The sequence below is a fragment of the Gossypium arboreum genome, chromosome 10, assembly GCF_025698485.1.
Source record: "Gossypium arboreum isolate Shixiya-1 chromosome 10, ASM2569848v2, whole genome shotgun sequence".
NCBI lineage: Eukaryota > Viridiplantae > Streptophyta > Magnoliopsida > Malvales > Malvaceae > Gossypium > Gossypium arboreum.
Genome location: NC_069079.1, coordinates 29,040,012 through 29,112,100, shown reverse-complemented (window position 1 = coordinate 29,112,100; position 72,089 = coordinate 29,040,012). Strand labels below are relative to the sequence as shown.

Below are 72,089 nucleotides of genomic sequence, written 5' to 3'. Positions count from 1 at the left end.
ACCTCATTGTGCTAGCTTATGGCCGAATATGACAAGGAATTTAAATGGTCATATGGCCACCCTTTAGCTTGAATACACAATGGTCATGCACATTTTATACTACATCAAGCAATTCAATACAATTTATTCGAGCATCAAGGAAAAGCTAAGGCCTTCAATAGGCTACCCAAGGCCGAATATACTTGTCCATGTTGAGGCCAATTATGCACTTAATACCACACAAAAACAGCATGCATTTTACTAGTTAATGCTTTGCATATTGTAGCTCAAAACTTACAATATAGCATCAAGCACTCATATGTGTGCTAGGCCGAATGTGCTTACAATTTCACAATTATTCTTCAACATCTTCTTCTTTAAACAAACTTATTCATCACTTCCTTCATAACCAAAACATCATGTGCAAACATATATATACATATATGAGCATGGCCGAATTTCAAGGTGTCCATAGCCATCCAAAACACAAATTTTAACTAACATGCAAGAAGCATGAACCATGCTCATGAATGCATCATGGCCGAATATGACAATCATGCTCCTTTTCAACTTCAATCATGATAAAACAAAAGAAAGCTCAAAATCTTACTCAAGAGTAGACAATCCATCATTGCATGCATCATCATCAAGCTTCACACTTAGCATGCAATGGCTTTATCACCATAACAACTTTGGCCAAATACCATTTCCATGGCTTAACAAAGATTTGAGCCATGGCTAACATGCACATCAAGTTAGCAACCAAAACATGCATGAAACTCCTAACACAACCTCATACATACCTTAATCTTGATGCAAACTTAGCCAAATCTCCTTCTAGATCTCTTCCAAACCAAGCATGAAGCAAAAATCCTCCTTCTTCCTTAGTTTTGGCTCAAAGAAAGGATGAACAAAATTTTTTTCTTTCCTTCTCTACAACTCACGGCAATGGGGGGGGATTACCACACTCACACACATTTTTTTTTTCATTTTTTATCACCCATACACCTTTGTTTATTATTTCACCCTAATGCACCAACAAAACATGTTTCATGACATGTTTAGCCCATCCTCCTTGTCATGGCCGGCCACCACCTATAAAGGGGGAATTTGACATGCAAGTCCATTATTTTGCATGCATGCTTTAATTAGTCATCACACATTTCCTATCATACTTTCAAAGTTCATTACTAAGTCCTTTCTTGTGGAATTCACCCTTATAACACTAAATCAATCATCATAAAATGTCATACATGAGCACACATATTATAGGCATCAAAATAAATTTTAATTATTTTTATGCCTCGATTTTGTGGTCCCGAGACCACCTTCCGACTAGGGTCAATTTTGGGTCATCACACTTCGACATGGACTTACATGAATTATTCCTGTCTCCAATGCCATATATATATCTAATATGGGCTTACATAGCTCATTCCTGTCTCCAAAGCCATATATCCGATATGGACTTACATGGCTCATTTCATCTGTCTCGTCTCGTCTGTCAACCCCAATATCCTAACATTCCTAAGGTTCAAACGGGCTTCCTAATGCTTTTTCTCATCACTTCGCCTTTAATTCGACTTTAAATATTCTCAAAAAATAAGTATATAAATGCTGAAATTGACAATAATAATGTAAAATAAAAGAATATTGCATTTATTTATCAGAACTTACCTCGATACAAAATGTGACTAAACTTTACAATTTAGTCCTTTACTTTTTCTTTTCCCCGATCTACTCCCGAATTTCGCTCTTCTTGATCTATAATAGCAAATTTAACTTATTTAATATTCACATTTATCAAAATAGTCCTTGACCCAAACTTTGGAAAAATTATATTTTTGCCCCTAAACTTTCACATATTTGCACTTTTTCCCTAAGGCTCGTAATTTAAACTTCATCCTATTTTCTTATGTTTTATGACATGCTGATCATTTTTTCCCTTCTATGACAACATCAAATTCAGACTCTAACATGTACTTATGACTATTAGGTATTTTTACCGATTAAGCCCTTTTACTTGTTTTCACTTAAAACCGAGTAGCACAAGTTGTCTAACATAATTTAAAACCTCATATTATATCATAAAACATCAAAATAAACACTTTTCACCTATGGGTATTTTTCCAAATATGAACCCTAACTTAAATTATTGCTAGCATAAGCTTTATCGAGCTAATGGACTCAAAACGTAAAGAACATTAAAAACGGGGCTTGGAATCACTTACTATGGAGCTTGAAAGCTTGAAAAAAACCCTAGCTATGGAGAACCCTTGAAATTTCGTGCTAATGAAGAAAATGATGAATTTTGTGTTATTTTCCCTTTTTATTTCATTTAATATCCAAATGACCAAAATGCCCTTCCTTATTAAACTTTCAAAAATTCCATCCATGTCCTATTTTGTCCATGAACTTAGAAATTGCTAAAATTGTTATTTAAACCCTCTTAATTAATATTCCAAAGCAATTTCATACTAAAAACTTCTAGAATGCAAGTTTTGCAAATTATTCGATTTAGTCCCTAATCTCAACTTAAGCATTTTATGCATAGAATTTCATCACGAAATTTTCACACAATCATGCAATCATATCATGAACCTAAAAATAATAATAAAATAAATTTTTCTACCTCAAATTTGTGGTTTCGCAACCACTGTTTCGTTTAGGCCCTATTTCGGGATGTTACAGAAATCAATTTGCATAAATGAAGGTGTCTTACTATTGAACTTTCACTAAGTGAAAATATGTTAAAATTAATCGAAATTGTACGGTAGACTAAGCTTTGAACCAACTATTCCATTTGATTAATCAAACACATCTCATACAATGATTTCTACATCGGTCAATGCATAGTATCTAGGGACACTATTATGACCATGTGTCTGTGTCCTCTTTTCATGAGTGTTGTCAGAGACAAGCCCTTGAGCTCCTAAAAGCGGCCACACTTCCACTCATATAGGTAGATCCCATCAAGAGTTTTCCCGTAATTATAACACTCTAACGTATTTATGCTATGGGTCCATTAAGAGTACATTATTCATCATTCCCTTATCATTACGAGTACTTAGCACTTTAACCTTAGTATGGATTTATTTATAGTGCTAACAATCACATACTAATGATGTACTTTGTCCCATTGAACTCAAGACTTGATGTTATACCAAGTGTTGAGTCGAGTTTCCATTATGGGTGACTCTAATTAATAGGCTTGAGTCCTATCCCTTTTGAGGTCATTTTTACTGCATTTCTAGCAAGACTTTTTGTCAAAGGATCCGCCAAATTTTCACTTGACCTCACATAATTAATAGTGATCACTCCATTAGAAATTAATTGTCGTACATAGCTATGTCTTAATCCAATGTGTCTAGACTTTCCATTATGTACTTGGTTATATGCCTTTGCTAGAATAACCTCACTATCACAACGGATAGAAATAGGTGAAATTGGCTTAGGCCATAAAGGTACATTATAAAGTAAATTTATTAACCATTCTGCTTCTTTAGATGCAGCGACTAATGCAATAAATCCTACTGCCATGGTGGAATCAGTAATACATGTTTGTTTCTTGGAACCCCAAGAAATGGCTTCTCCACCAAGAATGAAGATCCATCTACTAGTAGATGCATGATATTCCAAACTTGTAATCCAACTAGCATTTGAATACCCTTTTAAAATTGGAGGATATCTATTATAACACACTACATAATTAATAGTTTTATTTAAGTACAAAAAGTACTCTATTCAAAGCTTGCCGATGAAAACTACTTGGATTACTTATGTACCTACTCAATTTCCCAATACTATATACAATATGTGGTATTCTATAAGTCATTATGTACATAAGACAACCAATTAGACTTGTATATTTCAATTGATCAATTTTCCTACCAACATTAGTTACTAATTTTATTTGAGGATCCATGGGTGTAGATGCTAGTATACAGTTGAAAAGACCAAACTTTTTAAGTACCTTTTCAATGTAATGTGATTGTGATAAAGATAAAGTACTTTCATCTCGGATTATTTTAATCCCAAGAATAACATCTGCTACACCCATATCCTTCATAGCAAAGTTGTTTGACAAGAATTTCTCTGTGTTTTCTATTTGTTCCAAATCCGTGCCAAAAATGAGCATGTCATCTACATATAAGCAAATTATGACACCTTTTCCATTTTCAAATTTGCTGTATATGCACTTGTCGGTTTCATTTATTTTATAGCCATTAGCAAAACAACCTTGTCAAACTTTTGGTGTCATTGTTTTGGTGCTTGTTTAAGTCTATAGAAAGCTTTAACAAGCTTACATACCTTATGCTCCTGTCCTGGAATAACAAATCCTTCCGGTTGTTCCATGTACACTTTCTCTTCCAATTCACCATTTAAAAATGCAGTTTTAACATCCATTTGGTGAACAACCAAATTATATATAGAGGTAAGCGAGATTAAGAGTCTAATTGTGGCAATTCTTGCTACTAGAGCATAAGTATCAAAGTAATCAATACATTGTTTTTGTGTAAAACCTTTGGCTACCAACCTTGTTTTAAATTTATCAATGGTTCCATCGACCTTCATTTTCTTTTTGAAGATCCATTTACAACTTATTGGTTTGGAGACGGGTGGAGGATCAACTAAAATCTAAGTTTGATTTCCCATTATTGAATCCATCTCATCATTTATTGCTTCTTTCCAAAAAACAGTCTTGAGATTTCATTGCCTCTTCAAATGTAATAGGATCAGATTTTGTATTATAACAATAAGGTATCTTATTACATATACTTTCACATTTTCCTTCAAGAAACATAATGAAATTTGGTCCAAAATCTTTGACCTTTTTAATCCTCTTACTTCTTCTTAATTCTTGACAAGATTCATCATTATTATCAATTTGTTCCAATGGAATCTCATTCTCATTTGAAGAATGAATCAATTGTTGTGGCTGTAATTGTCTTAAAATAGAATTAAATCTATTTTCATAAAAAATAACATCTCTTGATTCAAACAGTATTAATTGAAATTGAATCATTTGGTTCAATTACCATGAATCTATATGCCTTGGTATTATGTGCATATCCTATAAATATGCATCCAATTCCTCTTTCACCTAACTTTTTATGTTTAGGTGTTATAACTTTGACAATAGCTCTACAACCCCAAACCTTCAAATAATTAAGGTTTGGTTTCCTTTTCTTCCATTGTTCATAGGGGGTTATTTCACTTTTCTTATTATGAACTCTATTCAATATATGACAAGTTGTTAGAACAACTTCTCCCTAAAAACCTTGTCCAAGACCTGAATATGATAACATTAAATTTACCATTTCAGTCAAGACTCTATTTTTCCTTCCAGTTACACCGTTTTGTTGCGGTGTATAAAAGGTTGAAACTTTATGGACAATTCCAATGGATTCAAAATAACTTGGGTAATAGTATTCTCCACCTCTATTCGATCTTAAGTACTTGATAAATGATTCATACTGAAGTTTAACTTCAGATTTATAAACTTTAAATTTACGAAGCATTTCATCTTTTGAATGCAATAAATATACACAACAATATCTAGAGCAATCATCAATAAAAGTTACAAAATATTTCTTTCCACCTAATGTAGGAGTATTATGCATGTCGCATAAATCACTATATATCAAATCAAGCAATTTTGTTTTCCTTTTAACATTTGGGAAAGAGTTTCTTGTAATTTTAGTCAACATACATGTATTGCATTTTTCAATATTATTAAAAACAGGAATTAAATCTAACTTATACATGTCATTTAATTTTCTATAATTCAAATGACCTAATCTATAATGCCATAAACAAAAAGATTCAACCATATAAGCAGAAATAGTATTTTTATTCTTATTAATAATATTGAGTTTGAACATACTCTAATACATATACCATTTCCCTACAAAAATTCCTCCCTTAGACAAAATAAACTTATCTGCCTCAAAAACAAGTTTGAAACCAAACTTATTCAACAGACTTCTAGACACTAAGTTCTTCCTAACTTCTGGTACATAATATACATCATTTAAGGTTAAAACCTTTCCAGAAGTGAATTATAGTTCAACAGACCCTTTGCCTTTGATTGCTGCGGTGGGAGAATTTCCCATGTACAAGACATTGTCATTTTCACATTGTGTGAACTTTGTGAACATGCTTTTGTCTTTACACACATTTTTGGTTGCTCCTGTATGAATCCACCATATATATCATATTGTGTCGTATTAATTTTAGATATCATTGTAACAAACTTTTCGTTATTATCAGCTTTAAAAGATGATTTCTTCTTTAAAAATCGACATTCATTCTTGAACTGTCTCGGCTTACCACAATGATAGCATGAGCCCTTTTGTTTCTTTTTGAACTTAGGTGCTCTATCAGTCTGTTTGAACTTTCTCTTGAATGGTTTAGTAGTCTGTACTTCCTCCGTAACATGCACTTTGGCATTTTCAGAATTTAGATTTTGATCTTGGTTTCGATATTCTTCTTCAATACGAAGATGATTTACCACAGCCTCAAGAGATATTTCTTCTTTCTTATGTTTTAGACTTCTTTTAAAGTCTTTCTAAAATGGAGAAAATTTGTCTATTATGGAGGATACAACAATCATTTCATCCATTTTCATATCATATTACTTAAATTGATTCAACATATTTTCAATTCCACGGAATAGTTCCATAACAGAACGACCATCAACCATTTGATAATTATTGAAACGATTGACAAGAAATTTTTTACTTGTAACATCTTCGATCATGTATCTTGTCTCCAATTTGTCCCATAATTCTTTAGCAGTGACCTCATTTTGATAGGTGTCGAACAAACCATCAGATAAACCATTCAATATGTGGCCCATGCACATGCAATTGATAAACCATAATATATACATATTTTTATCTTATGCTTGGCATATTTTTAGATGATTTATCATAAGTTTTAGAGAATTTGATGCCCCTAATCCTTTAAATTCTTGTTTTATACTTAGGTGAGCATAGGAAGGTGAGAAGAGCAAGAAATGGGCCAAAAACGGACAAAATTAGCTTATCTCAGTATTCCACACAGCTTAAGCACTTCCACAAGGGTAATCCACACGTCCGTGTGTGACACACGGGTAAGCCACACGCCCATGTGTCATGGCTGTGTCGACATTAAACCAAATCAGAATTGCACACGGCTTGAGCACCTTCACACGGGCGTGGCACACGGCTGTGTCTCTGTCGAGCCAAAATCTAATTCTATTCAGAAAAGGCTAATTTTGGGCTATTTTGGGCATTCCAAAGTCTATATAAACACCCTAGAAGAGGATTAGAGGGTGGACGGAGAGTAGAAGGCAAAAAATACTCAAGGACAACCATCAAAATCAGCTCGGAAGTAGGATCTACTTCAAGATTGAAGATCTCCACTTAATTTCCTTAGAAGTTCTTTGGGTTTCTTTATGTTTTATTGTTTTCCCAATTTTGAGATGGTTTCCATTATTATGAACTAAACTCCTTAAATACCTAAGGGAGATGAAACCTAAGACGAATCTTATTACTATTTGAATTATATGATATATACTTGTTCTTATTCTTAATTGTGAGTTTTAACCATTGCTTTAATATTCCAGGATATTAATTCAGGTTTTTGATCTGCTTATTCAGTGGAGCAAAAATCCCTATTTAAGAGTAGATCATTCATAATTAAGCAGAGTTACATGTAATCCTAGAGATAAGACGACATAAATCTACCGGATTAGAGTCAAATCTAATAAGGGAATCCATAGATCGAGTTAATGCTACAATAGGGGTTTTAATTAGAAAGAGATTTCGATTAATCAACCTAGAGTTTTTAGTCTCGAAAGAGATATTAACATAAATCGGGGATTTCTACGGATTAAGTCAAGTAAATAAATCGTCTAATTCAGAAGTAATAAGTAAAGTTTAGGTGGATTCTTCCTTGGGTATTGTCTCGTCCATCGGTTTTCCAAAAGTATTTTCCAACTTTAATATCTGTCGTAATCTTAGTTAATTAGATAATTAGTCTTAGATAAAACACTCTCTTAATTGTTAGGTTAGATAATAAAAAGATAGTAATTACTAGTACTTTTAGTCCTCGTGGATACGATATTTTCGGTCTCACCATAACTATACTACTGTTTGATAGGTGCGCTTGCCTTAAGTTGAATTTTTAGTTAGTTTCACGACCATCAACAATCAAAATTGTCCAATTTTTTCCTTTCTCGGGTTACAACAACAGATTCTTTTTCATTCTATTCAGGTCTTGGAGTATCCAAAACATAAGCAATCTTCAAAGTTGATAATAAAAAGTGCATCTTTTTCTGTCATTGTCGGAAATTGCCACCATCAAACAGATTAAGTTTGACAAAGTTGGAAGCCAACTCTCTTAGTGTTCCACTTTCATGTGTTGTGGTAGTTATCATGAAATATAACTTTAAAATTGTTAGTACAAATCTCCGATGAGGAAAATCTCGAACATACGAACGAAACTCAAACAGGAAAAGGAGAAATAGGACAAGGCTCCAAGGCATGTATCAAGCCACTATATTTAAGGTTATATTCTCCCCCATCTATCTTCGGTATGCAGATGAGTTCCAAGAAAATTAACCTCAAGGATACAATGAAGCCAATAACTATTTGCATTTTGCACTGACGAGAATAGTTCACTAAGCACTAAGCAATATATAGCAAGAAACTCAATTCTACAAAGAATTTCTGCAATAACTCTTTATAAAACAATCTAATAATATTAGAAAATAAGGAAGGATAGAAAGAATTTTTAGAACTTGTTAGTGTGATTTCCAAATGAAACCCCATTCTTATTTATAGGAATTTTCATGTCTCTTCATAGAGATATCTTTCAATAGGTGTCTTTATGAATAAATAATAATAATTATTATTCATTTAATTTTATAACTATTCAAATAGTATTGTTTGAATAGTTATAAATCTTTTCAAAAATCAAGTTATATAACTTTTGACCAATGATCAAAATATTTATCTTTTGATTAATTACACTCATTCATTTATAGTTATTGGAATACTATAAATATTTGAAAATGTTCTAACAAACTTCACAAACAAGATCATGCCATCAATGAATAGAAGGTGTTATAGGTTAGATCATCTCATAGATATTTTAATCAGGTTCCAAATTTTCCTTCATATGCATTATCGATACTAAGGCAAAGGGTCACCTTGTTGGATCATTTTAGAAGGCTTAAAGCTCTCAAGACATTGTCCATTAACTAGAACTAACAACATGGAGGTCAAGATGTAGTCCATAATAAATGAAATGCACTTATAGTATGGTTATCAATCCTCAACAGACCTCCTATTCCTTTCCCAGGTTTCTAGAGGCTATTGGAATTGTAATACTCATAGCCAACTCTAGTGGACAAAATCAAGGTTGCAATAGAGTTGGAATAGGCTTGTGAGGCTCGGAAGTTAGGAGTCCATTTTTGTAAGGTTAAGAAACGACACTAACAAACCAATGACCTTCTTTTAAGACATAATCATAGTAAACAACACACATGAATTTAATCAAAAAGCAATCTTGCCTTAATGCTCCTTTTGACTTCTACAGAGCCTGGAGTCTCATTTTGAGAAAGAAAAAAAGCTCATAGCCTTGCCAAACACTTTAATAATGAGAATGTGCTCCCATTTCTTTCTAGTTTTGTGCTTATCCTCTTTTGAAAGAAGCATATGCAATTCACTCTCTTGTTCCATTACAAAGCTTTCTTCGATTTCCTCATCTTTTGACTCCACATCCATGATGTCATTCTCTAGTACTAGTTCATCTCAGAATGCGACTGATGACTTGATCAAGGTGTCTTTGTAGAACTTCAATTTGGATGGATAGGCCTCTTTTTCTATTGAAATCGGTTCTTTAGTTCTTTTTTTTAGTTTAATTTCTTCCTTAACTCTATGTTTGGATTGTATAAAAACAAGGGAAAGCAAAAAGGAAAGTAAGGGAATGCAATATCATTTTCATTGTTTGGAAAAAAAATTATATTAAAGCAAGGGAATGTAAGGGGAGTTGAATATCCTTTACTTTCCCTTAAATTACCCAGTTTTTAATTACCCCAATTTGGGGGGGAAAAGTTGAGGAAAGGAAAGTGATGTTTCCTTTAAAATGCAAAATGTCATTGTTATCCTTTTAGCTTTGTAGGTAAGTTGTTTTATAAAAAGGATAAAATGAAAAGAACTATTATAAGTAGTAGTATATTGTCACTCAAAGGTAGGACCCATCTAGAGAACGTGATTTAGATTCTTGAAGAACCTTAGGAGTATAAGCTTATTAAGGTAGTAGTTGTATTTATTTAGGAATATTTAGTTATGCAAATTTTCACATGAAAAAAAAAATAATTGCAAAAAAAAAACCATCAACCTTTGGAGGGCTTTTGGATATTGCCCCTAACTTCTTTTCTTTTTTTTTTTTCTGATTTCGACCCTCAATGTAATGGATTTTTTTAGACATCAACCCAGCTAAAACGGTAATCATCAGCTGACCATTAGTCAATAGCTGGTCAAAAATATTGGTCTATGTGGCATGCCAATTGGCTGATGATGTGGTAGACATTCAAATAACAATACTGACGCGGCAAAAAAATTAAACAACTTTAATAAACATAAACAAAAAAAAACCCTAAATCCCCAAAATCATCTCAAACCCCTAAATTTGAAACTTTCCCTAAATTTTAAAATCTCCAACTCGTCAAGTTCCTTAAATAATGAATCCCTAAATCCATAACATCTAAAATCTCCGTTGAATCCCTAAAATCTTCAACAAACCCTTTTTTAAATCATTGATTGAGGAATTTTTCTACATCCTTAATCCCTTGGAACTAAATCGTGAAATCCCTAATCTTTCCAGAAATTTTTATTTTTCTTCCTTATCGTCTGAAATCATGGATTTACATAGTTCGAATAGTTAGTCTAGAGGTTAGGTAACACATGGTTAAAAAAATCACATATGAAAATATTGTTACTTTATCACGGAGGGATATGTCTACGATGGACCAGCAGTAAAATGTCACTACAATAAGTTAGCTCCAAGGGACACTTCATGGAGCCACTGCAGCAAAATTGATTTTTAGCGGCGCTTTTTCCACAAACGCCGCTAAAGATCATGACCTTTAGCGACGCTTTTTCTACAAACGCCGCTAAAAATCACAACCTTTAGCAATGCTTTTCTCAAAAACGCCGCTAAAAGTCATGAAATTCAAAAAAATATTACAAAATATTATAAAAGTCATGAAAAATATAAAAATTTAAAATTCATTATCAAATTAAATTTTCTATTAAAATTATTAAAATTTTAACTTTAAAACTAAATAAAAAATTAATGAATTTAAATTTAAAATTTAAAATAATAAATTAATAACACAATTAAAATCCAAAAGTTAGAACTCAAGTTATCTTAAATATTAAAATAAAATAAAATTTATAATCAAAACTAAAATAAATAATAAAAATTAGATTAAATATAAAGATATTAATAAAATAAGATATTATAATGAAGTTCCTTAAATGAAATAAAGACTTAATTCCTTGTGAAATATCAACATTGATTATTTAAATTGATTAACTAAGTCAAAATTGCAATTTGTGTTTTCTTCTTTCAACTCAAATAAAAATAAAATGTTGAAACAAAACAATTAAATAAAAATTAGAATAATTAGTTGACACGAGATTATTATTAAGTATATGCAAAAATGCAAGTAGACGATTACAAAATAGGGTGTAGCTTTTGATCAACTAATTATTTGATCCTACTGCAGATTCTATCTATAATCTGCTTAACTAACAACAAACATAAGACACTCTAATACTTTTTTGCACATAAAATATCTAAAAGTCAACCTGAATTCGGATTCATAGCACATACGGTGTCAACTGTATGTTATCATCCTTATTCGCTGCTGTAATGCCTCCCACAAGCATTCGTAGAGGTAGGAGCTAGTCATCATGTGCCTCCTGCAAATTGTTCTTGGACCGCAATCTAGTGTAGTTGGTTTTTCCTGTTCCATTTGCCACTGGTCAAAACATAAAAAAGCTATTGCAACACAAAAGTAATCATCAAAACGATATCCAGAAAAACAATATACAGTTAAATTATGAGAATGCAAAAATACAAAACGATACCGCTGTTCTTAGATCTCACAACATTACTTTCCCATCATAAGATGAAGAAAGTAAATAAAGAGGAGACGCAAATGATTTATAACTTGGCCAGAATCTTGTTGTAAGAACAGTCACTGTCAAATCAATCCCAGGATGTGCAGCTGAGTTTAGATATTAGAACAGTCATTGTCAAATCACCAGGATGTTTTAGATGAAATCATTGAACACGATCCTTATTAAAAATTTAGATATTAGAACACAAACCTTGTGGAAGAGAGTATGGTTTTGAAAACAGTCGGCCACATATGCCATATACTTGTCGTGCAGCTTGATTATTTTCCTTATAAGGACCTGATGAGTAGAAGATAATCAACATCCATAGTGATTTCAAGAAAATCCATAGCTGTAAAAGTTAGGATGTTTACCTGTTCTTGCACACCCGGAGCATTTGAAGCCTATGTAAATGAGTGAATATCAGCACTTAGAACCAAAAGGTTAATATTAGAAACAATTAAATTATACAGATTATCATCTATTCTATCAAGGGTTGGGAAAATCATAGTCTAAAGTAGTTGGTGCATCAAAGGCATTTCAAACTTAACAGTTAGGAGAACTGCACAAACACAACAATAATGATGATAAATAAACACCTTGCCAGCTTGAAATGCTTAAATACTACTTTGCACCCATTCTGTTAGTTTAAGAAAAATATTCCACCCCCTCAATAAATTGCTATCCAAGAAGAACCTTCATGACTTAGTTTAGCAAAGAAAAAAAAAACCAATAAACGTATCCACCATCCAGCAATCATACTTGCTATCATAGAAGGACAACAACAAAATTAACATAGTTACTCACAGCATCTTCTGCCTGTTGAACCAAGGTTGTACCTTTAGCAGTAACATGCTGCAACAAGGAAGTACTTTAGGTTTAGTTTTAGGGACATGAGAAAGAAGATCAATTGGTTTGCAGAATAGAGAAAACAAAATATTCAGACCTGCTTGAATATGTACCAACTTTTGCAGCTCTGCGAGGTTATTCTGACACTAATTTGTAAAGAATGTTCAGAGACAGAATATTGTTCCAATTTCAAGGCCAAAAAAGTTCAACAAGCGCAGGAGAAGCAGAGATATGTACAACTAGAACATGTGATTAAATGGCAATCAAGCATCATCAGCATCATCAGCATCATCATTTTTTTATTAGATAAATAAAAAGGAGAGAAGGAAAAAAAAAGGACATATCATATATCCATACCAAAATCAACACATTGAAATGCATAGAAAGTGAAATCATGAGCATGGTTTTAAAATATATAAGACTATTTTTAGAGAACACTCCATGGAGAAAAAAAAAAGAGTGCATAGCAATGAAATACTTACACCTTATCAAAGAGACAAACCTTTCCATGCCCGCAGTGGAAAGACTGAAACATAGGTTAAGGATGGGGTTAGTATGACTCTATGATGCTGAACAACACAAGATGTAATTTAGACAAAAATGAGAAGCATGGCCATGATGAAGAGAAAGATTAGACAGAAAATGCGCTTGGTAACACAAGTGGCTTTGCTCCTAGACTATGCAAGAAGCCCTCTATGAACATTGGAACCAGTCACTGCATCTACAATAACATTGATGATAATAGTCCCGAAAAAAAGAGGGGTAGGTGGTTTTTCAATATATGATACTGATGTAAAACTAAACATGATAGGCTGACATACAACCTACTTATTTTACTCTTCCTTATGTCTCAACTCTTAAATTCCAACTTCACAAATATCAAACACTATCTTAGGCTTAGACAAAAAAATAACCTCCAATTGAACCAACCATTGTCTATTAAAGAGCTGATACATAATCAAAAGAAACAGGAAGCTATGACTTAATATTTTCTAGCACCAATTAAAAGCCTCCGTAGAAAAACAAAAAAGAGGAAGCTAAGGTCAGTCACTCTCCGTAGACAATGACTCGTTCATCCATCAAAGTTGTAAGCATATATTAATCCCTTAATTGCAAAATAAAATAAGGAAATCACATAGAAGGTTGTGCGCAAAAATTGCTGGGGATTCGTATTATCAAAGAGAGACAGTATAACCAGAACTGAAGAATAATCAATCTATTTCAGTTAAATCATTATTCCTTAATATTATTTACTACGTTCCATAGCCCAATAAAAGCTTGGGGAACCCCAGAATGAAGTAAATAGCATAATAACAATGCATAAAGCAATTCGTGGAAGAAGAAAAGAGAGATCAAAGGATTTTGCTGGAAACCTTAGAAATAATGTCGTCAATGAGAGCCAGATGGGTAAAGCAGTGCTTGCAGCTATAAACGCGTCCTTCAAGAGTGATCATGAATATCCTTCCCATTTTGTTTTTAGTTTCCAACTATCAATATATTAAACCTTCTAGAAAAAGAGAAAAGAAATAAAATTCAAATAACTGACTAAACAAAATAAAAGCATAGGAAAATGGTATGGATCGAGAAAGATACCAAATATGAAGGGAAAGTAATCGCGGAAGTGTCTTCTATAAAATTTAACAGCAAGCGGTTACAGAGAGATCATTTGAGATATAAAAATGGTGATGAAATCGGAATCGAGCCAATCCTTAAATAATAATCTATACAATACCCACCGCAAAATATGAATTTGACGACTTGAGCGCAATTATTATACTCTTATAAAATCAAAATCTTCGTATAATCCCATCCCTGATCTAGTTCAATAGCCTTGCGCTCCATTGTTGTAAAAGCGGAGCTAAGATTTCTTCAGATTAAAATTTGTAAAAGCATATAAACAAAACAATAAAAATCAAACAATCAACAAAACCCTAGCATGAGCATTGACTCTTTCTTCTCAGCCGAATCTCGACCAGATTTCCTAGAACTCCCTTTTCTACTACTACCTTTGAAGAAATGAAAAGGAAAAAGAAGTGTGATTGGTGTAGGTGTATTGACTTGTGTTGCTGGAAATTGGAAATTTGGGGGTAAATTTTGAGAGTTATTTGGGGGATTTAGGGCATGACGAAGATGAGAAGAAGAGAGAGTAATGAGTGGGTAACAAAAAAAGGAAGAAATGGGAAATTTGGGTAACAAATTTTATGGCATTTTACCTAAAAAAACGCTACTATTGTTTAATTTTAATTTTTTATTTTTTTATATTTTTTCTATTTTTCTATTTTTCTTTTAAATTTTTGTGCTGAGATTATCATTTTTAAATTTTTTATTTTGAATATTAAACTTTTAATTGAAATATAGACTAAAATATTAAATATTAAATATTAAATATTTAAGTTTTTATTTTTAGTTTTTATTTTAAATTTTAATTTTTTAAAGATTTTATAATTTTAAATTAACATATAAAATACAAAAGGAAACTTTAAGAGAAATAAAATGGAATCGATGAATTAAAAAATACAAAATTTTGATTTAATCCTTTAAAATTATAAAGATATAGGCTATTAAATGGTGAAATAGCATTTGTACTATTATAAAAGTATAAAATTTAATTCCGCCACCCAAAAAAAAAAAATCTAACTTCGCACATGCTTTGAATTGTCTTGACAATATTTGCAAGTTTCAAAAGTCACCATCAAGAATTTTATTTTTCACTTGGACTAAATTAAAATTGTAACCAAGTTGTCAATGTACCTTCGTTTTCTAAAAGGATCAAGTTATGTTATAGTTCAATTCTTTTTAAAAATTTTCAATTTAATCCTACACTTAGGAGTGATACAACAATTTAAGTTCAGATAACAAAATTAAAATTAAAACTTTATGATTATAACCAAAATAACAATTAATTTTTTATAAACTTAAATTAATTTTTATATAAACTTTTAATAAATATATGAGTTAAATAATATCTTTTCGCATAGGAGTGTTAAATCTTAAAAAGAAAAAGTAATTCTCTTAACATACTTTAACAAATTGAATACTAAACCACTTAATCTATAAAAGCTAAAATATGAGATAAGTATTTATACTTTTCGTAAAATTAAAATTTAATCATTATATTTCTATTCTTAAGAATTTAATTCCTCCATGTTTCAAATTTCGAATTTAAGTTTAATTGTTAAAATTACTTTTTATTATTATTAAATTAAATACACGGATTTAGGATGTCGAATTTGGGAATGGGTGATAATACTTTAGGATTTAGGATGAGGAAGAAGGGAAATAGAACTGGGAAAAGCGGGAAAATGTTAAGTGTATCAGGTGTGGGTAAAAAATAAGATAGCTAAACAACGAAGTTTTGACCAAAATAATTTAACATTAGCAATGTTTATAACCTAGCGCCACTAAAAATGCACCAATTGCGACGTTTAGGGTTTTAGGGGTTATAGTTTAGGGTTTAGGGCTTGTTAGGGTTTAAGGGTTTACTATTTTAGGGGTTATAGATTAATGTTTTATTTTTTTCTTTAGGGTTTAGGATTTTAGGTGTTTATAACTTTTAGTGGCGTTTTACCAAAAGCGCCGCTAATGCTCTGGTATTTAGCGGCGTTTTACCAAAAGCGCCGATAATGCTCTGGTCTTTAACGGCGTTTTAACAAAAAACGCCGCTATTGCTCAGTTTTTAGCGGCGTTTTTGTTAAAAGGCCACTATTGCTCTGTGTTTTACAATTTTTGCGGCGTTGTTTAATAAAACGCCGCTAAAAACGCCACTAAAGCCCTATTTTCCTGTAGTGAGCGATTTAAATCTGGGAAGAAGATTTTATGGTTGTTCAGATTTTCAGGTAAGTGAAGATTTTTTATTTGCAAATTGAGCTTGAGCTCAATTTTGATGATTTCATAAATCTCATAATTTATTTTGTTTTCAATTTGGATTATTTCAATTTGGCTAAATTGGGGTTTGTTTGTAATATGGTGGTTGCAATTTCTTCAAGTGGTACGATGGAAAAATATATGATCGTCCGACTGAGTTACTATGTCAATTGTGTGACAGTGAACGAAATCTTTAAAGGATAATTTAGCACTTAGAAGGAATGTTATGGATTTGGTTGCATTTGATGGTAACCATAATGGTGGCAGTAGTGATGTTGAAATTGAGGTTGCAAAAGGTAAATCGGTTTGTGGTGTTGAAGGAGAAGTAACATTAAGGAAGAAAATATTAACCATTAAGCAAAAAATTAAAGTTATCAAGAAAGAAAAGTCAATGTATAAGGTATTATATTCTTATCTATGTTATGTATTGTATGCATCACCATAGGTTTATTTTTTGGCAGTAGTGGTAAGAGGCATATGCAGATAGCAGTTGAAAATGATGATTAAATGTAAAATGATCCAATATATGTTTGTTTATATTTGGAACTAATGACCAATTTTGGTTTTTATTATTATGTAATTTAATATTATGCTTAGAAGTAATGACCAATATTGATTGTTTATGCCTAATTTAATTTAGCTTAGTAAATAATACAGTGACAATAAACATAAGACTGAAAGGACAAATTTGATCATTTAAGCATATGATTTCCTCATTGCAATTTGGATAAATGTACTTTACAAAAACATATGATTAGCTTATACACTATTTACGCTATACCAGCCAAAAACCAAAATGTGAGTGAGCTATACATGGACCATAAAAAAAACCAACATATTGGCTGTCAATATAACAAAATAACATTCAACATTGGTGTATTCCAAAACTAGAATGTTGTAGGCTCAAAATGTTGTAGGCAGAATACCTTACATCGTCCTTTTTGGATACGAGCTGTTGCGAGATGGTCCTGTGAAACAGAAAATAGATACAAGATAAATGTTGTAGGCCAAGCTAGTTTTGGCACGTATAACCAGTATATGAGATGTAAATAGATAAATGAAATTATAGCACATTGGATAAAATGATTTGCTTAACAAAAGAACTTCGCAGACAGAAAACTGTTACAATAAAAGACTTGTGTTGTATGACCTATTTGCAGAAGGTTATATGCACAGTCATGAAGTGAATTATGGCATGATTTGGCATACAACATAAAGAAAATGATAACATCCCTAGTTCCAGAGAAACCACAATAGATATATATATATAATGAAGCTGTATTTTTTCCATGTAAGATTGTACAAGTTCAATAGCAAGTTATTACTGTGAATCATAAGACAAATAACAGAAGTCATTCAAACCAAAATAACGATGATTTACTCATGTTTCCTACAACTGGTGTTGAAGAAGTTTGTCCACTACCATTTTGACATGAAGATGTCGTCATGCTCCTTGTGGTTCTACTAGACTACAAGAGTATTTTATATTAATATTAAAACAATATACAATGTTAGATCAATAGTGAAAGAAAGAAACATAAAATGTTTACTTTCCCTTAAATTTATCTGAGGTATTTGACCTTTTAATAGGAGATTTCCCCTTTTGTTTGGGTGGTTGTGTATCTTGCTGCAAAAAATGGACCATAATTATTGGTTAGACAAAATAAAATAAAAATTTTACTCAATATATATAACTGAAGAACAACACTGTAATTGTTTCGAATTTGTGCAAGACTGTTTGTTATGGCCATGTTGGTCACATTGAGTACATGTCATGAGTAGACTTTTCCTACTCAAGTGGCCAAGCTTCAATTTTTTTGGTTCATCTTTGGCCATCCTCTTATTCTTTTTGGGCCTCCTAGACTTCTTCCTTTCAATAGAAGGTAGCACTGACTCAATACCATTTTTTTTCCCAATCATGTGGCCTATTTATGGGCTGCATTGGAAAAGAGTAAGCTTTCTTATAGGTATCAATGTGATAACATTCATGCAGATATTCATCTAATTGAAGCCCTAAGTGATATATGGTAGCACATGCATAGGAACATGGAATCCCACTAATCTGCCAACTTCTACAACTACATATCCTTTAATTTAAGTCCACTGTATATTGATAACTTCCTTTCCTCAACTCACATCCATTTTCACCATTCCATATCAGTTGCCACTCTGCACAGTCCTTTTTGTTAGTATCAAACTTAGCTTTCACCAATGAACCATAATTTTGATTCCATCTATTGCATAGCTTCCTTTTTTGTACTATCCTAGTTATCATCTTAGTCTTAATATCCTCAAGCATTCTGATAATCCTTTTGAACCTAGCTTCAACAATGCTTGAATTGAATGTTTCACACAAGTTGTTATCAACTATATCTAATTTACAAGTAGTCCCCAAAAATACCCTAGTCCACATCTTTGGAGACTTTTTCATCAAATCATCGTAAGCACCCTTATCTTTCTTCTCCAGTGCTGAACATAGATCCTTCTACTCTCTCTCAGTTCTGTACTTCACAATTTGCCAGAAATCACACTCATAAGATTTTCTTAACTTCCTCCTTGACCAATTCGTAAACACGTGCTTCGCGCAATTCTTATGCTCCACTCTTGGAAATATGTTAGAAATTGCAATCTCAAGGCCCTAATTCAAAATAATGAACCAAATAGATTGTTAGAAAATTTTAGTCAAATATAAATAATAGAATAAAAAAAAACAATACCAAGTTTAAATTTGCATATTCACTAACCTTTTATTGGTCACTAATAATTGTGTACCCATACCCATCTTTCAAGTCCAAATCAGTTGATAGGAGACTGAGAAACCAGACCCATGAATCAATGCACTCCACTTTAACCACAGCCCATGCAACAGGGAACATCTGGTTGTTTGCGTCCCTTCTAACAGTTGTGAGAAATTCACTCTTAAATGGGCCTTTTTGGTAGCAACCATCTAGCCCAATGAGTGGCCTACACTCCGTTTTCCAGCCTCTCTTTAGTGCATCAAAGCACATATAATACCTTTTAAAATGAGGAAGAGAGTTTGCTATCACCCTTTGAACAACCATTTTTATTATGCTTCATAGCATCTTTGAACTTAACTCATGAGCATAGTCCCATAATAGGCCAAATTCCTCCTTATGATTTCCAACCACTTTCTCTTTCACTATTTTCTTCGCTCTATAACAACAGTCAATGGTCATACTTACATGCATTTTAGAAGCACATATTCTTTAAATTTCCCTTAGCTTCATCTTAGGGTGATCCTTGATAGTTGCTTCAAAATATTGGGTAATCATAGCAGTAGTCACCATTTTGTTCTTAAAATCAATCGAACAATGGTGCTTATCCTGAAACGTCTTTATTTGAAAGCATTTCGCAACAGGATTGTAGCTAACCCTAATTTTCCATGAGCAGTTAGGGGAAGCAATGCACCTCACAACAACTCTTTCCAGTTCATTCTTAATAAACTTCAGTTGTCTTCTACATTCTTTGAAGTACTTTTGAATTGCCCTCTTAAACTGTTTGGCATCCTTAACAATATCGCAAACTAAATTTTAACTTATCACTGTATAAGGGAAACTTGTTCCTCTTTCTCTCACCATCTTCATGTTTTTCATCTTCGTCGAACCCAACCAAGCTTCCATGTTCATCTGAGTCCCATATCTCAGTCTCATTCCCATATTCCTTTTCTCCATTACTTGCAACAGCAACATTATCCATTCCATGTGATGTTGTAAAATCACAAACATATTCATCAGCAACATTATCCACTCTATCTAATGTTACAAAATCACCAACATATTCATCAGCAACAACTTCACTATCATTATCCTTTCCAATAGTAGACTTTAAACTAATCTATCCACCACTTTCCACACCATCATACTCATCTACCTCAATAACAGTAGCAGACACACCCTCTCCGTCAGCTTGTACCCCTCCTACATCACCCTCCCCAACAGATTCTACCTTTTCTAGATCACATTTACCATCAGATTCTACCTCTTCAACATCACCCTCCTCAACAGTCAACAAAAACATTTCGTCTACAATTATAAGGTTACCAACCTCATATTCAACATATATGTCAACCTTCTTAAACTTGACCCAAAAGTCTAACATAGCTATGGTAGAAGTGTCATCATAAATCACTTTTAGATTATTTTGTAACCCTACTGTACCAAGCTCATGAAAATATATTAAAAAGACAGTGTTACGCCCTAACCCAATTTTCACTATTTTACATAATTCAAAAAAAGATATTTTGTCTGGGTCCTCTTTAAGCCTAATCACTTCGCCACCTACATATCTAACATATGGGTCCTTTACAAAGTGCCCACCCACGTGCAAAATAATATAATATTCTTCATCTGATGACATCTACAAAGCTCGTACAATTTTAACAACATCTTTTTATTTGAATACAATACAAAACAGTAACACATGTCTACAATTTTAACGACATCTTTTTACTTGGGTAACAGAAATCAACAACATCGAGACCACTGTCACATCACAAATCGACAAAACAAACCCTATATTGTGGCACTGAAATTGCAATAATAAATCACAAATGACCATATACAATTTTAACAACAACTTTATCAACAACATTGGGACCATTGTCGCTTCACAAATCGACAAAACAAACCCTACATTTTGGCACTGAAATTGCAATAATAAATCACAAATAACCAACAAACCAAACCAAAAATGGAATTTATTTTCCCAACAAACCAAATAAGAAAGCACCTACCTTTTGATTTTGGGTTACGAAAACTACTCATGATTGTTGAAGCTTTTTTGTTTCTAAAAGTTTTAGGGATTCAATGATTTGGTTTGTAAAAGTTTTAGGGATTTCAAGAATATTTCGAAATGCTAACAATTTAGGGATTTCAAGATTTTAGGGATTCAACGAAGAATTGGATGTTATGGATTTGGGGATTTCACGATTTGGAGAATTTGACAAGTTGGGGATTTTAGAATTTGGGAAAAAAGTTTTGAATTTGGGGTTTAAGATTATTTGGGGGATTTAAAGTTTTTTCTTTTGTTTTATGTTTATTAAATTTGTTTAATTTTTTTACCACGTCAGCGTTATTATTTAAATGTCTGCCACAACATCAATCAACTGGAACGCTACGTAGACCAATTTTTTTGACCGGCTATTGACTAATGGTCAGTTGACGATTACCGTTTCAACTGGGTTGATGTCTAAAAAATCTGTTACATTGAGAGCTGAAATTAGAAAAAAAAAAAGATTAGGGGTATACATCCAAAAGCCCCCAAAGGTTGAGGGCTTTTTTTTTTTTTTTTGCAATTATACCAAAAATAATAATAATAATTTCCTTAACTTTTTACACTTTAACCAAAAGTAGTGAAAAATCTTAACTTTTTGCAGTTTAACCAAAAGTAGTGAAAAATCTTTCACTTTCCTTTCCTTTCCTTCATTAATTTTAACCATCCAAACAAAATAATCATATATAATTTCTTTTCCATCGCCTTCCCTTCTTTTTCCTTCATTTCATTTCATTTCTTTCCTTCACAATTATTGACCCAAATAGAGTGTAAGCGAGAGAGCATTTTCCTTCATTTTCAAAGATTTGCTCCTATTAAAGCATATTACAAAACATTGAAATTGGAAAGAAAATTATTGAATTGAACTAATCCCTAATGTGATCAGTGAAAAACACAGAAATTTAAAAATTAGGACAGCTACAAGTATCTATGATTTCATAAAACTTAAAAGTATTGATTTCACTAAATAAAAACGATTCTAGCCTTATACAATATGTAACCCCTTTCTATCACACTTTCTAATAAAACAATGAAAGTAAAACAATTCCAAGGAAATCTAGAATAATTATTTAGGTGAATTATGATGGTTGATTAGCAAAAAGATATTGCATACTTTACAAATAATTTTTTTACATAATAATTTATTTAGCCCTTTAATTTTATTAAAAAATTATCCAATTTATATTTGTAAAGTTAATAAATGTTAATTTTTCATTTATTTTAAAATAATTTAATAAACTATACAAAAGTTAAAGGGATAATTTTATAAAATTAAAAGACCAGGAAAATAACTAGTGTGATTCACGCTTATATATACACATAATTTATGTATAAAAGACAAAACTTGGCCCATCAAGATTAGATATGTCATGATGAAATGGCAAAAGATGCAGCGCAGAAGGTAGGATAATCTTATTTATTCCCAAACGCCGAAGTCTCTGTCATTCGTTTTCTGTTCATCCAAACACCATTTTATGCTAAACAAATTTAAGAGAAAAAAACACATTGAAGACATTATCTGCAACATGAACCGGGTGGAAGGCATTTATTTCCAAAACGGTGGAAGAAAAAAGGTCAGATGGGGTTTAACAAAAAAGTACGAATTTTAAGCTACCATAGTATTCATAGATATAATAACAAAGATTTTAATTAGAACATGCTATGCTATGGTATACTGGTATGGTGAGAAATGAGGCATGACAACCTGAAGATGAGCTAAACACAAGGTTGGCTTTGCTCATTGCTTAAATTAGCACTGGTCAGACCATTACAGTTGAGATATAATATTTCACCAATACTGCAATTCTCTCTCTTTGTTCATGCCTTCTCCAAGTGTTTCTGTCACGAGTTCTTTATACATATGACACAGACCGTCTAATCAAGGTATGCTGATATTTCCTAGGTATGCAACCGAAGCTTCAATAGGATTTTTTAGTATTATACATGGAGGTTGTCAATCTATTCACGCTTATCCTCTTCAAGATCATCTCCGATTGCCTGCCTTTCCAGCTTCATTGCCATGTCCCCACTGTTTCCGGTCAATGCAATACCCTCCTCATCGGAGTCCTCACCCATGCCCTCCATGTATGCATATCTACAAGTCCACACCACATTTATGGCCAAAAACTCATCCTTAGATTTTTTTGTAAAGTATAAAATAAACATCTCATCGCATATCAACCAGCAAAATATACTAGACCTACAGTAAGATCAAGTACTAACACAAAGCTGTCATAGTAAGCAGACATCAAAGGACTAAATCATAATTCATACTTCAGCTAGCTATTTAACTGAAAAGTGAAACTACGTATCTGTTCCTGATACAGGGAACTTATATATTGCCACCATTAATGATCAAACTCAAAAAATAAAGATTTTCTGGAGCAAGATATTTGTTAGGTAAATGCAAGGGTTAACTATCAAGCACCAAATGCAAAAACTGCCTGTAGCAAATATAAAAGTAAGTACCTCGTTGGGTTACGTGAAGGAGCCCAGAGAACACATATGACCACCAAGAGACAGTACGCAAGCATATTCCAGAAAGCTGGGATGATCCATGCAATTTGCCAAAACTCACTCAGTGGATCAGTTGCATTGAAGTATAGCTGCGCCAATAGAAAATCAAAGTTTTAATTATTCTTGTTTATTCTTTAGTTTGCTTTACTGTTCTGAACTCTTTTGGATGTTCATAAGTTGGCTGAGAAAAGGAGTTGGTGGGGGAGGGGGAGCAGGCTTGTAAGTAGTGATAAAAGTATGCACAAATATGATGAAAAGAGAAAATTACACAATATCAAACTTCACGAAGCTGGTGTTGACACACAGAATCATGAATTTATCAGCATGCCTGGGAACTCTGAAGCAGAAATCTCAAGTACCACAATTAGCAAACAAGAAGTCTTTTTTCACTCCCATGATATAGACCTTTATTTTTTCCTTCATTTGGAAGGCATCTTGCAGGAAAGTCATTCCCACAAAAAGAGCTTGCCAATTGCCATCTTCCTTTCCCATGGAATGCGTAAGGGGTGAGTAAGTACAGCCAAGAGTTGATGTAGATATTACAATTAGTTGCATCAATAATAGTAAACATCCAATTATAAGTGGGTGCCTATTATTTCCATTTGCCGATGTTTTAGCAGATATGACTAAGCAGGCTGATTCTGAAAGATTTTTAGATTAAGTAGGATCTAGATGTGGAGCATGATTTCAGTATAGGTAAGAATGAGAGTTTTGAATTGAAAATCACGGAAGTCCTAAAACTGATTGTTTTTAGTACCTCACTTCAACAATCCGTAAGGACAGCTTTGTTAACTATAGCATTTGAGCAGGCAGGATGAAGAAGAAAACTGATGAATTTTTCCTTTTTCCCAGACGTAAAAGTACTAACTAACTAGGTTGAACTTTGAGGCAAAATCTCTAGGAAGGCCCTAAGACAAGCTATGCTTTTACAGAGTGGGATGTTGGCAAGTTAGAAGACATGTCCCCAAAATAAGTCTAGCAAAGAGGAGGGAGGACTCCCTAAAAAGAACACAAGGACAGTTATGGTTGGTGGTATGAAATCTTGGGCAGTTAAAGAGTCCACAGAAGTCTCGTAAGATAGATCAGTCAGCGTGTCAGGAGTGATGGATAAATAACAGAATATATATTTTTAAGATGGTAGATGAGGCAATGATTGAAAATAAATTGAGAGAAAAGTGACCTAGAAGGTTTAACCTCTGCAGTGTAAAGATAGAGATGCTTTGCACATAAAAGTGATTTGATTCAACTAGGAATATTAGAAGAGATAGAGAGAGAATGAAGATTACATTGTTCAAATCAAAGAGAAGGATTTGGCTTGTTTAAATCTTTAAAAAAAACTAACCCTTAATTGTGCCATAATGGATGTATAGAATAAATACCCCATCTCAACTAGGTTTTAGTATTACCTCAAAACCGATCCAAGCAATAGAAAGCAACACAGACACAGCAAGCGCATTAGTGAACTTGCGGTATAACTCCAATTTTGCCAAGTTTCTCCTCATCTACACCCAAGAAATAGAAGAAATGGAAATAAATAGACCATTTTAAAAGTTGTTGCAATTTAGATAAGAGTACAGCTGATATGAATAACTTATTGTTTCAGTAAATTGACTTATTTATACAGACCCTACTGCCACCAGGAAATTTTTAGTAACTAAACACCCTACAAATACGGTAGCAAGGCTTAGTGAATTTTGATTTCTGATAGAGCGTCATGCCGCAGATACATATATTGCCTAGTCATGTCTATCAGTTTCTACATCTATCGCTATTGATCCCAAATACGTACTGATAGTTTTAAGTGAAACGAGTCTTACCTGAAGTTTCTCCAAAGTTTTTGACAGTGATGAGAAAATCCATAGAATAAAACAAGCATCCAAAAACGCAACAGGTAGTACCAAAACTAACTTCGCTTTCCCAGAAAAGTCATTAATGTTCCCCAAGTGTTCTACTAGCTCAAGTGCCTCTGTCGCAATAAAATATATCAGACCAAGCAGAACTACTTTGGATGTTAAGCCACCAAGTGTTGGCCTCACTACACCAAAGCCCATGGAAACCACCAAAAGAAGAAGGCGAGATAAAGTTTTCTTAACAGAGCCAAATGTGACTGCCCACAACGTAATACCCATTGGTCTGGTCCCAGTTGAATTGAAATTAGAATATTCAAAGTACCAGACAGCCATCTCACACATTCCAAGTGCAATAACAAGGGTGATATGGTAGTGTAAATGGATGATATCCTTCCAGAACTGAACGAACCTTAGAAACCAGGCAAGACCAAGCACAAGGTAAGCCAAAGACATGAGACCATAAAATGTCATCAACGGAGCCATCTTCCCAGGTAAATAACCATTGGGGTTCTTCCAGACGGTCCTTCCTTTAATAAGAGTACCCTTGAGTTGGGGATCGCAGAACATAAAATAAAGGTAGTACATCCCGGTGCTGTTTATCTCAACTGTTTCAACATCCATTTTAGCTTCTTCATTGTCTCCTTGGAAAAAGGTCTTAATCCGTTTAGGCCACCCAAGGTTGTTCGGGTTATGTTGGATGATAACCTCACCTTGGTTGCAGGACCCCTGGTCCGCAAGTTGTTTGTCGCAGCAAATGGCATCGGATTTTAAAGAAGACCCTCCAATCCTTGCTCTATCTTTAACTTCAAGTATGATTGCTTCCACTAATCCCGTGTTCTGCTGCATTTGATGATGGCTTTTTGCAGTCTCTTTCGGTCTCACAAAGGTGACCGGATCAAAACTGAAAATACTCCAACATGTACAGTAACATCAACAACAATCACTACCAAATTTTGACAGACACTATGTATCTACCAAATTAAGCACATGGCCAATCAAATTGTTAACTAAACAGTAGCTAGGGTTTCGAAATGGAAAGGGCATCGTCATACTATCGCGTGAAATGATGATGATTTTCAATGTGAATCAAAGTCCAAAAAAAATCAAAACCAACAGTAGAAGAATTAGAAAGAGTAAAAATAATTCTTCAAATGAAAGGAAAGGCAAAAGCAAAACCAAAAGCAAAGATCAAGTAAAGGAAGAGTAAATATATATAAAAAAGTACCTGATGATGGACTTCCCCTTGAAAGATGGTTTGGTTTCAGAAGAAGCATCAGTGGTGGGTTCATGGAGCTTAGAAGCATAGAGACCTTCACTGCCTCCATGGAAAAAGAAAGCATCGGATTTTGGGCTAAAAGCTTCCATTCTATACTCATGAATGGAAGCATTAACATTTGAGAAGCAAAGAAACAAACCAAAACAAACAACAAACATGGGAATCTTAATCCTTCCCCATCGAAACTGTCTCTGCTTCATATCTTGCAGCATTTCTTTTTTGGTTGAGGGCGGGGATCGTCTGTTTTTTGTTGTTGTTGTTAGAGGTGTTGGGTACTGGGCGTTGTGTTCTGGAAATTGGTAAAGAAAGAGAGAGACAGATACCAGCAATACAGAAATGAGTCCTAACCGATGCAAAAGCAGTGAAGAAGCATAGACAGCGACTCAGCATCTTCTTTTTGTTACGTTACTATTTTTTATCCATCGGCCCAACACAAGACTGGGTTCCTGATAATGATGAAGATATTTCTCAGTTCGAGCATTCATCATCCCCACACTGGCCCTTTCTCAGTTGGGCTTCCGGAATTATAACATTTTTCTTGTTCTTCAAAGCCCTTCTAGAACACATTTCTATTGTTAGGTGGAGACTAACAAATTTAAATTTTACTTATAATGTCACTGAGTTGATATCACGAGTCAATTAAACACTAATTTAATTAAAGGAATTATGAAAATATTTTTTGTAATTAAAATAAGTTATATTATTTGAAGCTATTTTGATCTTTTTATTTTATTTTATTAAAACCCAACGAAAAAATTACATGTAATGGGATTTGAACCAATACTAATTACATCAATAAAACATTAACTTTACTTATAAACCAGAACTTTTATTTTAATATAATACTTACATTTTAATTGCATTATGCATTCTTTATTACATCTATTAATTATATATTAAAGGTTTGTTTGCTTCATTGAAAATAACTTTTGAAAATAATTTCGGAAAATGATTTACTTTCCTCTAAAATTTAATATTTTCGGTGTTTGGATGAATCAGTATAAAATATTTTCTGTTGTTTGACGGATTTCTTAAAATATTTCATAAAATTTGTTTTTAATGAAACAAACATACATTTGAGATTTTCTTATCTTTTCATTGTTTAATTTAGTTTATTTTATATTTATAAATTTATATTTTACATTATTTTTGCATATATTAAAAATATTTTGTTAAAGTCAAGTTCATTACAACGTCATTTTTAGTTACATGACTACCAAGTGAGTTTTTTATTATTTAAAATGTGACATCAACAAAATTGACAAAAATAAATTTAACAATGTCAATAATTGGACTTGATTTTCAATCTAAAAAGTAGAGGATTAAATTTTGAAAATAAAAATACAGAGACTAAATTGTAAATTTGTGAAGAGTACATAGACTTATAACATATTTTAACCTTTATACTCCAAAATATTTATTATTAATAAATTTATAATTGTAATAAATATTTGTTATTAAAATATTAATATTGATTATTTTCAATAATATGTGAAGAATATTATTTAAAATTATTATTTTTAAAATTTATTATTAAAATAAAATTTAAATGTTAAATAATTTATTAAAATAATAAATTATATTAATAATTTATTATATGACTAAATATAAATAATTAAATATGTATGTTTAATAATGTTAAAAATATAATATTTTATATCAATATTTTAATAATTTTAAATAATTTAAGCATAAAAACAAAATTTATTATCAATATAATAATATTAAGCTTGATTTAAGTTAATTTTATATAAAATAAAATTACCTATAGAGGAACTCTTTTCCGGAAAATGACTTAGGAACTCTTTTCCAGAAAATGACTTACGTTTTTCAAAACGGTAAGTAATTTTACAAGCAAAAGGGCTTAATTTACATTGACCTGTAAATCATTTTCTGTTGACCAAGCTATTTTATGTGAACCAAACACAGAAAATATTTTTCGTAAAACCTTTTACATATAAACAAACGGACCCTAATAATGTTGTTAATTGAATGAGTGTCATAAGTGAACTCGACACTAACTCAAGATTTATGACAACATCATGATAAAAAAATTATAATGCATCTAGCATTCTTCATATAATTTACGTGTTTAAATTTTATTTAACTCATAATTTAATTAATTAATTAATTTTAATATCGTACATATTCCATGTATCATTATTAATTAGTTTCAAATCATTGTATATTATTTTCAAACTAATATTTATATTCTAAATACATAATTTACATACGTATACATATGTGATAAAATTTTTATTATTTATAATAAAATTCAAAAACCTTTTTTTGTTGAAATGGAAAAATTAAGGCTTTATAAATTTTAGTATCTTTAAGTTCAAATCTCATCAACTATAGATTGTTTCTTTTATAAATTTTTAAAATGTGTATATAAAAGAAAAGAAAACTCTCTTAAATATAAGAATAAGTGTTAAATTTTAAATATAAGAGTTTTAGTCATTTTCCAATTAAGTTGATGTCCAAGTAATTAGTGACAACCATTCAATTGGAGACTAAATATATTATAGATTTAATAAATTTTATTAAAATATTTTAATATAAATTATTAACATATTAGATTTCATATAAAATATTTTAAATATGATTATATATAATATATATAAATGCATAAGTTTGAAAAAATTTTAAATCGACTAAAATACTCTTTATTTTTACTATATTACTAAATTGACATTTAAAAACATTTACAATTTAATTTAGAACTATTAGTTATAACTCTATTTAAAAATAAGTCGTGACAATTTTATTAACTCTATTTACATCCCTGGAAACTAAATTTTGATAGGGCCTCCAACACTATGGGTAACGGAATCAGGGCAGTCCTAGTATCTCCAAATGAAGATCATTATCCCTTTACTAGTAAATTGGATTTTGATTGCACGAACAATATGACAGAATACGAAGCATGTATTATCAGTATTCGTGCAGCCATAGAACGCAAAATCAAAGTACTGGAGGTATGTGGAGATTCTGCATTAGTAATCTATCAACTCAAAGGTGAATGAGAGATAAGAGATCCCAAGTTGATTGAGTATAGAAGGTTGGTCTTGGAGTTAATTAAAGAGTTTAATGACATCACCTTCTACTATCTCTCGCGAGACAAAAATCAAATGGTTAACACCCTGGCTACCTTAGCTTCCATGGTCAAAGTGAACAAACAAGAGGATGTAAAACCTATTCAGATGAGTATTTATGAGGCCCCAGATCATTGTTACAACATTGAGGAAGAAGAGAAGGATGATCACCCTTGGTACCACGATATACTACGATATGTGAGGAATCGTGAATACCCTAATCAAGCAACCAAGAATGATAAAAGAACACTGAGAATAAAGGATCCGGTGCTACTAAGATGTGTGGATGGTGTTGAGGCCAAGAAGATTTTGGAAGAAGTCCATGAGGGCGTTTGCGGAATGCATGCTAATACATTTACAATGGCCAGCCAAATCATGAGATTCGGGTATTATTGGTCCACCATGGAAGGGGGTTGTATTAATTATGCCAAGAGATGCCATAAGTGCCAAATTTATGGAGACAAAATTTATGTGCCTCATTCACCTCTTCATGTTATGACTTCTCCATAGCCTTTCTCTATACGGGGCATGGATGTCATTGGGCCGATCTCACTGAAAGCTTCTAATAGGCATCGGTTCATCTTCGTAGTCATTGACTACTTCACTAAGTAGGTAGAAGCCGCATCTTACACCAATGTCACGAAGTCGGCAGTCAGCAAATTTTTTAGGAAAGAAATCATATGTCGATATGGAATGACAGAAAGGATTATATCTGATGATGCACTAAATTTGAACAACAGCACGATATTAGAAGTCTACAGTCAGTTCAAGATCAAACACCACAACTCGTCACCATATCGCCTAAAAATGAATGGTGCAGTAGAGACAACCAATGAGAACATTAAGAAGATTGTGGGAAAAATGACAGAGACTTATAAAATATTGGCACGAGAAGTTACCATTTGCCCTCAATGCTTATCGAACATCTGTCAGAACCTCCACTGGGGCAACGTCTTTCTCATTGGTTTATGGAATGGAGGCGATTTTGCCCATTGAAGTCGAGATTCCTTCTCTCTGAGTTTTGTCAGAGCTGAAGTTAGATAAAGTAGAATGGATCTAGTCCCGATATGATCAGCTGAACTTGATTGAAGAAAAGAGGCTAAAGGCTATCCGTCATGGTCAGATGTTCCAAAAACGAATGATGCAAGCTTATAACAAAAAGGGTCGCCTCAGGGAATTCTATGAGGAATACTTAGTATTGAAAAAGATCCTTCCTACACAGAAGGACTCCCGAGGAAAGTGGATGCCAAACTGGGAAAGACCTTATATGGTAAAAAATGTCTTTTCTAGAGGAGCGCTGATTTTGACCAAGATGGATGGCAAAAACCTGCCTAACCCTTTGAATTTGGATTTGGTTAAAAAATACTTCACTTAAAAAAAAAAGAAAGGCCAAGGTGAGAACTCGTGAAGGGCGCCTTGAGAGCAAATGGGGTTTTGAGTTGAAAACCCGAGAAAGGGCAGCTCAGATTTAGATCGAAGATTGAACACGCGATAGTCGTGTCCTCTTAGAAGAAGAAATGTTACATCTTGAGCCATCAATAAAGTACTCTAGATCTCTTAAACACATATATATCAAGCTCAAAATGGTCCTTAGAAAGTTTGTACGGAGAAGCTCATGTTATGATATTTGGGGCACTAATTTTCATCTTACTCATTTTTTACTTTAGCAACATTTGCTATTTTGATTAATCCATTCATTTCAAGCTCTATTCCTAATAAATTTCTTGTCCATTGTTACGATCTTTTTCAAACATTTTTCATTGAAATAACGATTAATGGACTAATAATATTTAAGAAAAAGAAAGGATTTCTGCATATTGCTCTGAAAGATTTTCTAAATAGTACAAAGACCTGAAACATGACCAATAGTCATAACTAACCAAATCTAAGAGTTGGAAATATTAGGGCACGAATAGTTTGAATTGTGATTATTTCTTCAAATTTTCTATCAAAGATACCAGATCTAAACAAGAAAGCATGGCAATACATCAGTGATGGAACCCTGACGAACAACGACCAATGTCAACCTAAGCATTAAAAGGGGATCATTCTCGAAAAATAAAAATCTGCATTCATGCAAATATTATTCATACACATCTAGTTAGGATCATTTGATTCATTTTGATCATAACATCCTGATCGCTTGGCATAAATATAGACCTATGAAATGGATTCTACAGGTCATGTTATAACAGCCTGGTTTTAGCTTAAATAGAAACAGTGGTTTTGGAACCACAAATTTGAGATTGTAAAATTATTTTAATAATATTTTATGTGTTTACAACATGTGAATATGTATGTGTGAAAATTTCGTGAGCGAATTTTATAGTTTAATAGCTCAATTTGAGAAAAGAACTTAATCGAGTAAAATGTAAAATTTTCCTTCTATTTGATAGGTGTCTAATTGCTATGACTTATTAAATGAAAGGTCCTTATGTTTTTATTAGACCATTGAAAGTGGAAATTTTCATAAATGGGCTTGTATTAGGTGATTTCACAATGGTTTTACTAAGGGTAAATTAGTAAAATGTTAATTAACATAACATAAATAAAATAAAAGTCATAATTTTGAGTTATCATCTTTGTTCTAGCTGAAAATTAGAGGAAGAAGAAAGCCATTTAGGTTTTGTGTTATTCAGCCAACATTAAGCTTGATTAAGGTATGTTCTTTGCTCGGTTTTTGATGATTTCTATGTTTTTGTGATCGTTGCTTTGTGTTTTAACTAGCCCATACCCTAATTTTTGAGTTTTTTTTGGTGATTTTGTGAAGTGAATGCTTGAGCTCTTGAATGTTTGATGATGGAAAATGAGTATTTGTTGATAGATTATCATGTTTTGTAAAGTGATTTTTAGTGAAATTTCATAAAAGGGATTAATTTGTGAAAAGATGAAAAAATGTGGTTAAATGTGTGAAATATTGATAAATATAGGTTGATATGAACACTAGGAAAATTTGGCTAGCATGTATTTGAAAGAAATTGTGAAATTTTGTGTATTTTTGAAATAGGGACTAAATTGTAATAAATGTAAAAGTTTAGGGCCAAAGTGTAAAGTGGCTTAAATATGTGTTTTTGGATTGAATTGAATGAATCAATGAATAAAAAAGTTGAATTTGATATTATATAGATCAAGAAAAAAGGAACTCAAACTTAGATCAAGACAAGAACAAAGTACTGAACTAATCGACTAGTTTTGTCATTTTTACGTCCAAGATAAGTTCGAACGTGATAAACATTATTACAATTATGTTTTTAGTGCTTTAATAATGCATAAATTGTATTACGATGACAAATTTGGCACTTTGTGTGCGTTTCGAGATAGCTTCAGCTATATATAGCACTTAGTGTGTGAATTGGAATAGTTTCGGCTATATATGGCACTAAGTGTGCAATATTGTTATAGCTTTGGCTAATCATTTTTGCACTAAGTGTGTAAGTTCCTTGAGAATTGAAAGATTTCTAGAGGGATTAACGTATTAAATAAAGAGGTGAAAATGTAATAAATAAATACGGGAGAGTACAGGTACGTATAATTCCTAAGTGGTAGTTGATACTATGTGTATGAAGCTTGATAGATTTGTATATATATGATAAATGGTCATGGGTTAGAATTGAGTGATGATATGAAAATTATTAAGTGTTTATTAATTGAAAATTTGAATATTATGAACTGTCAAGTTTATTTAGTACGAACTTACTAAGCTATGAAGCTTGTTGTGTGTTATTTGTTTGTGTTTTAGAGATTATTGAAGCTAGCTCGGACTCGGGGATCGTCGGGAAATATCATCACACTATCGATCATCTCGTTAGTATTTTTGAAGCTTTGTATATGGTATTTGGCATGTATAGGCTAGTGTTATTTTGGTATGTTTTGAGTCATGATATTAGCCATGAGATTAGGCTTGTAAATGATGATGTGTATGGCCATTTGAGTTGGCTTGATTTATATGTTGATAAGTGATAAGTATGTGATGTATATAATGCTTAATATGTTCGCTTATTTTGGTATGTTTTCCATGGTTGTTGATATAGCCAAATAGTTATTATTTGGTTAATTAGTAGATGATGTATTGATGTTTGGAAGAATGCCATATTGTGGTTTGATTTTGAGATGGAAATATGGTGCAATTTGTGTCATGAAATAAAGGATAAGTAGATGAGTTAATGCATTTGGAAATTAGGTAAGTTGTGATGATTTTGGCATAATGATTTGGTATGTATGAATATGGAATTAAGTGGTTAAAATGGTTGTGAATAGATTGCATAATATGTGTATGAATTGGCATGTTTTTTGTTGCCTATATATGTGTTAAAATGATACCATTTTGATGGCTAAGTGTGTATGAAAAAAAAATTGGCAAATTGGCTTTGCAAATAGCCTATTTTTTTCCACACGGGTAGAGACACGACCGTGTGTCTTAGCCGTGTGCGACACACGGTTATGTTACATGATCGTGTGTCCCCTGGGATACCTTTCGAATTAAAGTCAGTATACCCTACAGGTTTGGCACAGCCTAGACACACGGGCCTATCCATTGGCCATGTATGGCACACGAGCTGGCACATGGGCGTGTGGTCGGCCGTGTGACCTAATTTAGTAACCTCCCTAGTTTTCCCACGGCCTTGGCACATGGGCATGTCTCCAACCGTGTGGCACAAGTCAGTATGTATACCCTGTTTTCACACGGGCGTGTTTGGTGGCTGTGTGCCTGTTCACACGGGCTTGTGACCCTAAAATTAATTTTTTTTCTAAATTTTCTAAAGTTTGTATATGTTATCAGTTTAGTCCCGAACCACTTTTAAGCATGTTTTAAAGTCTCGTAGGACCTTGCAAGGGACAATATGTTTGATATGAATAGATTTTAATTATGATTGCACAAATGTATGAATTATGCTATGGTTGATCGGTAATGCCTCGTAATCCTATTTTGGTGATAGATACGGGTTAGGTGGAAACACAAAAATTTATATACTTTTTCATACCTAACTTTACTTAAATTCATGCAAATCCGGGTAAATTCTTGTTGAAAAATAATTAAATATTTTAAAAATAATTAAATTGTGTTAAAAATATGAACATGGTGAATTTAGTTAATTTTATACTTAATTTTGATTAATTTTGACTATTTTCGACAGATTCGTGCAAATGGCGAAAATTGGCTCGGCTGACACTGTTGAAAGCACAAAATCGAGAAGCAATTTGAAGTTTTGAGGCACATTAATTTTCAGCCTAAGACGATCCAGAAATGTGTATTAATTCATAATTTAATTAATTTTAATTTATTCTCTATTTAATTTGGGTTAAATAAATTATTTTTAATTAATTATGGAGAAAGGGTCCAATTGAACCGCACCATTCGAACCATATTGAGTGAACCGAACCAGCAACTAATTGGTCAGACCAGAACCGTCAGCATTTTAGATGATTAAATATGCTTGCAAAAAGGCCCTTGAAGAACTATCAAAATGCATTCAAACCCCTCATTTAATTGTGACTATTTTCGATAGATTCGCGCAAAGGGCGAAAATTGGCTCGGCTGACACTGCTGAAAGCACAAAATCGAGAAGCAATTTGAAGTTTCGAGGCACATTAATTTCCAGCCTAAGACGACCCAGAAATGTGTATTAATTCATAATTTAATTAATTTTAATTTATTCTCCATTTAATTTGGGTTAAATAAATTATTTTTAATTAATTATAGAGAAAGGGTCCAATTGAACCACACCGTTCGAACCATATTGAGTGAACCAAACCAACAACTAATTGGTCAGCCCAGAACTATCAGCATTTTAGCTGATTAAATATGCTTGCAAAAAGGCCCTTGAAGAACTATCAAAATGCATTCAAACTTCTCCTTTAATTGTGGCTTTATGAAATTGCCCCAAGCTTAAAATAGCAAAGTTGAAACTCTCAACTTTGCCATGTGTGTGGCAGGCCAAGGGAGGTCTCTTAGGCTAATTATTTTTGCTATTTTTAGCTGCCATACTCAGCTATAAAAGCCACCTTGCTGATCATTCAATTCATCCCTCATCCATCCCTCATTCCACAACATTCTCTCATTCCCTCTCTCACTTTTCTCTCCATCCCATTTCCCTTATTGTTCAAGTGCTGATTTCTTCTCTAGGGAAAGAGGCTCTCATCAGCCGTTTTGAAGCAGCAATTAAATGTTCATAAGCCACCTTGATAGCCGAGGGCAACGAAGAACGAAGAATGGAGCAACTAGTCAAGCCACGGAGAAACATCAGATTTGCTTCTTGTTCCCTATCTCTTTAATTTTTGTGGTTGTTTTGACGAACATGTTTATGAATATTTATGCTATTGAAATGGTTATTTTAATCAATTTATCTTAAACTTAAGTTTGTGCTGGGTTGATTATATTCTACTTGCTTGAATTGTGAAAATTGTGTTTATGTTGTTATAGGCCTCGGTAAGATGCTTGATTAAGTAAAATCATGCCTAAGTTATTCTTGCATTACAACTGTGAGGTAGCTAATGAATTAATTATTTAAACGGATTGCAATTGTAATTAATTGAAACAGTACTTAATCAGTGCATGTTTATTCTTCTAAGGTAGCTGAAGGTTAAATTAGCAATGTATCTGGTGATATTATTGCTTTGCATAACTTGCAAGATTATTGTGATTAAATTGTTTCAAGGTAGGGATGCCTTGTTACCTCACATAGTCTTTTATATGCTGATTAGATTTAATTAATCGTTTGAATTGACATAGGGATATGCAAGAGATTAGTTCAGTTTAATGAGTATGTATATGCAATAACATGTTTGCTTACTAGAATCTGTTTAGTCAGTTGAATTGACATAGGGATATGTCCAGAAATGAATGGATTTTTGTATGTAAGTTTTGTAATAGCCCAAAATTGGGTCTAGTTGGAACAGAGGTTTCAGGACCACAAAATCTGAGATATAAATAATTATTTTATGATTATTTTGAGGTCTATGATATGATTGCATGATTGTGTGAAAATTTCGTGAAGAAATTCTATGCATAAAGTGCTTAATTCGAAATTAGGGACTAAATTGAATAAGTTGCAAAACTTGCATTCTAGAAGTTTCTAGTATGAAATTGATTTGAAATATTAATTAGGAGGTCTTAAATAGCAATTTTACCAGTTTCTAAGTTATGGACAAAAATTGGACATGGATGGAATTTTTGGAAAGTTTAGTAGTAAGGGTATTTTGGTCATTTAGGGGTAAAATGAATTAAAGTACAAAATTAAAAGCCAATTTTGCTCATCTTCAACCCCATGGCTGAATATAGCAAGGAGAAACCATGGCTAGGGTTTTTCAAGCTTCCAAGCTCGATTGTAAGTCCGTTCTAGCCTCGTTTTTAATGATTTTTACGTTTTTGGAGTCCCGGTAACTTGATTTAGCTTATGCTAGCAATAATTCAACCTAGGGTTCATATTTGGAAAAATACCCATAGGTAAAATTTGTGTATTCTGGTGTTTTATGATACAATATGAGGTTTTAAATTATGTTATACAACTTGTGCTACTCGGTTTTAAGTGAAAACGAGCAAAAGGGCTTAATCGGTAAAAATACCTAATAGTCATAAGTATATGTTAGAGTGAGAATTTGATGTTGCCATAGAAGGGAAAAGTGATCATCATGTCATAAAACATAAGAATAAGGGATGAAGTTTAATTCCCGAGCCTAGGGGCAAAAGTGTAAATATGCAAAAGTTTAGGGGCAAAATTGTAATTTTTCCAAAGTTTGAGTTAAGGACTGTTTTGAATAGTACATTAATTAAATAAGTAAAATATGATGTTTTAGATCCCGAAAACGAGATTTGAACCTAGAATGAGAGAAAAATCGAAAATTGGGAAAGTTGGTAAAATGGCCGTTTTAATATCAAGGTAAGTTCATATGTATAATAAGCATTAATTTATGCATGTTTCAATGTAAAATTGATATATTTACTATGATCTCCGAGGTGTTGAAAGTATGTAAGTTGGTATGATAATAATACAACAATAATCTTTGTAATTTATATTTGAAAGTTAAATTTAGTGAATTAATTGAATTATGTTAAATTAAATGATTATGGTGCCAAGTTTATGAATTGATTTAAAAATATGTCTATGGTACATGAAGTGCATTGAATTATCATACATAAATGTGATTTCTATGATTATGGATATTATGGGAAATTGTAAGTTCATGTGATTTTTAATAAGACAATGTGTAATTTAATGTTATTGCGTTGATATTAAATGAGATGTAAGTTTATATGTAAGTAATATATCACTATTACTTGTATTATGATATTTTATAAAAATATTGGAAATATGTTTGTGGATAATTACTTGATTGTTGAAATTGTTGGAAAAGAGAGAGAAATCCCGATTAAACCTTCAGAAAGATTGGATGATACAGATGGTATGTAGCTAGGTCACATGTATAGTGCTGAGTGCACATCATGTGTACAAGAGAGCTACGGGATATATGTAGCTAGGTCGCATGCGTGGTTCCAAGTGAAGGACACCATGTAGACAAGAGAGCTACGAGATAAACTGGCTAGGTCACATGGGTGGTACTAAGTGTTCACCATGTGTACAAGAGAGCCGAACTATATGATGGGTGGAGCTATATGCTGAAACCACCAAGTATCGAGGATTGATTCGAAGTGTTCAACGGGAGACTCTCTATGTATTGCTTTGTGATGAATATGTGCAGGAACTTGGTTATGTGAATGATGTGTTCATTAAGTGACCATGATGTGGTAAGGTTATAAACAAGTAAGTTATACATGAGGATGATTTTATGGTGACCTTGTGATCATGGGCCTATACTTGTGATGTATGAAATGTGGTGAAAATGATTTGTGATATGTATGTTAAAATGAGGTTAATACAAAGAAAGTGTGAAAGAGTGAATTAGCAATAAAACTGTTTTGGACAGTAGCAGTGATGTGATTTTGAAAAATCACCAAAAATAGTATAAATTGAATCAGAGACTTAATGAGATACCAAATTAAAGCTTAATGAGTCTATTTTCATATAAAAGAAACATAGAAAGAAAAGGAGTTCTATATTTTGAGATATTTATATTTTCGTGAGGCTGATTCAGAATGATTACGTTATCCCCTGTTCTGACTTTGGAAAATCACAAAAATTTGGAGAAAAATAATTAGAGGCTCAAAATTATATTTTTAAAATCCATAATGAGTCTATTTTCAAGATAAATCAACAAGAACATTATCCGAGTTCTGTACTGTGAGATAATTATTTTTTAGTGAAGAGAGGTCAGAACTGTTAGAAAGTGAAATAGGAGAAATTTTAATGAATAAACTGTACTAATTGGCTAAACCAAAAATTATGAAAATTTTATGGTGGAACAATATGTGAGTCTAGTTTCAGGGGAAATTTACGGATCTTAATTTGGAGCTCTGTAGCTCGAATTATAAATAATTAAGTGACTATGACTCGTGTGGACAGTTTGATGTGAACATTTATTAGTAAATTGTGAAATCGTACTTACAAGAATGCTATATACATTAAGGATGTGGAATGGGGAGGAGGAGGAGGAGGAGGAAAATAAATATATGTGGAATACATGGAAACTATGGTATATGAAATATTGATATAATGAAATAAATGATATGTGTTTATAAGAAAACAAAAAGAGAATGTTATGTATCATGACATGTATATATATATATATATATATATGACTAGTCTCAATGTAATGCTTGTTGGGTATGGAATTGAATTGAAATGTTTCAGGCAAACATGTTATTCTGCGCATCTGAATCGTGGTATTTTATAAAGATATGATCTAGCTTTAAATATGAATGCTTGATGATTAAGCTGAAGATATTTGGTAAGATGATAATCTTGGTATAAATGTATAAGTGGTACTATAATAAACAAGGTAAAATGAGTATGAGAGACACATGTATGATGACATACAAATGCTATGTTTGTGGTTTAATTGAGTATGTTTAATCATTAAATGAATACCATGTTATATGCTTTTGATTTTGTATAAGTGTGTAAGAGATCAAGGTTGACCAAAGCTTGGAAAATAGCCTAGGTATATTCCACAGTGAGAGACACGACCATGTGTCTCAGCCGTGTATGGAACACGACTTTGGGACACGGGCGTGTGGAGCCTTAAAGCATGAAATTTCCAAGATTTTTGTAAGTTCTCGGTTTAGTCCCAAACCCTTTCTAAAGTATGTTTTGGGCTCCGTAGACTCAAATAAGGGACTATGTGTAAGAGAATGAACGCTTTGAAATATGAATAAAATTTTATGGCTCGTATTTTAGTTTAATGTTTGTATGTTTGTCTGGTAACGCCTCGTACCTTAGCCCGGCCTTGGATACGGGTAAGGGGTGTTACAAGTTTGTTCATAAGTTAGCAAATTACCGGGTTGCTATGAATTTATTTGTAACAGTGTAAACATGAGTTTAATAATTTTGAGTTCAAGAAGTATAATTAATCCAACACAAGTATGTTACCTCGATTAAATCTTAATTGAAATCGCGCATTAGAACTCCTTTGTTTTAATTTAGTTATTTACTTAGTTTTTAAATAGTTTTTGACCACCTTTTAAATCAAATTATTTTTACCCTGCCAAAGTGTTTTACAATTAATTTCACAATTAATTCTTTTTACAGTCCCTGTGGGTACGATAACTCGACATTTACTTGTCACTTTATTACTTGTTGTGATTGTGTACACTTGCACATTTTCCATCGTTCCATTAGGGGTGTTACATTTAATTGGTATTAGAGCTATGTTTAGTCGATTCTCGGACTAACGTAGTGTGTGAGAGTCTAGCTATACATGTCATATATATAAACTACGATAGTGTGATGATTCTTGACAGTTAAAATGTGTTTTTATATAGCAAATGGATCCCAAACGAGCAATAGCTGACAATGTTGAAAGTAATACGCCCGCTCCCGCTCAAGGGGCAGCGCCTGCCGATTCTAGGCCTATTTCTAGTAGCCAAGGGGGAGAGGTTAAACAAGCCTTCTCCAGAACACGAGGCCGAGTAACACTGCAGTTAGAGGTAGACCACCCAGAAACACGGGAAGTATGAGTGGTGGTAGAGGTATGTCACGAGATGCTATTGCGAGATCTGATGCTAGAGCACCTACACGAGCCTACGCTATTCTTGCTCGTGAAGAAGCGTCATCTCCAGATGTTGTTACCGGTACTTTTACTCTCTATGATACCAAAGTTATTGCATCGATAAATCCAGGATCAACTCATTCATATATATGTGTGAATTTAGTATCCAGTAAGACTTTGCCTGTAGAGTTTACTGAATTTGTAATTAGAGTATCGAATCCCTTAGGCAAGTACGTGTTGGTTGATAAAGTATGCAAGAACTGTCCATTGATGATTCAGGATATTTGTTTTTCGGCTGATCTAATATTGTTACTATTTGATGAATTTGATATAATTCTGGGTATGGATTTGTTAACATTGCATGATGCTGTTGTAAATTGCAAAAAAAAGATGATTGATTTAAGATGTCAGAATAATGAGATTATCCAAATTGAGTCAGATGATTTGAATGGCTTGCCAACGGTGATTTCATCGATGTTAGCTCAGAAATATGTGAGAAAGGGTTGCGAAGCTTATTTTTCTTATGTCCTTGATACGAAAGTGACTGAAAAGAAGATCGAATCAGTACCAGTTGTGTGTGAATACACAGATGTGTTTCTTGAAGAGTCATCGGGTTTACCATCGATCTGAGAGGTTGAATTTGGCATTAAGTTAATGCCATGTACAACGCCGATATCGATAGCTCCATACAGAATGGCTTTGACAGAGTTAAAAGAATTGAAAGCTTAGTTGCAAGAATTGACGGATAGAGGTTTTACAAGACCAAGTTTCTCACCTTGGGGTGCTCCCATATTATTTGTGAAAAAGAAAGATGGCACGGAGAATGTGTGTAGACTACCGACAGCTTAACAAAGTGACGATCAACAATAAGTACCCTCTGCCTAGAATAGATGATTTGTTTGATCAGTTAAAATGAGCTACAGTGTTTTCAAAGATAAATTTGAGATCGGATTATTATCAGTTGCGAGTTAGAGACTCTGATGTGCCGAAGACAACTTTTCGAATGAGGTACAGACATTATGAATTTTTAGTTATGCCTTTTAGACTAACGAATGCTCCTGCAATCTTTATGGACTTAATGATTAGACCCTACCTAGATCGATTTGTTGTTGTGTTCATAGATGATATTTTGATATATTCGAGAGATTAAACTGTGCATGCCGAGCATCTGAGAATTATATTATAGATTTTACGTGATAAACAATTATATACAAAGTTTAGTAAATATGAATTTTGGTTACGCGAAGTTGGTTTTCTAGGGCATATTGTGTCAGCATCAGGTATTCGAGTTGATCTGAGCAAGATTTCTGTAATAATGGATTGGAAACCTCCAAGAAATGTTTCTGAAGTCCAAGTTTTCTGGGACTCGCCGACTATTATAGACGATTTGTGAAAGACTTTTCGATGATTGTGACTTCCTTGACGAGATTGCTTCAGAAAGATGTAAAGTTTGAATGGTCAAAGAAATGTCAAAAAAGTTTTGATCAGCTGAAAGCTCTTTTGACTGAAGCTCCAGTTTTAATACAACTAGAATTGGGTAAATAGTAATGCATCGTTAAATGGTTTGGGTTGCGTTTTGATGTAGGAAGGCAAAGTCATAGCCTATGCCTCGAGATAGTTGAAACGGCATGAAAAGAATTACCCGACACATGATTTAGAGTTAGCTGCTGTTGTGTTTGTATTGAAGATTTGAAGTCATTATCTGTTCGGTGAAAAATGCCATGTTATTCAGATCACAAAAGTTTGAAATATCTGATGACTCAGAAATATTTGAATTTGAGACAGCGGAGATGGTTAGAATTACTAAAAGATTATGATCTAGTGATTGATTATCATCAGGGAAAAGTAAATGTTGTTTTTGATGCATTAAGCTAAAAATTTATGTATGCCTTACATGTAATGAATACTCAGTTGGCTCTATCTGAAGACGGCTCGATTGTAGCTGAGTTGAAAGCGAGACCGTTGTTTTTACAGTAAATTTACAAAGCTCAGAAAATTGATAATGAAATGTTAACAAAATGAGTTCAGTGTGATTCGAACCCTGATTTAGAGTTTCAAGTTGATTCAGATGACTGTTTAAGATTCAAAGGCCGAATATGTGTTATTCAGAGTTAATTCAGATGATTTTGAATGAAGCACATAGTAGTTGTTTGACTGTTCATCCGGGAAGCACGAAAATGTATAACGATTTGAAACAGCTTTATTGGTGGCATGGTATGAAATGTGACATTTCAAAGTTTGTTTCTAAATGTTTGATTTGACAACAAGTTAAAGCTGAGGATCAAATACCGTCAGGTTTATTGCAGCCGATTATGATTCCCGAGTGGAAATGAGATAGAGTGACTATGGATTTTGTTTCGGGTTTACCCCTATCTCTGAGTAAGAAAGATGCAATCTGGGTTTTTATTGACTGATTGGCGAAATCAGCTCATTTCATTTCGTACGAACAGACTATTTGCTTGAAAAATTAGTTGAGTTTTATATCTCCGAGGTTGTGAGATTACACAGAGTACAAGTTTCTATTGTTTCGGATAAAAATCTGAGGTTCACATCGAGGTTTTGGAAGAAACTACAAGATGCACTAGGTACAAAACTACATTTTAGTATGACATTTCACCCGCAGATGGATGGTCAATCCAAGCGAGTTATTCAGATACTCGAGGATATGTTGAGATGTTGCATTCTTGAGTTCGAAGGTACGTGGGAAAAATATTTGCTGTTGATTAAATTTGCATATAAAAATAGCTTTTAATTGAGTATAAAGATGGCACCATATGAAGCTTTATACTGTTGTAGATGTAGAACACCATTGTTTTGGACTGAACTTGGCGAGAATAAGATCCACAAGGTTAATTTGATTAGAGAAACAGAAGAGAAAGTGAAAGTGATCCGCGATAGTTTGAAAGTAGCGCCAGATCGTCAGAAATCATACGCAAACTTGAAACGGAAAGATATTGAGTTTCAAATCAAAGATAGAGTGTTTTTGAAAGTTTCACCGTGGAAGAAAATTCTCAGATTCGGCAGAAAAGGAAAGTTGAGTCTGAGGTTTATCGGGCCGTATGAAATTATTGAGCAAATTAGACCAGTTGCTTATCGGATATCATTACCGTCTGAGATAGAAAAGATTCGTAATGTATTTCATGTATCGATGCTTCAAAAATACTGATTTGATCCTCCGCATGCTATTTCCCCTACAGAAGTTGAGATTCAGTCAGATTTATCGTACAGTGAAGAACCGACCCGAATTCTAGCGCGTGAGATCAAAAAGTTGAGAAATAAAAGAATATCATTAGAGGAAGTCTTGTGGCATCGATACAGGGTTGAAGAAGCTACGTGGGAACCCAAGGATACTCTGAGAAAACAATATCCAAACCTATTCACTAGTAAGATTTTTGGGGACGAAAATCCCCGAGGGGAGAGTTGTAACAAGCCAATTTTAGCTTAAATCGGAACAGTGGTTTCGAAACCAAAAATTTGAGATTGTAAAATTATTTTAATATTATTTTATGTGTTTACAGCATGTGAATATGTATGTGTGAAAATTTTGTGAGCTAATTTTATAGTTTAATAGCTCAATTTTAGAAAATGACTTAATCGCGTAAAATGCAAAAGTTGCATTCTATTTGATAAATGTGTCTACTTGCTATGGCTTATTACATGAAAGGTCCTTATGTTGTTATTAGACCATTGAAAGTGGAAATTTTCATAAATGGGCTTGTATTAGGTGATTTCATAATGGTTTCATTAAGGGTAAATTAGTCAAATGTTAATTAACATAACATAAATAAAATAAAAGTCATAATTTTGAGTTATCATCTTTGTTCTGGCTGAAAATTAGAGGAAGAAGAAAGCCATTTAGGGCTTGTGTTATTCGGCCAACATTAAGCTTGATTAAGGTATGTTCTTTGCTCGGTTTTTGATGATTTCTATGTTTTTGTGATCGTTGCTTCGTGTTCTAACTAGCCCGTGCCCTAATCTTTGAGTTTTTTGGTGATTTTATGAAGTTCCATTGATGAATTCTTGAACTCTTGAATGTTTGATAATGGAAAATGAGTATCTATTGATAGATTATCATATTTTGTAAAGTGATTTCTAGTGAAATTTCATAAAGGGATTAATTTGTGAAAAGATGAAAATGTGTGGTTAAATGTGTGAAATATTGATAAATATGGGCTGATATGAACACTAGGAAAATTTGGATAGCATGTATTTAAAAGAAAGTGTAAAATTTTGTATATATTTAAAATAGGGACTAAATTGTAATAAATGTGAAAGTTTAGGCCAAAGTGTAAAGTGTCTTAAATATGTGTTTTTGGATTGAATTGAATGAATCAATGAATAAACAAGTTGAATTTGATATTATATAGATCAAGAAAAGAGGAACTTGGACTTAGATTGAGGTAAGAACAAAGTACTCGATTAATCGACTAGTTTCATCGTTTTTACGTCCGAGGTAAGTTTGTATGTGATAAATATTATTACAATTATGTTTTTAATGCTTTAATAATGCATAAATTGTATATATACGACTATGATTACGTACAACAACAAATTGACTATATTTGGCACTTAGTGTGCGTTTCGAGATAGCTTCAGCTATATATAGCACTTAGTATGCGAATTGGAATAGTTTCGGCTATATGTGGCACTAAGTGTGCGGTACTGAGACAGCTTCAGTTTAATGTGATGGCACTAAGTGTGTGATATCGTTATAGCTTCGGCTAATCATTTTTGCACTAAGTGTGCGAGTTCCTTGAGTATTAAAAGATTTCCGGAGGGATTAACATACTGAACAAAGAGGTGAAAATGTAATAAATGAATAAGGGAGAGTACAGGTACGTATGATACCTGTGTGGTAGTTGATACTATGTGTATGAAGCTTGATAGATTTTTATATATATGATAAATGGTCATGGGTTAGAATTGAGTGATGATATGAGATTTATTAAGTGTTTATTAATTGATGATTTGAATATTATGAACTGTCAAGTTTATTTAGTACAAACTTACTAAGCTATGAAGCTTACCGTGTGTTATTTTTTTGTGTTTTATAGATTATTGAAACTAGCTCAGACTCGGGGATCGTCGGGAAATGTCATCACACTATCGATCATCTCATTGGTATTTTTGAAACTTTGTATATGGTATTTGGCATGTATAGGCTAGTGCTATTTTGGAATGTTTTGAGTCATGATATTAGCCATGAAATTTGGCTTGTAAATGGTGATGTGTATGGCCATTTGAGTTGGCTTGATTTATATATTGATAAGTGATATGTATGTGATGTATATATTGCTTAATATGTTGGCTTATTTTGGTATATTTGCCATAGTTGTTGATATAGCCAAATAGTTGTTATTTGGTTAATTAGTAGATGATGTATTAATGTTTGGAAGAATGGCATATTGTAGTTTGATTTTGAGATGGAAATATGGTGCAATTTGTGTCATGAAATAGAGTATAAGTAGATGAGTTAATGCATTTGGAAAGTAGGTAAGTTGTGATGATTTTGGCATAATGATTTGGTATGTTTGAATATGGAATTAAGTGGCTGAAATGGTTGAGAATAGATGGCATAATATGTGTATGAATTGGCATGTTTTTGGTTGCCTATATATGTGTTAAAATGATACCATTTTGATGGCTAAGTGTGTATGAAAAAAAAGTAGCAAATTGCCTTTGCAAATAGCATATTTTTGTCCATACGGGCAGAGACACGGGTGTATGTCTCAGCCGTGTGTGACATACGGTCATGTTACATGATCGTGTGTCCCCTGGGATACCCTTCGAATTAAAGTCAGTATACCCTACAGGTTTGGCATGGCCTAGACACACGGGCATGTCCATTGGCCATGTGTGGCACATGAACTGGCATTTGGGCGTGTGGTCGGCCGTGTGACCCAAGTCAGTAACCTCTTCATTTTTCCCATTGCCTTGGCACACGGGCGTGTCTCCGACCATGTGACACAAGTCAGTATGTATGCTCTGTTTTCACACGGCTTGTGACACTGGCGTGTTTGGTGGCCGTGTGAGGCACATAGCCTGTTCACACGGGCGTGTGATCCTGAAATTAAAGAAAATTTTCTAAGTTTCCTAAATTTTGCATATGTTATCGGTTTAGTCTCGAATTAATTCTAAACATGTTTTAAGGTCTCGTAGGACCTTACAAGGGACAATGTGTTTGATATGAATGGATTTTAATTGTTATTGCACAAATGTATGAATTATGTTGTGGTTGATCGGTAATGCCTCGTAACCCTATTCCAGTGATTGATACGGGTTAGGGGTGTTATACATGTTCCCCAAAGAACGGTGTAACAGATCAGTGAAACCACAAATCATATACCCTTGAAGTTTCAGCGAGATGAATTGAAGTCATCGTGGTGAATCTTATCTCCTTGAAGTTGCAGCGAAGCAGATTAAAGTTACAAATCTTATCTCCCAAAAGTTGCAATGAAGCACATTGTAGATAGCAAATCTTATCTCTCTGAAGTTGCAGTAGAGTAGATTAAAGCTACATAACTTATCTCCCTGAAGTTGTAGTGGAGCAGATTGAAGATAGCGAATCTTATTTCCCTGAAGTTGTAGTGGAACAGATTAAAGCTACAAGTTACAAATCTTATCTCCTTGAAGATGCAGTTGAGAAAATTGAAGATGCGCATCTTATTTCCCTAAAGTTGCAGTGGAACAGAGTAAAGCTACAAGTTACAAATCTTATCTCCCTAAAGTTACAATGGAGCAGATTGAATATGCAAATTTTATCTCCCTGAAATTGCAGTGAAGTAGGTTGAAGATGTGAATCTTATTTCCTTGAAGTTACAGTGAAATAGATTAAAGCTACAAGTTACAAATCTTATCTCCTTGAAATTGTAGTGGAGCAGATTGAAGTTATTAATCTTATCTCCCTAAAGTTGCGGTGGAGTAGATTGAAGCGACGAACCCTATACCTCTGAAGTTGCAATGGGTTTGAATGAGGCTACTTGGAAAAGAGAAACACCAAAGTAGTCGAGATTCGGCAAGACCAGGCAAAATTGACCCTTTTTAAGGTCTTTGCTCCATTCCTGTTACATGTCAACTAGCAAAAAGGGGTAGCTGTAATAGGCCAATTTAGCCTGGGCCCAAATTTCAAACAAGTAAAAGGCCCAAACCAATCAGCCCTGTAATATCCTGATTTTGGGCCTAGTCGGAATAGTGGTTTCGTGACCACAAAATCCGAGATAGAAAAAATTATGCATGATTGTGTGAAAATTTCGTGAAGAAATTTTATGCATAAAGTGCTTAAATTGAAATTAAGGACTAAATCGAATAATTTGCAAAACTTGCATTCTAGAAGTTTCTAGTATGAAATTGTTTTGAAATATTAATTAGGAGGTCTTAAATAGAATTTTACCAATTTCTAAGTCTATGGACAAAAATTGGACATGGATGGAATTTTGGAAAGTTTAGTAGTAAGGGCATTTTGGTCATTTAGGGTAAAATGAATTAAAATACAAAATTAAAAGCCAATTTTGCTCATCTTCAACCCCATGGCCGAATATAGCAAGGAGAAACCATGGCTAGGGTTTTCAAGCTTCCAAGCTCGATTGTAAGTCCGTTCTAGCCTCGTTTTAATGATTTTTACGTTTTGGAGTCCGTAGCTCGATTTAGCTTATGCTAGCAATAATTTAACCTAGGGTTTATATTTGGAAAAATACCCGTAGGTGAAATTTGTGTATTTTGGTGTTTTATGATAGAATATGAGGTTTTAAATTATGTTAGACAACTTGTGCTACTCGGTTTTAAGTGAAAACGAGTAAAAGGGCTTAATCGGTAAAAATACCTAATAGTCATAAGTACATGTTAGAGTGAGAATTTGATGTTGCCATAGAAGGGAAAAATGATCAGCTTGTCATAAAACATAAGAAAATAGGCTGAAGTTTAATTTACGAGCTTTGGGGCAAAAGTGTAAATATGCAAAAGTTTAGGGGCAAAATTGTAATTTTTCCAAAATATGATTTTGGGTCAATTTGAATAATGTGAGTCCTAATTAGACTATATTTTAAATGATAGAGCAAAGAAAACTAAAATTCAGGCTAAAATGGGGAAAATACCAAGTAGTGGACAAAATGGTAAAAGTAGCCATTTTCGCATACGAGGTAAGTTCATGTGTAAATAATGTAGCATAAATGTTATTTTTAAGTTATTAATGTTAATTATATGATATGCTGATTTTTAATCATGAAATATTATGCTTTGTGGTTAATGTTGAGTAATATGCAAATTATGTTTACTACTTGATAAATATGAATTGCTACCGAGTATCGGTTTCGATATTCCATGGAAGACGACAAATATGAGATCGAGGGAAAAAGCCCGTTTGAACCTTAGGAATAGATTAGGATACAAGTGACATGTCACTAGGATAGTTGAGCATCCGAACTCGTTGAGTTGAGTCTGAGTTCACTTATGGATGCAAATGTCCGAACTCGTTGAGTTGAGTCCGAGTTCGTGATATGTAACTAGGCATCCGAACTCGTTGAGTTGAGTCCGAGTTCATTTATGGATGCGAACGCCCGAGCTCATTGAGTTGAGTCCGAGTTCACTTAGGGGCGGGTTACATGATTTTTGATTACATATGTGGCACTTATGTGCAAATTATCCATGTATCCGAATTATATTCCGATGTGTTCAACGGGTAAAGTTCTACTGAAATGGAGGAATACTCAAGATGAAAGGGACATATTGGTAAGTGTTGTGAAATGGGTACTTTGAACAGGTATGCACTTAACCCTCGGGTTGAAAAATCGATATAACAACAATATGGTAAGATGATAAATGAAAATGTGATATGAAAGTCTCGGTGATGATTATGCAAATGATGTTTTATGTTTGCTTATATAGTTATGTTACTTGCTATTTGCATGTGAACTTACTAAGCATTTATGCTTACTCCTCCTTTTCATTCCTTGTAGTGTTGACAAGCCAGCTCGGAAATCGGAAGCGGTCGGAGGCACGCCACACTATCCGTATACCATCTTGGCATAATGGCTTGTATATTTTGAGTATGGCATGTATAGCATTATAATCATTTTGTATATATGGTCTTATGATATGGTTATTGAGTGGTATGGAAATGCTTGGTAATGATTAGCCATTGGAATGGCTAATCATGATCATATTTGGTGTTATGTATGTCAAATTGCTAGCTAATCCATGGAAACCATGAAATAGGTAAAATTTACCATAAAATTGATTCAGACAGCAGTAGTGACGTGAATTTGAAAAATCACTAAAAATAGTAGAAATGGAATTAAATAATGAAGAAGTTATGGAATCTAAGCTTGATGAGTCTATTTTCTTATGGAAGAAGCGAAACAGGTATATGAGCTATATTTTATGAGATGTTTAAATTTTTGTGAAACAGGGCCAGAGCGATTTCTGGATCCCCTGTTCTGACTTTAGAAATTCACCATAAATTTTATAAAAATAATTAGAAGTAATGATTTATATGTACAGATTCCTTATTGAGTCTAGTTTTATTAGAGATAAACAACATAGTCATTGAAGCTCTGTACAGGGAGATATCTGATTCGTAATACACAGAGGTCAGAGTAGTCAAACCCTGAAACAGGGGAGAATTTAACTAATAAACTGTACTAATTGGCCCGACCAAAAATTCTAGAAAAAAATTAGTAGATAGATATATGAGTCTAGTTTCAGGAAAAATTTACAGAATCGGATTTCAAGTTTCGGAACTCGAGATATGATTTTTAAAGCGACTGTGATGCAGTTAGCTAGCTTGTCTGGAAATTTTAAAATGAATTGTATGAGCTGTTTAATTAATGAATTAAGTCCGTTAACACCTCGTGTTCGACTCTGGAAACGGTCTCGGGTACGGGGCGTTACATTTAGTGGTATCAGAGCAGGTTTAGTCTGTTCTTGGACTAACCTTGCATGTGTAAAAGTTTAGCTATACATGCCACTGATCTGTGATAGTGTGATGTCTTCCGACGCGTATGAGTATCGTCTTATTTAGACAGGTACTCTCCAACCGAATGTGCCGACCATGTTCAATGTTATGTGAAGGTATTTGAGTAAAATTATGATTATGATAAGTCTCGGTTCAGAAAAGTATGAATAAAGGTTTATGATACATATGTGATAAATATTCATATTTGCTTAATGCTCATATGATGCAGTGTATGTGGCTTACTTGATAAGATGAACAGAATAAATAGAAAGTAGTAGAGGTATGAATAAAGGTCATAATATTATGATACGAGTGAAAATGTCCTTGTCTTGATTTGGACGTCGAATGTTGATAAATGTTAATGATATATAATTTTTATGAGATAAAGGATTATAATGAAATGAACTTATCTATGCTAAATTATTGGACTGAATTATATGATTGTAATGATATGTACATGATGATGCACGAAATGAAAGTTGTGATTGTGATGCAAATATCTATGTTTGTTTGGCCTTATATAATGTCATGAGCATGAATTAATTTAATTAAATGAATGGATAAGTAAAACTGTCTAGAAAACATAGAATGTATGCATAAGTATATTGTCTAAATGGGACAATAGGAAAATTGGTGTAAGCCAACATGAATGAATGAAATGATTTTGATGATGTTACTATGATGATGGAAGTTGTGTCATATATGTATGTATAAGAAAGTCGAGTCAGAGGTCCTACAACCCCTCCCCCTTACCGAAGTGGTACTTATAATAGAATTTCATGAGATTTGTATTGAATAAGTCTCCGGTTGAGAACCTAAAGAGTACAGTGATAGAATAATTATATTGAAAATGAGCTGATAAGTAAAGTCAGAGCCAGTAAAGTATTGAGATTTTTTCTAATTTCTGTGTAAGGATTTGACATCAGTAAAGGCATAAGTGATAAAAGCGCGAGTTTCAGTCGGTATGGTAAATTATTTATTTGAAAAATTTCATGTGACAATTATGTCAGGATTATTTTTCACAAGTCTGATAATAGAATTTCATTTTGTACGGATAAAAGAGTAAATAGTTTGAACGAGAAGTGTATATTTATTAGAAAGAGTTGAATATTAGTTTAAGTCACTACGAATGATAAGGTTTCCATCTTGTGAAAGTTGAAAAGTTTATTACATGTTGACAGAGTTCGGATAGATGAGAATATTGGTAACCGAAGCGTCTGAACTAGACTAGTCTACATTGAGCAAAGACTTCGACTTTCGGTAATGTCTTTGTTGTATGAATTGTGATGTGTTTCAAGACAGTGAGGTAATGTGATAGTTTAGAGCATTTGATGTTACATAAAATCGGAATTGTTAAAGGGGTTAAAGCTGAACATTGGGATCTATCAAAATTATCCTTGTCAATGTTGATATTGGGATGGAAATGAGAAGGATTATTCTTGAGGCCATATCAGAATTATTTCTATGGCGGAAAGAGGAAAATGTGATGTATCCTATTGTTAAATGTTTGGCGAGATCTATAAATCATATCTCGTATTGAATGAATTCCTACTCATCGATTCATGGAATTTCGTGTCTCTTTGATTGTTGGATTTCTTGGAATTCGGTCTCCATTAAATCAAGTTGAGATCTGGTTTTATGTCATGATATCATGGGAAACCGAGAAGGGTTGAAAATTTAAGAACAGTTGAGAGTTGAGACTGTAAGCTTTTAGATCATATGAGAAATTGAAGAGATGTATTGGAGGTGCAGTCTAAGTGCAAGTTCTTGACACCGAATATGAGATTAAAAGTGAAGACCACTTTTCGGTAAGAATTTTGGGACGAAAATCCTCAAGGGGGAGAGTTGTAATATCCTCGATTTTGGGCCTAGTCGGAATAGTGGTTTCGTGACCACAAAATCCGAGATAGAAATAATTATTTTATGATTATTTTAAGGTCTATGATATGATTGCATGATTGTGTGAAAATTTCGTGAAGAAATTTTATGCATAAAGTGCTTAAATTGAAATTAAAGACTAAATCGAATAATCTAGTATGAAATTGTTTTGAAATATTAATTAGGAGGTCTTAAATAGAATTTTACCAATTTCTAAGTCTATGGACAAAAATTGGACATGGATGGAATTTTTGGAAAGTTTAGTAGTAAGGGCATTTTGGTCATTTAGGGGTAAAATGAATTAAAATACAAAATTAAAAGCCAATTTTGCTCATCTTCAACCCCATGGACGAATATAGCAAGGAGAAACCATGGCTAGGGTTTTTCAAGCTTCCAAGCTCGATTGTAAGTCCATTCTAGCCTCGTTTTTAATGATTTTTACGTTTTTGGAGTCCCGGTAGCTCGATTTAGCTTATGCTAGCAATAATTTAACCTAGGGTTTATATTTGGAAAAATACCCATAGGTGAAATTTGTGTATTTTGGTGTTTTATGATAGAATATGAGGTTTTAAATTATGTTAGACAACTTGTGCTACTCGGTTTTAAGTGAAAAGCGAGCAAAAGGGCTTAATCGGTAAAAATACCTAATAGTCATAAGTACATGTTAGAGTGAGAATTTGATGTTGCCATAGAAGGAAAAATGATCAGCATGTCATAAAACATAAGAAAATAGGCTGAAGTTTAATTTACGAGCTTTGGGGCAAAAGTGTAAATATGCAAAAGTTTAGGGGCAAAATTGTAATTTTTCCAAAATATGATTTTGGGTCAATTTGAATAATGTGAGTCCTAATTAGACTATATTTTAAATGATAGAGCAAAGAAAACTAAAATTGAGGCTAAAATGGGAAAATACCAAGTTGTGGGCGAAATGGTAAAAGTAGCCATTTTAGCATACGAGGTAAGTTCATGTGTAAATAATGTAGCATAAATGTTATTTTTAAGTTATTAATGTTAATTATATGATATGCTGATTTTAATCATGAAATATTATGCTTTGTGGTTAATGTTGAGTAATATGCAAATTATGTTTACTACTTGATAAATATGAATTGCTACCGAGTATCGGTTCCGATATTCCATGGAAGACGACAAATATGAGATCGAGGGAAAAAGCTCGTTTGAACCTTAGGAATAGATTAGGATACAAGTGACATGTCACTAGGATAGTTGAGCATCCGAACTCGTTGAGTTGAGTCCGAGTTCACTTATGGATGCAAATGTCCGAACTCGTTGAGTTGAGTCCGAGTTCGTGATATGTAACTAGGCATCCGAACTCGTTGAGTTGAGTCCGAGTTCATTTATGGATGCGAACGCCCGAGCTCGTTGAGTTGAGTCCGAGTTCACTTAGGGGCGGGTTACATGATTTTTTGATTACATATGTGGCACTTATGTGCAAATTATCCATGTATCCGAATTATATTCCGATGTGTTCAACGGGTAAAGTTCTACTGAAATGGAGGAATACTCAAGATGAAAGGGACGTATTGGTAAGTGTTGTGAAATGGGTACTTTGAACAGGTATGTACTTAACCCTCGGGTTGAAAAATCGATATAACAACAATATGGTAAGATGATAAATGAAAATGTGATATGAAAGTCTCGATGATGATTATGCAAATGATGTTTTATGTTTGCTTATATAGTTATGTTACTTGCTATTTGCATGTGAACTTACTAAGCATTTATGCTTACTCCCTCCTTTTCATTCCTTGTAGTGTTGACAAGCCAGCTCGGAAATCGGAAACGGTCGGAGGCACGCTCACACTATCCGTATACCATCTTGGCATAATGGCTTGTATATTTTGAGTATGGCATGTATAGCATTATAATCATTTTGTATATATGGTCTTATGATATGGTTATTGAGTGGTATGGAAATGCTTGGTAATGATTAGCCATTGGAATGGCTAATCATGATCATATTTGGTGTTATGTATGTCAAATTGCTAGCTAATCCATGGAAACCATGAAATAGGTAAAATTTACCATAAAATTGATTTAGATAGCAGTAGTGACGTGAATTTGAAAAATCACTAAAAATAGTAGAAATGGAATTAAATAATGAAGAAGTTATGGAATCTAAGCTTGATGAGTCTATTTTCTTATGGAAGAAGCGAAACAGGTATATGAGCTATATTTTATGAGATGTTTAAATTTTTGTGAAACAGGGCCAGAGCGATTTCTGGATCCCCTGTTCTGACTTTGGAAATTCACCATAAATTTTATAAAAATAATTAGAAGTAATGATTTATATGTAAAGATGCCTTATTGAGTCTAGTTTTATTAGAGACAAACAACATAGTCATTGAAGCTCTGTACAGGGAGATATCTGATTCGTGATACACAGAGGTCAGAGTAGTCGAACCCTGAAACAGGGGAGACTTTAACTAATAAACTGTACTAATTGGCCCGACCAAAAATTCTAGAAAAAAATTAGCAGATAGATATATGAGTCTAGTTTCAGGAAAAATTTACAGAATTGGATTTCGAGTTTCGAAACTCGAGATATGATTTTTAAAGCGACTGTGATGCAGTTAGCTAGCTTGTCTGGAAATTTTAAAATGAATTGTATGAGCTGTTTAATTAATGAATTAAGTCCGTTAACACCTCGTGTTCGACTCCGGAAACGGTCTCGAGTACGGGGCGTTACAAGCCCAAACAAAAATTAGATAAAAAATAATAAATAAAACCAAAACTAAATTACAAATAGCGCAAATAAAATTACAAGTCCAAATAAAAATTACAAGTCCATTACAAAAAGAGGCGCAAATGGCCCAAAATAAAAGAAAACCCTAACGGCCCGTTGGCCTAACAACTTAACCAAAAAAACCCTAAGCCCCTCTGCATCGCTCCTCCTTTCGCACACGCGCTGCCCAAGACGCCTCGTCCTGAGTCCTGAGGCACCCTTTTTGTTGCCATTTGACCAAAATAGCAAAGGGTCTGCTTTTCCTATTCGTTGACTTCGCCACCTGCAAGAAAAGAGAAAGAAAAAAGACAGAAACAAAACAGTGGCAAGAATAGTAGCATAGATAACACGAAACAGTAGAGAAAATACAAAAAACAGTAATAAACAGTGTAACATATGGCTATAAAAGTCATAGCCACAAATTGTAATGTTTTTTTACGGAGAAATACCAAAAAAAATCAACAAGTTTAAAAAAAGGAAAAGAATAGGTAATCTTTTTTGGTTTTAAATCTGTTTCTATCTATTTTCTTTTTCTCTTTTTTTTTTGCGAAAAATAAGAGATCTTTTCTTACCTGCGTCATTTGCCATTCGCTGTGCGAGGCCGAGGCCACTGTCTCTAATGAAAGACAACACTACCATCGGAGGAAAAGCAGAAGGGTTTCTTAAAAATCTTCGACCTTTTTTTCATCATTTTTTATTGAGATAAAAGGGTTTAAAGAGGGTTTAAATATAATTCAAGACGAAGTTAAAAGGGAATTTTTTGGATTTTCGGCCGCTGTTGCTGATGACCACTGTCGTCGGCGATCAGTCATTGTCACGGTGACCCACAATAGCTCAAAGGTCGGACTTGAAAAGGTTTGAGAGAAAAAATGGGAGCTTTCAGATTTTTTTTAAAAAAAAATAAAAGGGAAATGATTTTTTTGAAAATTTTTTAACTTAAATAGGCATGATGAAATGAACCCCGTTTCACCCAGGCCCTAAACGCCCCAAAACGACACCGTTTTGGGGCCGACCCGAATACCTTGAGATCCATGTGTTCTTGTAAAGTGGTCTATTTGCGCCTTTGGTCCTTCCGCTTTTGCGGCTTATTTCAATTTGGTCCTATCTTTTTTTATTTTGCCATTTTATTTCATTTTACTTTCATTTTGGTCCTTAGACCATTTTAAAGAGATGGATGCCTGAAACGCTGTCATTTCCGTTAACCCGAAACCCGACTCGATTTCCAGATAGGATCCACGTGTTTAGTGACTAAGGTATAGTTGCTACCCTAGTCCTTCTGCTTTTAGGTAGTTTCCAATCCGATCCTGTTTCTTTTTTTTCTTTTTAATTTTTATCCTGTGATTTTGATTTTGTTACGTTTTAGTCCTTATTAATTAATTTTTTTCTTTTTTTTTATAATTTATGCTTTCTAATTTCATTTGAGTTTGGATTTAGTCCTTTATTTATCTAACTACTCTAGTCCTTTTATTTATTTAACTTCGACCTTTTTACAAACTTTTTTACTTTATTTATTTATTTATTATTTCTTTTTAAACTTAAAAATTGGATTGTTTATATTATTTGTGCAATTTTTGTTCATTATTATCGTTATTATTATTTTATTATTTTATTTTTGTTCTAGCCGTTTTACTATTTCTTTTATTATTTATGGCACATTTATGTCATGTTTGTTTATCTTTTAAATCACACCTTTTCCATTTTTATTTTATTCTAAGTTACTTTATTTGTTTTATTATTATAATCTACTTATTAATATTATTAATATTATTATTAATTACATTAGTATTATTTATTCTAATATTCTACTTATATAGTCATTTTACATTATTTCATTATCACTATATCATACAATATATTTAAATACAATTATTGATTTTTGTACTATGCCCAAATAAGTAAAATACATATCTTTTAAGTGTTACGTTCGTTTTTTTGCACGATGCATAAAAAAGGTAAAATTTTTAAACCATGATAATGTTCATTATTTTTGGAATTAGAAGAGTCATGTTCCTAACTTACGGAATATGGCTTCTTTCTAAAACCAAATTAGTCGATTATCCACTTCAAAAATATAAAAATAAGATTTAAATAATGATTTAAACGATGATTTTTCTGATTTTCGAAAACTAAAAGCATTATGTCTTAACTCACGGGGCATGATCTTTCTTGTCGATTAATTCGGAATAAAGCCTTTTCTATTAAAATATCTTAATAAAAAGGGATCACATTTTAAATTCTCTTTAGATTTTCAATTTTCGACATTAAGACATCAAGTAATCAATTAGGTACCAATTTTGGGCGTAATGAGGGTGCTAATCCTTCATCGTACGTAACCGACTCTCGAACTCATTTTCTGGATTTTTGTAGACCGAAAAACATTGATTTAGTAAATCAAACCTCTTATTAAAATGACCAAATTACGAGGTGACCCGATCACACCTCCTGAAAGTGATTGGTGGTGACTCCATTTTCGTTTTTTCAAATAAAAAGTCGATTTCAAAAAACATGTTCCGACAGATGGATTCTATATTTAATAAATATAAAAAGATTTGTGTAGTTTATGTAGATGTTATTTTGATATTTTCAGATATATTAGAATCACATAGTAAACATTTAAATATCATTTCTCAAGAATTCATAAAACATGGAATCATACTAAGCCCTAAGAAAATAGAGCTAGAGAAAACAGAAATAGAATTTTTAGGGTTAAAATTATCTGCAGATGTTCTTAAACTACAAAATCATATTATAGTAAAAATAAAAGAATTCCCTGAAAATATTGAAGATAAAAAGCAGCTTCAACAATTTCTAGGAATTATAAATTATGGAAGAAACTTCTTTCCTAACTTATTTGAAAAAATAGGTATGTTATATGAAAAATTAGAAAAGGATAAACCCTTTGTTTGGTCTAAAACAGACTGGAAATTATAAAAAATTAAAATTTGAAATCGTTAGATTCTAAAAGTTTATTTACCTAAAAAGGTGATAAATTAATCTTAGAAACAAATGCTTCATAAAATCATTAGGGTTGTATTTTAAAAGCTAGAACAATAAATAATGAAGAATTAATATGTGGAAATAGTTCAAAAAATTTAAACCAAATGAAATTAATGATGACATATATGAAAAAGAATTATTAGCTATAAAAAGGAATAATTTTTTATATATTTAGTACCTGAAAAATTTATCATAAAAGCGATAATCAGACAACTAAACATCTCCTCACTAATAAAAGTTTGGAGACTGTGCCTAGAAGAATTAGATGATATAATGAATTATGTACTTTTAATTTTAAAGTTTTATATGTCAAAGGTAGTGATAATATTATTGCTAATTATCTTAGCAGGCCTTATGGATAGATGTAAACAACTTTAAGAAAAAGTTGGTGAATGGACTACTGTTCATAAAAAAAAGGAAATACCTTCAAATAAAAAAATCCTTATAAAGGATTTTTAAAAATGCCTTCTCAAGTATCACTTTATCCTAACCAAGGATATTATGTTCTATATCCGATGGTAAGACAACTAGTTGGAATACCAACTCAATTATTATTTACACAATGGGTAAGTCAACAACCTTGGTCGCAACATCCAAATTCAACATACCAAGCTAGTTATGCTGAAATTATAAAAGGAGCAGAAAAGTTTTGTGCAATAGAAAATTTGTTAAACCACAACAAATTCAAGAAAAAAAAGATTTTTGTAATCCAGGCTTACCATTAGAATTATATAATTTTATTAATGAAATATGGAAAAGCTATATTACCGAGCAAAGAGCTAATTTCAGAAGAGCTCTTATTAAGCTTTCACAATTTTTAGTTGAAAAAACAACCTATTTTATATCTAAATTGGGAAGAACTAGAAATTACCTTTTTAGATATTAAGGAGATAAACAATCTTATTGATAGATTCCAGTATTTTATTAATAAGGAACAATAATCCAGTTATAAATAAAATGTTTAGATTATGTTTATATAATAGGGCTAGGAATATCCTGCCTATAGAAATATTTACAAAAATAAATAGAGCCATTTGCAACTAACAAGTTCAATTTCAAAAAGCTTTTTCTGAATATTTTCTATAAGCTTATGTTTTTACAAATGATTTAGAAGAAAAATTCCCTACTATACAATTTAGACTCAATCATAAACCATTTGATATAAGTAATATCGAATGTGGTTTTGTTAGGGAAATAATAGTTCAAAATTTTTCTTTTCATTTATTAAAAGATTTTCTGGCGTTTATTAAAACTATGCTACTATGGTATATGAAGATGATTTCTATTATTACTTTCATCTTGAAATCAGTAGCCTTATTGGTATAGCTGAAAAAAAAACTTATTAGCCATATCAAATATGGACCATTAAAAAAATGCTCAGAGGACCCAACCTATCAGCAGCTAAAGAGGAGAAAGAACACTTGACAAAAGATATTGCCAAATGTTACAATAATCCCAGTTATTATCAAATCCAAGCATGAATAGATTTAATGACCAAAGTCCAATATCTACTTCAACAAAAATCTTATATCTTTTGGACTGATGGACAAAGAATATTGGCATATGATGCTGGGAGTTGGATACTGCCAGGATGATAGAAGTAAATAATTCGTTCAACTATTAAAAAGGATAGCTGACATGGAGGTTGATGGTTTTCGATCTCATTTAATTGAAGATATAAAAAATACATGAGAATGTTGAAACGCACCAAGATTGTCAATTGATTCATTAAATTTAAATAAAATTGAAGAAATGAATCTAGATAATATCCAAGAATGATAGAAGAAAAGACAGAGGAAGCTACTTGGGAAAAACCAACAAAGAAAAAGACCAAAAAAGGAAGCTACATGGAAGAAACCACAATTGCATCCAAACAAAAAAGGAAGCAATGTGGAAGTAACCACATCTATGTCCAAACAAAAAAGGAAGCAACCTAGAAGCAACCACATTAGGACAAAAAATATCATCAAGTCAAAGATGAGATATCATCCTTATCCAGAAACTATGCGAGATTCAAATGAAATTAAATAGAGTTCAGAATTTCTCCAATAAAAGGAGATGGATGAAGCCTAAGAAGCGCATTTAAGTTTGGAATGCAATTTTTGCAGACTTTTGAATCAAGCTCTGCTTCAAGTTACTTCTAAAAGTTTTTCTTTCTCTCTTTTGTAAATTTTTTCCCTTACTACTAGTTCCATTTTGTAAATTTGTATCGCCATCTATTGTCCTCTTTCTCTTTATGTAACTGGTATTAGAGCTCAAATCATCCAAATAACCAAACAAACAAAAAATTATATTAGCATAAGTGAAACCCAGAAAGTCACCCACTCTAAATCAATCAAACAAGAATTAAGCTTTGAATTTGGAAGCATGAGCATATATGATAAATTCAATGCACCTTAACATTATATATAAGTCATTTACCAAGAAACATATAAAAGCTATTAAAGTTAACCTTCCGAAGCAAGGAAAAGAAAGTTGACTTTATATAAAAACTCGTTGAGCCACTCCCAAGCCAATTCATCCTCAATCTTATTAAAATTTTGGAAATTCGGAAGAAACCCAGATTCACAAATATCTAATCAACAAACCTTTTTTTTTTTTTTTTTGCAATTCAACCGTCGACTCAATTCCGTCAAGGAAAATGGAAGAATGTTTAGGATAAGTTGGAGATTGCGAAGGCAACGAGTTACTTACTAAAATTGGGTCATGAGCCTCAATAATTAATGATTGGGTGGTGTTGGATCATCGAATTCCATTTTGAGTTCACGCTCATTGTACCATTGTTATATAGGGTGTCAATGGAGTTGGAGAAGAAGAGAGGACGGTGTGGAGGAAAGTCAGGTCATCAATGTCACCTATCAATCGAGTCTCAACTAAGTTAGGAAATTAATTTAATGTCCCCTCACATTTAAAATAATGTATACTATTTTAGGGTACTTTAGTCATTTTATTTAAAAAAACTAAAACTAAAAATATGTATATGGTGAGATTTGAACCATGTAAGCTAGATTAGTACAAGATTAAATTTACTACTCAAGCAAAGCTTCATTTTAATATATTATTTCCATCATTTATATATTTACAAAATCATGATAAATAATTGTAGTGTATTTAATATTATTAATCTAATGTATTTATGTGTCAAAATTTCATTTTACTCACAATTTAATCTATTTTTAAAATTTTAATATTGTACAAATTTCATATGTTATTATGATAATTATTTTCAAATCATATGTTTCATTATTTATTGTATGCTATTTTAAACACGCATTTATATTCTAAATATGTGATTTTCACACCCATATACACATAATAGGATTTCTAGTATTCTTTAACATTTTGCTTCTTTACTTTATTTTTTTCTAGGTTCAATTTTAGGTTTTTGATTAATTATTATTTTAAATATTAATTATAATATTTTATTGCATATTGAGTACACAATTGACTTTGGGTTTATATATTAAGTTGGGTTGAATATTTAGATATTGGGCTGGGTATAGATATGTTTAGGTTTATTTATTATAAAAAATTGATGGATTTGAAAATCTAAAAGACTAAAATTGAAAAGTGACTGAATAAATTGATGGAACTAAATTAATTGATTAACCAAATAAATCGACTTAATTTAGTTAAACTTGTTGGATTTGTTTTGGTTAATTCAGTTTAACTGATTTTTCCTCACCCTTAATCATATCTAAATTGACTCATATATTTACAATTGAATTCACATATTTTAAATAATTTAAAGTTAAATTTTAACTTACATTTAATATGACTAAATTAACAAAAGGACCTAATTAATATAATACTAAAAACTTAATTAAAATATTTCTAAATTTACAAACTAATTTAAAATCTAAAGGGCATTTGAAATGAATCCAAAATCAAAATATAAAAAAAGAAGAAGAAGAAGGATATATTGTTGCCACAATCTACACACATGGAACGTTAAAATATAGTCAATTTTCTGTTTATTGGTTGGACGTTCATTTGCTCAAAATAATATAAAAAAAATGCAGACATAACTTATTTATGATCAGATAATTGTGGTTCAAAATAAAAATTTCTTACAGATTCTACATTATTTGAAGTGTTCGCAATTCATGGGTTGATGAAGTATAGAAAATCTTTATTGAAAAGGAAATTAAATTTTATTTTTAAACTTTTTATAATTATATTATTTTATTTCATATAAAAATTCCAATCAACACTATTGTGCTTATAAATAATTATTTATCACTTAATATAAAAATGTTAAATTGATTTTAATCTTTGAGAAAAATAAAATAAAATAAAAATAAAGAACACACAAATTTTACGTGGAAACCCTCTCGGGAAAAAATCACGGGCAGAGGAGAAGAAAATTCACTATATCAAAAAATTTGAATCAATACAAGAGGAATAGACTATGTCTATTTATAGGCTTGTAAAGCCATATTCTAGTAGGATTGAAACACCTTATCCTAATCAATATAAAATAGATGAAGATTAATAAGGTTTAAAAAACCTTATTCTAATATAAAATTTACTTTTATTTTATTTTTCATCATATTTTATTTAAATAAGAATTTAGGGCACTTAATTTTAACAATCTCCACCTTGAGACAAATTCTCAACAAGTTCTTCATCGCGAACTTTCAATAAACAAGTTCTCCACCTCTTCCATAAAACCCCTTAAAGGTTTAACTTCAACAATGTATACCAACCAAGTCTAAGCAATGCTCAAACTTGGTTATAGGAAGTGACTTAGTCATCATATCTGCAGGATTTTCATGAGTACTAATTTTGCTCACAACAATATCACCACGAGCAATAATATCATGAACAAAATGATACCGAACATCAATATGTTTTGTTCTCTCATGAAACATTTGATCTTTTGTAAGAAAGATGGCACTCTGACTGTCACAAAATACTGTGTTGATTTGAAGGTCTTCATTGAGTTCATTAAAGAGTCCCTTCAACCAAATAGCTTCTTTACAAGCCTCAGTAATCGCCATGTACTCAGCTTCGGTGGTAGACAAAGCGACTGTAGTTTGCAAAGTGGCTTTCCAACTAATTGCACAACCTCCGGTTGCAAAGACATAACCTGTGAGAGATCTACTTTTCTCAAGGTCTCTAGCAAAATCAGCATCAACATACCCTATGACTCCATCTCTAGTTCTTCCAAACTATAAGCAAACATCAGTAGTACCTCGTAAGTATCTTAGAATCTACTAAATTGCTTTCCAGTGTTCTTTACCGGGATTCTCCATGTATCTGCTAACTGCACTAACAGCATATGATAAATCTGGACGTGAACAAACCATAGCGTACATGAGAGATCCTACTGCACTAGAGTATGGAACATGTGACATGTACTCAATCTCATCATCGATTGTGGAGACAAACCGATGAAAGTCCGAAATGGTCGCTAAAGGAGTACTAACAGCTTAGCACTCGCATATTGAACTCGCAAAGAACTTTCTCAATGTACCCCTTCTGACTTAGGTACAATTTACTTGTTTTTCTATCTCTGAGAATCTCCATTCCAAGTATCTTCTTTGCTGGTCCTAAATCTTTCATCTTAAATTCTTTACTTAGTTGGGTTTTGACATTTTTTATCTCTCCTTTATCTTTTGCTGCTATCAACATGTCATCAACATAAAGAAGTAGATACACAAAAGAACCATCACTGTTTTTCTTAAAGTAAACACAACAGTCAAAACTAATTCTTTTGAAATCATGAGAAGTCATAAAGGAATCAAACCTCTTGTACCACTGTCTTGGTGATTGTTTCAAACCGTAAAGGGACTTTTTCAGCAAGCAAACATAGTTCTCTTTTTCTGAGACTAGAAAACCCTCTGGTTGTTGCATGTAAATATCCTCCTCAAGTTCTCCATGCGTAAATGCGCTTTTACATCTAACCGCTCAAGCTCCAAATCATGCATGGCCACAATACCAAGCAAAGCTCGAATCGAACTATGCTTAACAATTGGAGAGAACACATCTGTGAAGTCTACTCCTGGAATTTAACTGTAACCCTTTGCAACAAGTCTTGCTTTATATCTGGGTTTTTCAACTCCTGGAGTCCCTTCTTTCTTTTTAAACACCCATTTACAACGAACAACCTTTTTACCTTTAGGAAGTTTCACAAGGTCTCATGTTCTGTTTTTGTGGAGTGATTCCATCTCTTCTTGCATAGTAAACATCCACTTTTTTGAATCTTCACAGCTAACCGCCTCAGAATAATTAGATGGCTCTTGATTTGCATCTATATCTTCAGCCACATTTAAAACATAAGCAACTAGATCAGCCTCGGCATACTTCTTTGGAGGTTTAATTTCTCTTCTAGTTCTGTTTTTGGCGATAGATTATTGTGGTGAAGAAGCAACTCTATCCTCAACTTTTGTTCTGGCTTGAGGAGTTGACTCTGTATTAATTTGATGCTCCACCTGCTTTTGATTTTCTTTATTGGAAGAGTCTTTAAGAGATAAGTTAGGTAGCATAGCAGTTTCATAAAAAACAACATCTCTGCTAATCACAACTTTTCTATTTTCAGGACACCATAACTTTTACCCTTTTACACTAGCTTTATAACCAAGAAAAACGCATTTAAAGGATCTCAGTTCTAATTTTCCATTATCAACATGAGCATACGTAGGATACCCAAAAATCTTTAAATCAAAATAATTAGCAGGATTACCAGACCATACCTCTTGTGGAGTCTTTTTCTCAATGGCAACGGATAGAGATCGGTTGATTAAAAAACATGCAGTAGAGGCTGCTTCTACCCAAAATGACTTCGATAAGTTGGCATTTGACAACATACATCGAACCTTCTCCATGATCGTTCTGTTCATTTTTTCTACAACACCGTTTTGTTATGGAGTATGACGAACTGTCAAGTGTCTCATGATCCTTTCTAACTTGCACAATCTATTAAACTCATCAGAACAGAACTCTAAGCCATTGTCTGTGCGGAGGTATTTTATCTGTTTTCCCGTTTATTTTTCAATCATAATTTTCCAAGACTTAAATGTGGAAAACATATCGCTTTTCTACTTCAGGAAGAACGCCTAAACTTTTCTGGAAAAATTATCAATAAAGGTTAGCATATAATTAGCTCCACCTCTCGAAGGCATTTTGGATGGCCCCCACAGATCAGAATGAATATACTCTAATATTCCCTTCGTGTTATAGATTCCTCTAGTGAATCGAACTCTCTTTTGCTTCCCAAAAACACAGTGCTCACAGAAATTTAGTTTGCAAATTCCTTGCTCATCAAGAAGTCCTCTTTTACTCAATTCTACCATGCCATTCTCACTCATATACCCTAGGCGCATATGGCAAAGTTTAGTAATGTCATCATTTGAAAAGGAAGAGGAAGCGACAGCTGCATCACCAGTAACAGTAAAACCCTGCAAAACATATAACTTGGAAGTTTTTCTTTGCCCTTTCATCACAACAAAGGAACCTTTGGAAATCTTTAAAATCTCACTTTCAGCTGTATATCTGTACCCTTTTGAATCAAGAGTACTTAACGGAATTAAATTTCTCTTCAATTCTGGAACTTGTCGTACCTCACTAAGTGTTCTGACAACTCCATCAAACATCTAAACTTTAACTGTTCCAACACCTGCGATTTTACACGAAGCATTATTTCCCATCAAAACAACATCTTCAGACACTGTTTCGTAAGTTGTAAACCAATCCCGATTGGGACTCATGTGGAAGGTGTAGCCTGGAATCAAGTATCCATTCCTCGCTTACTTTAGAATCATTGATAGAAGCAACTAGAAGTTCATCATCGCTGTAATCTTCTACAATATCAGCTTCACCAGAATTTTCTAGTTGTTTTCCCTTTTGATTCGCAGCCTCCCTTTTAATCTTATTTTATAGCTTATAGCACTCAGATTTAATGTGCCCTTTCTTCTTGCAGAAGTTACAAGTTTTACCTTTGTTTGAAGACTTCGATCTACCTTTAGATTTACCACGAGGATTCTATTCCTGTGTCCTACCACGATCATTATCAGCATTCCGATCTTGTCTCCCACAAACAATGAGACCCTTTCCCTGAGAGTCGGGTTTAACCACAAGATGCTTCATCTTATCATACGAGGTTAAAGAATCATAAACCTCATCAACTGTGAGAGACTCGCGGCTATATAAAATCGTGTCTCTAAAGGTTGAATAAGACGGGGGCAACGAACAAAGTAGAATCAACCCTAGATCTTCCTTATCATACTGAACCTCCATGGTCTCCAAGTTTGAGAGAATTTCTTTAAACACTGTTAAGTGTTCGTGTACAGACACACCTTTCTCCAATCGATGAGCATAAAGACGCTGCTTCATATGCAACTTGTTTGTTAGAGTTTTCGACATACATATTTGTTCTAGCCTCTTCCATAATGCAGCGGTAGTCTTCTCTTTCATCACATCCCGCAAAATTTCGTTGGAAAAATGTAGATGTAATTGTGTTAACGCCTTTCGATCCTTACGCTTCTTCTCTTCATCTGTTAATGTCGAAAGCATCTTATCTATCTCTAGCAGGGCATTTTCCAGATCCATCTGTGCAAGAACTGCTTGCATCTTAATTTTCCACAACGCAAATCTGGTGTTGTGATCCAACAGCGGAATTTCATACTTCAAAGACGCCATTACCGTGATCGAGATGAATAACCCGGAAACTCGGATACTAGTTTGAGAAAAATAAAATAAAATCAAAATAAAAATAAAAATAAAGAACACACAAATTTTACGTGGAAACCCTGTCGGGAAAAAACCACGGGCAGAGGAGAAGAAAATTCACTATGTCGAAAAATTTGAATCAATACAAGAGGAATAGACTATGTCTATTTATAGGCTTGTAAAGCCATATTCTAGTAGGATTGAAACACCTTATCCTAATCAATATAAAATAGATGAAGTTTAATAAGGTAAACCTTATTCTAAAATAAAATAAAAGAAGTCTAGTTATATATGGATTTTACTTTTATTTTATTTTCCATTGTATTTTATTTAAATAAAATTTAGGTCACTTAATTCTAATAATCTTAAAATATAATTGAAGTAATTAAAGACAAAATATTCAAAATTTATTATATTTAAATTCTGTCAAAAACTATTTAAAATAATACAAATATTATATTAATAAAATTAAATTTATAAAATAAACGATTTGACAAAATAAAATAAGACCAATTTTGATTAACACCTCTGATATATATATATATATATATATATATATATATATATATATATATATATATATATATATATAACATTTTATTTCCAATACGACCGATAGGACTTTCCGACATCATACATGTACCATATAAGATTGTTATAATAAATAGGCCTAATGATTTATTTGATTCCTCAACTTTATAAAAAAGTCAATTTAGTCTTAAATTTAATCTTTCACCTTCTTAGCCATTAAACTTGCATTTTTTTTGTTAAATCACCCCAAAATGGATGGAAAGTTAACTTTTTAACTTTGCTGATGCCACATACATGTGGTTTGTCATATGGATGGCACGTTAACATTTAATTATTTTTAAAATTTAAAAAAATTAAAAATTATTTTTAAAATCATTAAATTATTTTAAATTATAAATATTATAAATATTTTAAAATATTAAAAATTAATTAAATTTGACATGTCATCCACGTCTATGCCATGTCAGTAAAGTTAAAAAATCTTTAACTTTGCTATCCATTTTAGAGTGATTTGACAAAAAATGCAAGTTCAATGGCGAAAAGAGGTAAAAAATTAAATGGAGGGCTAAAATGATATTTTTTGTGAAGTTGTAGGGCCAAATAAATCATTATACCTTGGCATCCCTCCAACTTCACAAAAAATGTCATTTTAGCCCTCAATTTAATTTTTCGCCTCTTTTAGCCCTTGAATTTGCATTGTTTGTTAAATCACCCCAAAGTGGATGAAAAATTTAATGTTTGTTAGCTTCGTTGATATGGCATCCATATAGTGGTCTACATGAATGTTACGTTAGCAATTAATTAATTTTTCAAAAACGTAAAATATAATATTTTAAATATATTTTTAATAATTTTAAAAATTTTAAAATATTTATATGTATTTTAAAATTTTTTAAATTAAAAAATAATTAATTGTTGACGTTGCATCCATGTGTATGCCACATTAGCAAGTTAAAAAACGTCAACTTTCCATCAATTTTGGGGTGATTTGACAAATAACGTAAATTTAAGGGCTAAAATAAGTAAAAATTAAATAGAGGGCTAAAATGACCCTTTTTTCTTTGTGAAGTTAGAGGGCAAAATAAGTCACTATGCCAATCCAAAAAAATAATGTAAGACTAAGCGGTGAATTTTTATTTTCTTATATGGATTAATATGTAGTTTACCCTCTGAATTTGTCCAAAAGTACCCATTTGGTACCTGAACTTGTATTCTGTCACACACGTTGCCCCAATTTGTTAACGTTAATTTTTTAGGGATTAACATGTAATTGGCCCCTTGAACTTATACAAAAGTACCTAGTTGGTACCTAAACTAGTCCAAAAAATTATCCATTTATAAATTAATTTATGTATATTTAAAAAAATTTAAATTTTTTAATTTATGTTTGCCACATATCATATTGAGAGGCTACCATGTATCATTATAGAATTGGCCATCAGGGCCATATCAACACATACTAACAGTGTTAATGTGGAGGTACCAATTTAGGTAACAGAATAGAAATTGAAGAACCAACTAGATACAAAAAATTGTTCAAGTACCAACTAATCACTTTTAAACATGTTTAAGGAACAAACTATATATTAATCATTCTTCTAGCTAAGAATCATCATAAACTTGTTTTATAAAAAGAGAAAAGAACAACAATAGCAACGTGGGAAATTTAAAAAATGTAAAGGGTGTTTTTGTTCTAAGGCTCCGTTTGTTTCCTTTAAAATGACTTCCGGAAAATATTTCTAGAAAATGATTTACTTTTCTGGAAAAACTAATATTTTCTGGTGTTTGGATGAATCTGTGTAAAATATTTTTTTGTTTGGCAGATTTCCTAAAAATATTCCATAAAAGTTGTTTTCAATAAAATAAACATACATTTGAGATTTTATTATCTTTTCATTGTTTAATTAAGTTTATTTTATATCTATAAATATATATTTTCATTGTTCTTGCATATATTGCAATGATTTATTTATAAATAAATACATCAAAATAAATATATAATATTACTCAATTATTATGCTAGAATATTAACAATCATAAATTGAAAACAACCAAAGGAATAGATGATTCCTAATTGTGTTATAGAAAACAATTAATAATATTATCCAATTGCATAATTAGTAGTACACAATGATGATTACAATATTGTCCAAGTGCATATTTAGTACAGCACCATATAATTAATAGCTCACTATATAATAATATTGTCCAAGTGCATTACCAGTACTATATAGTACTACACCACATTAAGATATCGATATCTTTAACCTTAGGAAAAATTTTAAAGCCAAATTTTTCTATAATTCATATTTTTAGCCAAAAAAGCTTTGGCCTTGGATTCATGACCCGCAAAATAATCAAACACACTACAAAAGAAGTTGTCATCAAATCCTTCCACCTCCATTGGCATCACTTCTCTGTAAAGATGTAGTGTCTTATCCTCAGTAAATTGTTCCAATGCATGAGTAATCTTACTAAGTTGCTCACCCACAAATTGAATTGGTTCATCAATGACACTTTCTTGAGTATTTTTTCTTTTTAAGTTTAGATGTGCTAGATGAAAATGTTTTTATTCTACCTCCCAAACATCTTCACTGTTGCAATTTAAAGGCACTGAATCCTTGTTACCATCATCCAAGCCTATGTCAGCAAATGTTCTGGCAAAACTCCATGTCGCCATATCTTTTCCAACAACCAAAGCCATTTCATTATTATGATTAATACTTTTGTTCGAAAATGGTTCATATTTCTTATGTGCTTGTTGGATAATATACACAATTAAAATAACAAGTAAAAGCAACTGAAATATATTTAACATATATATATCCATCATTGTTGCATCATATGTTGCTCTATCACATGTAATAATTTTCATGTTATCATCCCATCCAAAATCACTTTCGGCCCGAATTGTGCATATAATTTTTCATGTGCTTTTTTTTTTTTCCAATCCTTAGATGATTTTTCACATGTTTAGCATCACATTGAACTTGGAATCTTTTAGAAATAACTGCAACAACTCGCTTAATAGAAATTACTTTGCAAGTGTTAGAAGGCTTATTTCCTTTTTGGGCCTCCTCAGCAAGAATTTCGAGAAAAATATGTTCCATTGGTTTTGTCCACCTGAATTGCTTTATTGTCCTTTCTTTGTTGACTTTACCCATTCTAAATTAATAATTTACATTATCAATAATTTCAATATCCAACAAGCTTAAAACATAATAATTTCAATATCGAACAAGCTAATTTCAATATCAATATCCAATCAACATAATAAAAAAAACAATTTTAATACTAAAACATACATAACATGGAAACGTTTTTCTAAGCCCTAAACCTAACTAATGTTTCTAGCCATGTAATCAGTCCTCATGGTTTGTATAATTTCCTCTCTCTTAGTAGACCATTATCTTTCTTCTTCTCTTTCTCCTCGTTCCGTAAGAGTTGGTATTATCAAATCAGACTCAGACTCATCATATAATCCTTGATTAAGTAAATCATTAGGATCAACTCTCATTATATGATTATGAATGATCCTAATGATTATGAATGATACAACAAGCCAACACTATATCTACTTGGGTTTGGAAATTCCAAAATGGTTCAACATCTAACACACGAAATCGTTTATTCAAAATCCCAAAAACATGTTCAACAATTATTCGCAATGTTGACTGACGAAGATTAAAGAGTTCCTTTACATTTTTTGGTCGCTAATCACTAAATACTTTTAAATGATATTGGATACCACGATATGGAGAAATATTTCCATATATCCAGCATCAACAAGATAATATTTACTTACAATTTTA

At 32.4% G+C, this 72,089-nt stretch overlaps 2 protein-coding genes across 5 annotated transcripts; both read right to left on the bottom strand.

Annotated features, from left to right (window-relative positions):
- Positions 1–11,652: 11,652 nt before the first annotated feature.
- LOC108486904 (uncharacterized) lies at positions 11,653–15,212 on the bottom strand. Of its 4 annotated transcripts, XR_001871565.2 has the most exons (10): positions 14,744–15,212; positions 14,601–14,635; positions 14,381–14,514; positions 13,490–13,533; positions 13,105–13,153; positions 12,966–13,013; positions 12,533–12,562; positions 12,372–12,458; positions 12,129–12,268; positions 11,653–12,004 (listed from the first exon to the last, which is right to left on the bottom strand). XR_001871565.2 is itself a non-coding variant. In XM_017791067.2 (8 exons), exons 2-8 carry the CDS (start codon positions 14,474–14,476, stop codon positions 12,245–12,247), a joined length of 378 nt encoding a protein of 125 aa, XP_017646556.1. In that variant the 5' UTR covers positions 14,477–14,514; positions 14,601–15,212; the 3' UTR covers positions 12,128–12,244. The 4 variants fall into 4 exon arrangements, 1 of the variants encoding a protein (XP_017646556.1); XR_001871563.2 differs by having other exon boundaries at positions 14,601–15,212; XR_001871564.2 differs by having other exon boundaries at positions 14,381–14,511; positions 14,601–15,212.
- A 7,965-nt stretch (positions 15,213–23,177) lies between these two features.
- On the bottom strand, positions 23,178–27,880 carry LOC108489646 (uncharacterized). Its single transcript, XM_017794323.2, has 5 exons — positions 27,255–27,880; positions 25,997–26,930; positions 25,586–25,681; positions 24,132–24,268; positions 23,178–23,757 (listed from the first exon to the last, which is right to left on the bottom strand). The coding sequence occupies exons 1-5, from the start codon at positions 27,515–27,517 to the stop codon at positions 23,622–23,624; spliced, it is 1,566 nt and encodes a 521-aa protein (XP_017649812.1). The 5' UTR covers positions 27,518–27,880; the 3' UTR covers positions 23,178–23,621.
- Positions 27,881–72,089: the final 44,209 nt, after the last annotated feature.

Excerpts from the sequence above, each read along its gene's own strand:
- LOC108486904 (XM_017791067.2), bottom strand. The coding sequence starts at position 14,476 with ATGGGAAGGATATTCATGATCACTCTTGAAGGACGCGTTTATAGCTGC. Across the intron at positions 13,534-14,380 it reads TTGACGACATTATTTCTAAG|TCTTTCCACTGCGGGCATGG; the intron begins GTTTCCAGCAAA and ends CCTATGTTTCAG. Across the intron at positions 12,269-12,371 it reads ACCATACTCTCTTCCACAAG|CTGCACATCCTGGGATTGAT; the intron begins GTTTGTGTTCTA and ends ATCTAAACTCAG.
- LOC108489646 (XM_017794323.2), bottom strand. The coding sequence starts at position 27,517 with ATGCTGCAAGATATGAAGCAGAGACAGTTTCGATGGGGAAGGATTAAG. Across the intron at positions 26,931-27,254 it reads AAGGGGAAGTCCATCATCAG|TTTTGATCCGGTCACCTTTG; the intron begins GTACTTTTTTAT and ends GAGTATTTTCAG. Across the intron at positions 23,758-24,131 it reads CCTTCACGTAACCCAACGAG|ATATGCATACATGGAGGGCA; the intron begins GTACTTACTTTT and ends GTGGACTTGTAG.